Below are 72,089 nucleotides of genomic sequence, written 5' to 3'. Positions count from 1 at the left end.
TGACTCTCCAGGGTTTTGTTTCTCGGGTTTGATGTTGTTGCTTATCTTTGTATTGTGTAGTCCCGGCTGCCTCATTAAAATTACAGAGACCCTCTGCCTCCTAACCCTCTGCTGGGATTAAAGGTGTCACCACACCCAGCTTCTCCAAGATTTTGTTCTGTAACCCTCTTAAGCAAGCCAAAGACTCCTTTCTATGTGCATTTGATCACGCTTGTATATTTACTGTGCTGTGCATATTATTAAATGGAGCTTTGCAATGCCACCCAATGTTGTGTGGCTGACATTTGTGGAATAAAGGCCTTGGCAGAATCTAACTATTTAGTCATGTTTGTTTATGACTCAATTTATAATTGATATCATAAGAATAATCCAATCAAGTTGGACTATCTAATGTTTGCTTACTCAATAAGTTATTTGGAGATAGTTCCTAATCACATGTAAAAATGAAAGTTTATGAAATAGCAGTTGTTCATCCTTAAGAATAAATGAAAGGAGAAACAAACAGATCTCTGTGAGTTCAAGGTCAACCTGGTATATGTAGTGAGTTCCAGGGTAGCCAACACTATGCAGAGAAACCCTGTCTTGAAAATTGTAAATCAATCTACCTCAAGATCCAGCAGTAACCACTTGGGCATATATCAGAAAAGATGCACACTCATACCACAAAGACATTTTCTCAACTGTGTTCATAGCAGCATTTTTTTGTAATAGCCAGAACCTGGAAGCAAACTAGATGCCCCTCCAACCAAAGAATGGATAAAGAAAATGTGGTACATCTGCAAAATGCAGTATTACTTAGCAGTAAAATAACAATGACTTCATGAATTTGCAAACAAATTCTAGAAACAAAACTAGAAAAAAAATCATCCTGAGTAAGGTAACTTATAAAAAACAAACATGGCATATACTCACTCATAAGTGGATATTAACTGTAAAGTAAAGGATAACTAGGCTACAGTCCACAATCCCAGAGAAGCTAAGTAATAAGGAGAATTCCGGGGGACACATGGATTTCCACAGGAAGGGGACATAGAAGAGATCTCCTGGGTAAACTGGGGTGGGAGGATGAAGGTATGGAAACATGTAGGATCGGATTGTGTGGTTTGGGGGCTGAATGGATGGGGAGAATGAAAGAAATATCTTGATGGAGGGCACATTTGGGGATTAAAGAGAAACCTGGTGCCAGGTAAACTCCCAGCAAACAACAAGGATGACCCCATCTAAGTGAGACTCCTAGCAATACAGGAGAGGTGTCTGAACTGGCTTTTTCATGTAATCAGATTGATGATTACCCTAATTATCGTCAGAGACTGGTGGAAGAAGATGCAGAGATCCACAGCCAAGCACTGGACCAAGCCTGAGAATCCTTTTGAAGAGAGAGAAGGATTGTTGCATAAGCCAGGGGCATCAAGCCACAGAGACAGCCTACCTGAGCTGGAATGTTAGAAATTTGTAAATCAGAGGGAGAAAGAACATGAGCACTGAGAACTGGAAGGCAAAAACAGACAATGGAAGAAAGAAAAAAGCCTAAGCTGGAAAGCCAAGGAAGAATGGGTCTTAGGAGTAGACTCTGAGAGCGGTGGTCAGCAGAGTGCACTGTGGGAAACAGCATGGCAATGGGAGGACGTCATTTGGACTTTGGAGTGAGTGGAGATGAAAATGTCACTGTGGAGAAAAGCGAAGACATGTTGACAGCCCGAATTCTTAGGAAGATGTCAAGGTCAACCATGACGAAAGACTTGACGTGGCTGGGAAAGATCTGAAGACAACAGTCACGAGAGAAGCTGACGACCTAGCTGGAATGATGCAGGGGAATAGGAAGGAAGGGAATTCTGGTCTGAGAACAGTTCAGCAGGGCAAGACAATTGCATCTTCCCTTGGCCTGAAAGCAGAGGAAACTGCACTTCATTAGTGAAGACCACTGGATAGTGAGGTCTGTAGAGTCAGGAGCAAAGGCTGCTGGGAAGTGAAGTCCTCAGGGGAAACACATTTCCACCACAGCAGTATAATGTCATTAGTTGGAGATGTTAGGCTAGAGGGTGTTTGCCCTCCAAGATGGATGTCAGGATTCAATGACAGAAAATGGAGGGTTGAACTGCATGGTCCGGGATGAGAGTCCAAAGACCAGAGTAGACTGGGGCGAGCCCAGTTAGGAGGACTGTTACGAGGAACTGCTTTTTCTCTAAAGACAGCCAAAGCGAGGTGGTTTGCTAGAATCCTTGGTCTACAGACTGCATCTTCACACAGCATCTCATCTAAACATCACAAAATTATTGAGGCTCATTGCCTCATTTGACTGTCTTAAAGAAGAAACTGGGACTTTAAAAAGCTACATCAGGGCTAGAGAGATGGCCGAGCAGTTGGCACTTCCTGCTCTTAGAGAGGACCAGAGTTCAGTACTCAGCATCCACTTTGGACCAACCACAACTGCCTGTATCTGCAACTTCTGGGGATCAGACAGCTCTCGGTTTCACAGGGACTTGCACTCATGCGACACGCACTTGTACACACATGCACAAATAATGAAATAAATATGTTTAAAGAAGTCACATCATCTGCCCCTAAAGAAAAGCTAGCTTACCTCAGTTTTATGCTACTTAGCGTTTAGTCACCATCATAGTCCTGAATGATATTATGGCAATCAGAATTTTTGTAAATCAAGTGATAGTCACAATTTGCCAGAAGAATTAAACATTTTTTGTAATTTTCCTTTGAATCCCTCAGCAATGCAAAAATGGATTGATTCCCCAAGCCGTAAGCTCCTGCATGGGTCTGATCCACCCCACTTTTCTTGAAGCCTAAGTTCTCATAGTAGAAAGTGTATTTTACACATGACTGAAGGTATTTCAGATTATGAGCTGTCCCTCTTAAGCAAGTAGAGGCACAGAGACTGTCGGTGACAAGAGCACGCTCTTCCACGAGACACTGCGACACTGCGTACTGGAGACGCTGCCATTCCTTCCTCATTAGGCATATTTTAAACGAGGGTATGCTGTAAGGAGAAAACAATACATACGGGTTCGTTAGTCTTGCTCTTTTAAAGATAAATACTGTACGTGGGCTAAGCGCTGTGAGTAAGAAATTATAAGCAGGTTCCCATATGCTAGATCTCTATTTGCACAGCTCCTATCATCATGGTTTCTGGGCACTCTGACAGAGGGATGAGGCTAATTCAGGCAATGCATTACACTCACTGTGGTAGGTGAAAATCCGTTCTTTAGCTCTTTACCGCGAAGAGCAAGAATTCGTTGCAAAGGAAGGAAAATCAAAGACTTTTCTAGAATTGAAACTGAGGAGAAAGTGGGGAGGTTTTAATATTTTGTTAACAATAATACTTTGCTCAAAGTATATGTGAATCTATCCCAGATCAATAGTTGTCAATGGAGAAGACATATGCTAATCACCACAACGTTTCATAAGGAAAACTGCAACACATGAACTGGAAAGAAAAGATCTCAAATGTGGGGGAGAGTTTCAAATAATGCATGGTGTTATTTCTGTGACCATGATGCACTGTTAAAATTATATTTGTCAAAATCGTGGGATTATTTGCGGAAATCCTTATGATTTCATAATATGCTACAAACAGCGTGCTAGCTGTCTAAAGAAAAGCAGAGAGAAATAGTTGAACGCTGAGACAAGGAGGCGTTTTTTATTATTCGCTTGACTTTTATGTATTTTTCAAATCTCCCTTATGGAAAATGTCTTGTTTTTAAACTCAAGTGATAACTTCACGACCTGGATTTCATAAAAGTCTGAAATAACCACATTTTAAAAACTACACAGCAGAGGTGTGTAGTAAATATGTCACCACTGGCTAACCGTGAAGAATCTTTACTCTCTGTCACAGGTAACTCATTTGTCATCTTGACACACCTGGGAAGAAAGGACTAAGAATTACTTCCATCAGCTTGGCCTGTGGCCATGTCTATAGGGCATTTTGTTAACTGATATGAGAAGACCCAGCCCACTATGGGCAGTGCCATCCTTGGGCAATGGGCGTGGCCTGTGTAAGGAACTTGACTGAGCAAGCCAGGGAGGAAATGCGTTTTCTGCCTTGAGTCCTATCATGATGGACTCTGGTTTATAAGCCCAATATGCCCTCTCCTTCCCCCAACTTGTTCTTAGTCAGTGTCTGTCACAGCAACATCATGTTTAAATCAGCTTCTCGATTGTACTTACTCTAAGATGTGTACAGAGAGGTGAGTTTTGACCAGCACATACCAAAGTCAAGGCATACACTGTGTCCACTGTTCCCAAACACCCGCTTGTGTCCCCAAGCTCCTTCCCCACTCCTCAGACAGACAGCTGCAGATCTGTTTTCTATTGCTGGAATGAGTTTCTCCAGTTCTGGAATTAGATCTAAGTGCAAGCGTAGTTTACACTCTTTGGAATCTAGCCCCTTCCATTTAGAATGGTGTTTCGGGTTAATTGGTGTTGTTGCCTGTATCCATAGTTCATTCCTTTATCTATTACCACATACTTGTATGTGTACACTCGTGTGCTCCACGTTTCAGGTGTACAATTAAATAAATGCTGATCACCGCAGTTGTTTCCACCTATAGACATTCTGAACAGAGATGTTGTGTTTAGACCGCTCAGCAGACTTACATTTTCACTTCTCTTGAGGTAAATTTTTCTACAAGAAATCCTGTGTTGTATGGTAAATATATTCTTAAATTTTGGAAAAATCAACCTTTTACATATATTTTCCAAAGTAATTTTAACCATAAAACATCTGAGGGAAAATTTTTCAACCTTGGAATAGGCAAAAGAGCAAGAGTCTAAAGAAGCAAACAGCAGAGGCTCTTTCACAGGAAGGACACCGCAGATGTTATTGCAGACACACTGGTAAGGAAATGGAACAGCCAGAAATACACTGGGAGATCATAGTTACATATATGTGTGTACAAAAAGGGACTCACATTTGAATATGTAATAAGGCATACAACTCAAGTGTAAGAATTAAAACACCTAATAAAAACATAAGCAAAGGGTTTGAACAGACATTTCACCACAGAGGATGAACAGATGGAAAAAAAGCACATGAATAAAAGTTCACCATCATCAGTCACCAGAAATACTAATGAAAGCCGTGATGTGATGCCACCGCTCTTCTGCTTCAGTGTCCAGTGTCACAGAGATGGGTAAGTGCTCGTGACCGTGCAGAGCAAAGGACTCTCAGACACTGTTTTTCAAACGGAACGTCACCAGTTACTATTTTGTGTGTGTGTCTGTGTGTGTGATAGGTGTTGGAGTATAGTATGAGGCACATATGACAGCGTATGAGTGGAGGTCAGAGGTCAGCTGTCAGGATGACCTCACTGGGGCTGTCAGGACTGACACCCTGGGTTCTAAGGACCTCACCAGGGCCATCAGGCCCAACACTCTGGGTTCTGAGGATTTCACTAGGGTCATCTGGCTTATGCAGCAAACCCTCTTACTTACTGGGCCATCCCACAGGCCCAGACCTGACATTTTTCAATAGGTTAGTTCTCTCATACTGGTTTCTTAAATAAGAAGAGAACTTTTGATTTAATCACTACTTGGTGTAGGAGCTCCTTCTGCCTATGTGTTGCTTTCACTGATTAATAAAGAAACTGTGTTGGCCTGTTGATAGGGCAGAACTTAGGTAGGTGTGGGAAACTGGACTGAATGTTGGGAGGAAGAAGGGTAGATCAGAGACTATCTCTCTGCCATAGACTCACTGCCAGAGATGTGCTGGAAATTTGGTAGTAGGCCACTACCTCATGATGATGCACAGATTAATAGAAATGGGTTAAATTAAGATGTAAGAGTTAGCCATTAAGAAGTTAGAGCTCATGCACCAAGCAGTGACTTAATTAAAACAATTTCTGTGTGGTTATTTTGGTTCTGAGCAGCTGGGACGAACAAGCAGGCCCTCCTCCTAAAACTGCTCATTGCTTCTGTCTCTCTAAGTCATTACAATCTGAGACTTTGCTTGGCTTTTGTGACTAGATATTGCAGTTAGATGGCCTAGCTAAAGATCTGATGCTTTCCCTGGCTGGAAGAATTATTATTCCTAGAAATTTTATTTTAGGCTATCACCTCTAAAATTCTATCAGTTCTTACATTCAATATGTCATTCTAAGTTTGTCCATTTTAATTTTTATAAATCATTTTAGAGAGAATACTATACTTTCTTCCTAGTGTATAAATCTGCTAATGCCTTTGACCAAAAGAATAAAATACAAACTGGAAACAGTTATCCAATTTAAATGTGATCTTTCAAGTTATACACCAGTTCTGAAAGCTGAATTTTCCTCTGGCTCAAGACGAGCCTTGTGGACTCACTCAGAATATCAACTCTATTAGGTCTGGAAGAGTGAACTGTGAAAAATTCAAACATTGTTTTCTGTACTCTAGAATCTTAGTTTCTCATAAACACCAATGTAGCCACATATCTGATCTACCTGCCTGCAAAATATGCTAAGGCGATGGTGGCACAAAGTTTGTGGGAGTGGCCAACCAATGTCTGGTTTGACTCAAGGTTCACTCCACAAGATGGAACCTGACACCAAAGACTAGTTAGCCCAGAGACCAGGGTAAAACCAAATACTAATAATCTAAAATAAATAACAATAAAATGACTTCTAATGATATTCTGCTATAATCATAGACCTGTGTCTTGTTCAGCAATCATCAGAGAAGCTGCCTTTTGCAACAGGAACAAACACAGAGACCCACAGGCAGACATTACATATAGACAGAGACCTTGGAACGCATAGCTCTGTATGGAATGTCTCCCATCAAATCCCTCTCCTCAGAGATTATGGAACCCTGAAAAAGATGAGGAAGCAAGCGTTTAAGAGGCAGAGGGGATTGAGGCCATCAGAAGAACAAGGCCCTCTAAATCAAATGAGCAAAACTCATATGAACTCACAGAGACTGAAGCAGCAAGCACAGGGCCTACATGGATCTACACCAGGTATATTGACAATATACCATAGCTTTCTGCTTTATATTTTTTTATGGGACTCTTAAGTGTATAAATGAGCAAGTCCCTAATTCTTGTGCTTCTCTTTGGGGTTCTTTTCTTTCTGCTTGTTGGCCTTGTCCAACTGTGATATGATGGATTATGTTTTATCTTATTATATTTTATTTTGTCAAGTTTTGTTGCTATCTCTTAGAAGCCTGTTTTTTTTCTAGTGAGAGACAGAAAAGAAGTGGATCTGAATAGAAGGGGAGGTGGAAGGAACTGGGAGGAGTAACTGGGAATCTGTTATCAGGATGATGAGACAGTATCTATTTTTAAAAATGGGTGAAGCAGGGAAATTATTCAATGATTGGTTGGGGAAAAAAGAGAAACTTTTCTATTGCTACATCTTTTAATGGGTTTTTTTTATCCCTTCCTCCAACTTCATCGAAGCATAATTGGGAAATAGAAATTATATACACTCGAGGTATACAATGCCATGATTTGATAACAAATGCATTAGAAGTGATTATTGTCACCACACACTATTAGCATTTTCTTTTTGGATAGTTTGATTTTCTTTTTATTTTAATTTGGTCATTTATTGTTTTAATATTCATAATAAGATTTATAAATACACCAGGATTTAAAAAAGAATCTTAATTTCTGACATCCTTACAGGCTCTAGGATGGCTCAAGAGCAAGCCCAAGCTTTGCTGACTGTGCCTCCCTATGAGTGGTGCTCACTCTAATCTTGTTGTGACTGTACACAGGTATTTTAAATGACCAGGAGGACAGTCTGATTCACATTGCTCCTGTACAGACTACGAGCTGATTTCTGGAGAAAATGAGAAAAGGGTGTACTACAGTCCAGTGTCTTCCTTTCTCTGCACACACTTTGCTGGAGCAGCGCCATACCCAGCGTCTCACAGCCTGGAGGAGAATGTGTTCATTCTGCACTAGTAGAGGCCCCTTTTCTCCTGGTTTTCTCAGTTTTTCAGGTATCACATATAGTCTACAGTTTTTGAGTTTGCAGTGACTTCTGTCCTATCCTAATGGTGCCCCCTTTTGAAGACCACTATCACTGGCCCTTGTTTCACTGCTTATGGCTTCTACATTTCTTTAAAATGTAGTCACATAGAGACTGGACTAGCTGGCAGAAGTGGTCATGGTACCGCCTATACCTTCTTAGAGAAGCATATTTAATTAATTAAGTAAAAATAGCATTCCACTGGGAAAATGAGGTGGGGGGCAGGGCTGTGCAAGAATCAGACTTCCCAATGAACTCCTTCAGCCATTATATATGACCCTAAAACATGAATAATGAAAAGTTCTTGGGAAATTTTACTTAACTGGCACTCCAACACATATTAACACTGAAGCACAACCCTGCCAATAATGTCAAAGAGTCACTGTTCATAAATGGGAAAAGGAAACCCAGCACAAAGGAAGAGCGTGTTTTGGTGTCAATCTTATACTTCTCTGCAGTGGTGAGAGCTGTGTTTGCTGAATTTCACAGTCATGATATGGGCTGAGGGGTGCACGGCTGCAGCACACAGTGCACTGTCTGTCGCTGCACCTGCAGCCCTCTCAGGTGTGGTATAGGCTGAGGGGTGCACGGCTGCAGCACACAGTGCACTGTCTGTAGCTGCACCTGCAGCCCTCTCAGGTGTGGTATGGGCTGAGGGGTGCATGGCTGGAGCTCACAGTGCACTGGCTGTAGCTGCACCTGCAGCCCTCTCAGGTGTGATATGGGCTGAGGGGTGCATGGCTGGAGCTCACAGTGCACTGTCTGTAGCTGCACCTGCAGCCCTCTCAGGTGTGATATGCTCATTGTGGGCACTGATTGACAGAGCCTTCTAAAGCGCACAGAGTAAATTGTGCAAGGTTGCAATCCTGATTGTGTGATAGACATGCTAGCATGCAGGGACTACAGCAGAGGCAGGAGGGACGGCTGCCTCCTGGAGGCAGGCACCATGGTACAGGCAAGAAGGAGGGCGGCCTACCAGGCACCATGGCAGAGGCAGGAAAGAGGGCTTGCTCCTATGTTTTGTTCGACTTTCTATGCATGGAATCTAAACACAGTATTCTCAAAAAGAAAAAAAAAGCCTGATAATTCTGCTGCACAATTTGATCTAAAACATTATATATTGAGACAAATTTTGGCAGCTGTTTCTAGCTCAGACTCCTCAGATTACAAGGAAAGTAGAAACAAGATTCAAGAGACAGGAGAATTTTCAGTTTAGTAGAGAGCCCAAAGGAGACCTTGTTCAGCAGTTACAGCCTCTGAGGGGAGGGGCTTGTTGTTGTTGTTGGTGGTGGTGGTGGTGGTGGTTATTGTTTGTTTGGTTGATTAGCTTGTTTGTTTGTATTTTATTAGCTCCATATTCAATCATGAACGATAGATTAATTTCTTTAATAAACAGAAAAGAAGAAATGAAAGATTGCATAAGAGTATTTTATGATAGCTTAGCCTTCATTTTTAGGAAATCACTTTTCCTTTAAAAAGAAGGCTTCTAGTAGATTCCAAGGCCACACAGCAGTCATTGTCATCACCCCATTCTGTACTAGGGAAAGGCCGGCTCTCCAGTGTGAATCTCAGTTCACTGGAACTGACACAAGGTTCAGAGATCAACGTCTGACCCATATCAGAGTGAAGCAACATCACAGTCTCAACCAGAACAACTGCTTCCAGTCCATGAAGAGCAGAACAGAGGGCAGCAGAGGCATCGAAATTCAGTTTTGAAACTCTCTAGAATGATAAGAAAGAAACCCAAGGCACCAGAACCCCATGAGTGGAAAGTCTTCTCACAGGAGAGCAATGCAGAGGCTCATGAAGACTAACCAGTCATGCTCAGCAGTGACAGCACTGGGGATTTTGGTTTCATTATGTATGTTCCTTTCTTCTTCCCTCCCTTCCTCCCTCCCTCCCTCCCTCTCTCCCTCCCTTTCTTTCTTCCTTCCTTCCTTCCTTCCTTCCCTCCCTTTCTTCCTTCCTTCCTCCTTCCCTTCCTTCTTTCCTTCCTTCTTAGCCTTCTATGCTGCATTCTGTGTAATCTAATTTGAATAAGGGTCCTGCTTCCAGAATCTGGACAAACTCTTAAAAGTCCTTATCTTTGATCTAGTTCAGATGTCTATAGCATGAAGTCATCTGTGGATGTCTCACTGTTCTTTCTAGAGAGACTTTAAGGGTTAATCTTCATTGTCAGTTTGATTGTCTATCAGTTATACTTTTATTGCTGTGATAGAACACCAGGACCAATGACAGATTATAGAAGGAAAAGTTTATTTGGCTTATGTTTCCAGAGGGATAAGGGTTTCATCATGGCAAGCAGACAGGCATGGTGGTTGGAGCAGGAAGCTGAGAGATCACATCCTCATCCACACATACCATGTAGAGAGAACTAGAAGTGGGGTGAGGCTATAAAACCTTCAAAACCAGCCCCATTCTTTCCACAAGGTTGCTCTTTGTAAACCTACCACACAGCATCACCATTTGGGGATGAATTGTTCAAATAATACCAAGGGCTATGAGGGACATTCAAACCACCACAAATGGATTTAGAATGTCCATGGAAACACATCTGTATTAATGACAGGATTTCCAAAAATATATAATTGAGGAAGGAAAATCCACCCTGAATGTGGGCAGCATTATTCCCTAGGCTGGGGTCCTGGACAGAGCGAACCAGAAAAAGTGAACTGTGCCCAGCTTTCCTCTTGCTCCCCTGGACTGCAGTGTGACCTGCTGCCTCGGGATCCTGCTGTGAGCTGCACCCCAGCTTTCCCCTAGCTTTGCTCCCTGAATGCAGTGTGACCCGCTGCCTCAGGCTCCTGCTGCCTTGGACTCCTGCTGCTGTGTTTTTCCCATCATGATCAACTGTATTCTCAGACTTTAAGCCAAAATAAACTGCTTCCTTAAATTACTCTGAGCAGATATTTTGTTACAGCCATGAAAAAAACAATTGATACATTAGCTTTGTTTGTTTTGGTCAGTCAAACTATATGGTAAGTTTGTAGAACCTGAATGCAGAGAAATTTCTAGTCAATCACTCCATGATTCTGCAAACACTTAAGGAGCCCATCTATACCCAGCACTCTACTCACCACCAAGGGAAAGTGCAAAGAAGCAAATTCCTGAACTCTGCTTTCAGTACGCTTACCTCCTAATCAGAAAGACAAGGAAAGAATTAGAAATGCTTTGGCAGGGGCATGCAAAAGCTTTAGTGGAAAGGTTAGTTAGCATTCCTAGTGCTTTATTTGAGCCAAACATCATAAAACTCTGTTTCCCAAGACTCTTAAGAAATAAATGGCTCAGCCACTGCCTTCAGAGAGCACGTAGTCACAGACATAAAACACAGATGCTGGAGATGGTGTGAGGGTGTTTCAAAGCAGCAAGCAGTAGTATAATAATGCAAATGACTCCATATTTAAGGCTTAAGAGGTAGCATGGAAATTTGTAATTTACTCTGAAGGTTCAGTCTCCTACACCTTGCAAAGGCCAACCACTTTTATCACAGATGCTTATGTCTGCATGTAAACATTGGATGTGGAGCTTCTGGGATTTCTCCCAACCTTGAACAGATTCTATGGCATCTCTGTCGACATATTATATCCCCTAAAAAGGAAGAATTAAAACAACCTTCCATCCTATAAGCCTTCATCACTCTTCAATCTTCTCAAGACACAAAACACCTCAGTAAGAGATGACAGAGAACAAAGTCCACCAGAGTCTCCTCGGCTTTGCCTTCTGTTTGAAGTCTTTCTATGTTTTCTGTTGATACCTAGATAGGAGAGTGTGAGGCTTGAAATAGATACATTATTTGGTTGCTTACAACTCTTACTTTTAACTACAATTTTGATGTGCAATTCAGTGATATAATGATGCTAAAATATTAGCCAGGAAGACCTCAAGTCACAGACTGTGAGTGAATCTGCTCAGTCACCTAGGCTGTTCTAATCTGATTGTTTCAGAGAAAGACTTCAGTAGATAGCACAAATAAAAGTCTAAAGCAGGGACCAAAGCTCTGGGAAGGCTGTGGACCCTCTGAGCCAGACAAGGCAAAGGAACATATGAAAAAGTGACTACTGGATCTATTTAGGCAGAGCTCGAGAACATCCAAATCTCCCACTCTGGTGTGGCAGAGGAGACAGGAGAGTCTGACTGGTTAAGAGTGGTCCAGGGGTTGCAGGAGACCCTCGAGGCCAGAATAACTGTGTCTCCTGGAAGAAGACCATTCTCTGTGGTAGCTCAAGGGAGCAAATGCCTAAGTCCAAATGAGACCACAGAAGTCACAACCACTGTGAACAAAGATCACTAAGGATAAGATGGCAGAAGAGATGTGTTTAAGAATACTTGTGTGAAAAGTGACACCCAAGACCAGATTTCATGTACCCCCTACTTCAGCCCATGCAGAGTCAACTGGAATACCAGACCTTAACATTAAATAATTTATAAAGACAGATGGAATATCTGTTAAGCTCTATTAAAAAAAAACTGACACATTTAAGTAATCAAAAGCTATTATTCGGCTGAATAATAATGTTCAAGTGACTGTTTTTAATGCAAAAATTTCTCTTTCATATTGATGATCATGAATTTCTATGAGTGATCTCTTTCTAAAGCAAAGCTGATCAAAATTTTACAAGTGACAGCAGCCATAATGTAACCTCAGACTAATAAAGACTAGAAGAGCCATCTCCTGAAGACTTACAAACAGACCCAGCAGGCGCTGAAGGCATGACTTCCAACAATGCCCTAGGATACTGCCACTTTCTCCATCCCCAGGGTGATGAGTGGGTGGCTTGGGAACAGAGAGGAAACCTCTCAGCTTTTATGCCAGGAGTAAATTCAAAAGTATTTATAATGTCACTCAGTGCCTCTGAGCACATGAACCATTTGTGTCTCACCAGAGCATGTTATTCTAAAATCACTGTGCATTTCTAGAGTCCTTGTTTTCCATCTTCAACAAGGCCTGTTTGAGGACAGAGACTGTGTCCTTGGTAGACACCTCTCAGTTCCTCTAGGAGCTAGCATTCGTGCCATTTCCTGCATCTTTGCACTCTCTTCCTTGCCTTACAACATTTGGTCATTGGATAGTTAGTCACTAACCACCTGTTATGTGGGAGGCCAATGCTAGGCCTTGGGCAAACTGCTGTCAACAATAGAGTCACCACGAAGTCTCAATTCTAGCACACAAAAGTCAGGAAAATGGTTGGGGTGGTGGTGGTGGTGGTTGTTATTTTGCTTTTTAAAAAAATAAATAAGTGTAAGAATGGAGCCTAGGCAGTTTGGATGCTCACCTTTCTAAGCCTGGATGGAGGTGGGCGGTCCTTGGACTTCCCACAGGTCAGGGAACCCTGATTGCTCTTCAAGCTGATGAGGGAGGGGGACTTGATCGGGGGAGGGGAGGGAAATGGGAGGTGGTGGCGGGAAGGAGGCAGAAATACTTAATAAATAAATAAATTTAAAAAAAGAATGGTTGCAATTATTATAATCTCAGAGGAAGAGTGGTCCAGAGCCTGGAAAGGCAGGGGGGATCCTGGCAGCAATGTGCACATCTCCTAGGTCTCCTCAGTTAAGTATTCTTCCTCATCCCTTTCATGTGTTTATGATTTCTATCCATGGCCAGGTCTGCATTATCCCTTGCCAGCTTTCTTACTTATGAATTCTATTGTTGTAATAAACACCATGACCAAAAAACAACTTGGAGAGGAAAGGGTTTATTCCATCTCATAGCTTAGTCCCTTATCCAAAGAAGTCAGGGCAGGTGCCTAGAGGCAGGTACTAAAGCAGAGGCAATGGAGAGGTGCTGCTTCCTGGCTTGGTCCTCATGGCTTACTCAATCTGCTTTCTTATAGCACCCAAGACTACCAGCCCAGGGGTGCACCACCCACAGTAACCTGGTCCCTGGCACATCAATCATTAACTAAAAAAATGTCCCACAGGTTTGCCCACATGCCAATCCGGTGGGGCCATTTTCTCAGCTGAGAGTCTGTCTTCCAAAATAACTCTTAAGTTGACATAAAACCAGCTAACATATTGACCTAATTTTCTTGGAGGTCAAAGGTTGCCAGAGGCAGAAAGTGATATGGGATTCCTCTCTGTATGCTGTGATTGCCATTAATGAATAAAGAAAACTGGCTTGGCCTTATCAGGGTAGAACAGAGCTGGATGAGAAAAACTAAACTGATGCTGGGAAGAAGAAGGCAGAGTCAGAGAGAAGCCATGTAGCCCCACAGGAGACAGACACCGGGAACTTTAGCCAGTAAGCCACAGCCACATGGCAACACACAGATTAGTAGAAATGAGTTAAATTAATATATAAGAGTTAGCCTATAGGAAACTAGAGCCAGAAATGAAACAAGCAGCCTCTTCCAACATTTTGGCACTCCAACATGGGTAATTACATCCATATGAAAACCTAAGAAAGCTTAAAAAGGAATTTTAGACACAAAAGAACAGAGTTAAGCATGGCTTTTGGTAGCCACAATTTTTTTTTTTTCTAGATGAGCTTGCAGCAAGCAGGGATGCTGCAGCTACTTTAAGAGAGGTGCAGGAAAAACTGGTGGCGGCTTCCTGGTTTGCCAGCACAAATGGCTCTAACTGTTTCTTGGGAGGTCCAGTTATGGAGCATTTAATGGGGTCTGTAAGCAGCATGTTACAAACTGCTTAATGGCTCAGCATAGACCGACTGCATACTTGGAGGTATGTATGCTGTACGAGGCTCAGAGGCAGTGAACGGAACTCCTACGTCATGTTGGACTCAGCAAAGCAAGCAGGCAGGGCTTTATTACCCCTAGTAATGACACCGCTTAAGTTCATAAGAAGCACTTAGCATTTTAAGAAACACTTCTGGTCAGAAAAGAATTGCAGATGCATAATACAACAGATTCAGACATAAAAGATCTCTAAACTAGACACGGTGTATTTGAAAAAATGTACATAGGCATGAGAGAGAGAAGAAAAATATTATAAAAAGTTAAGTAAATGGTTTACAAAAAAGATAAAACAAAGTCTTTAAAGAGAGAGAGTACAGGCAATCATAGATTAAAGGAGTAAAAATAATAGATAAATATTAAAAAATAATAGAATAAAAATAAATAAGCCACATAAAGATGAAATATACACAGAGAGTCTGGATTATTTATATTATTGTGCTTTCTTTGAATTTTTTGACTATGGAGTAGCTAAGTACAGAGAGACATTTCATTGTATAGGCTCCTATGCTAAATAAACATATATATTTTGAAGGTATCTTGAATTCAAAATATGGGACTAAGGATATGTTACTTGGAAAAGAGGTTCTTCTTTTGTTTCCACAAAGTATGAAAACCTGTGGAATACTTCCAGACTAATATGATTTGATGAACTAGGACCCCCTGAAAGGTCACCTTGAACACCTCCCCAAAAAGTTACTTTGCCCAATAAACAGTAGGAAGCAGTTTGGAAAGAGCTATGTCCATATACCTAAATATTGTTTATAAATGTTTATTTACATTTAAAGAGAGATATGCTTTAGAAAATGTAATGTATAATTAAGAAATATAGGTTAAAAGATAATCATTTATAATAGTCAAGCTTATAGTCATATTAGTTAGGTTTTCTAGATATATAGAGATGTATTTCAGTTAGATAGGTATTCTTCAAATCTTTCAAAGACCTTCAGAATATGGCATTTAAAATGTTTCGAAAAGTTAGGACTATTCATGACAGTGAGACATATCTGCTCCTGGCAGCACCAATCCATTTCAAAAGGATGATGGACATTGAAGAGGCTCCTTATGGAGTTGGTTAGCAATTTGAGCAAGAAATTGCTTTTGCCTGGCTAGCTTCACTGGACATGCAGGATCCACAGAGACATGACTGCTGAACTTGCCTACAGGTGAGATGGTTTTCTAGGGTTCCTGTTTCATGAAAGAATAGAAAATGTCTGCTAGACATTCTGCAGGACACAGAAGAAAGTGACTGACAAATTGACAATATAGACGGAACTTTCTTTGAAATTTCCTGCTTCATGGAAAAGTCTGCTAGATACTATGGGCCTGTAGGTTGAAGATGGATGCACCAACGGTACAGAAGAAATTAGAGTGACTGTCCAGTTAGCAAGATGTCTCTGTAAATTTTCAAGTTTTGGAAGTTGCTTACAATGAACTTATTGTTTACTTAGGTAATATTATATCCTTCTGGAGTCTTTGATAGTGGTGAAGAATTGATAGTTATAGTTTTCCTTAGTTACAATAAAAGATAATGTAGATATAAATATTGTAACTATGATTCTTGCTTGATACTTGTTTTGTTATATGTAATTTTTCTGTTAAAGTTAAAACCTTCCTTTTTATTTAAACAGAAAAGGGGAGGTGATGTGGGTTCCCCTCTGTATGCTGTGATTGTCATTAATGAATAAAGAAAACTGGCTTGGCATGATAGGGTAGAACAGAGGTAGGCGAAGAAAACTAAACTGAATGCTGGGAGGAAGAAGGCAGAGTCAGAGAGAAGCCACGTAGCCCCACAGGAGACAGATACCAGAACTTCAGCCGTAAGCCACAGCCATATGGCAATATACAGATTAATGAGTTAAATTAGTATATAAGAGTTAGTCAATAAGAAGCTAGAGCTAATGGGTCAAGTAGTGTTTTAAATAATTTAGTTTCCATGTGATTATTTCAGGGCTATGCTGCCAAGCAGTCGGGAAACAAACACACAGCCTCTATTACAACAAGAAAGTTCATTCTTTTACAAGATATCCGTTGGGGTCAGGGACACTTATATGTTAATGAAGGAACATGTCATTATCCTATTATAGACAAAGGTTATGGGTGTTTACTCTATATTGCTGCATACTTTTATATTGAAAAGTATTTGTGGTATTGCATGGCCTTGTCATAAGTAAATTGGAGGGTTTACTAGTGGACATTTCAACTAGTTACATGGAATCAGGGGGATGTTAATATTTGACTCCTTGATGTTAATATTTGACTCCTATTAGCCTTAAACTTGTGCCTAAATTTTCAGTTTCCTTCTAGGTGATTCACTTTGATGTGGCTAAGTAATGAAAATTCCATAGGTCCAAGCATGAACACAAGACTCTTCTCCACAAACCCAACCCAGTTCTTCCCATATTCCATGATATGAATACACCAAGGCTGGTACTTACAAACCAGTGTAGACTCTAGTCCTCCTGGACCACACACACCTAGCAGGTATTACCATTGCCTTCTCCACCTGGCCTTCCAGAGGGCTTTATTTCCTAGAGCTGTGGGTCTCTATATCCCCTTTGCCTGACAATGGCTCTCTGCACATGTCCTCCCTGAGTGAAGTCTGTTCCCACTTCCATACCTTTTGTGTCCCCATATCGGGCCCATCCAGAGACTTTCCCTTTTGAGTTTATATAGATACCACTTTAGTACCATCTCCACTGTACTCTTCAGTTCAAATACCATCCTCTTCTCACCTGGGCTAGGATGGTTCTCTCCATTTGGGTCCTTGCTGAAAGTTTGCTCACCCAAAGACAAAGCAATAGAAGTCACTACGAGGCTCACTCTCCAGAGAAAGAGAACTGAGTCTCTCTTTCTCCCCACCCTTCAGATCTCTCTCTCTCTCTCTCTCTCTCTCTCTCTCTCTCTCTCTCTCTCTGTGTGTGTGTGTGTGTGTGTGTGTGTGTGTGTGTGTGTGTGTGTGGTGTTTTTACCAATAGGGGTAGCACAGTCCAACCATGGCTGTCTGAATTCTGGAAAATATGTGAGCTTTTTAGTTACTCAGGCTATAAAGCTGAATGTTTTCAAATCTAGAACTGAAGGCCTTGAAGATTCCTGGAGAGTCACTGGTCCTCATCCTCAGTCCATGTTTGTAGATGTACCCCTGGGTGTGCCTCTTAGTTAATTACAGATCCTGTCAGGTTGTCAATCAAAGTTAACCATTTTCTATCACATTACGTTTTCATTCAATATTTCCCATTTTGCCAGTTATGTATAATGCTTCATGTTTCACTATACTGGCATCTCAGATATTGCCTCCTGTCTTTCTCTCACTCTTCTCTAACCACAATGGCCTCCCACTCTTCCGGAAACCCAAAAAGTACGCCCTCACTTGTGACTTCCTCAGAATTGTCCTGTCTCCTTTGATTAGACTTCCCTTCAGATTGAGACTGTTCACTCTATTAGTCTACTCCAGAGTTTTCATGCAAGAGTCCCTCTGCAATAACTCTTAATCAAGTAGAACCCCAAAGCCTCGTTCCTTCTCTATGTATGCTTTATTTCCTCCCTATTTTATGTATCATTTCTCTTATCCTTATAGTCTGCAGTAAGAAGACTCCCTAACACATCTGTCTTTCTCACTAGAATTAAACTAGGAACATGATTATTTCCTGTCTCTCATTGACAACAGTGCCTACGACGTAAAAGCTCCTCAGTAAACACATACTCTTTCAATGAATGAGTGAATCTTTATGCCCACACATGAACTGTGTTTTCTGCCTGAGAAAATTTCCTTATTTTTCTTAAATTTTCTCAGCATGAACTATGTCTAACTTGGGCTAATTATTCCTCCCTCTATTCTGCAACCCCGAGTGTAACATCATCTAGTGATGACACGAATCTAGCCTGTACTAGATTTCAAAGTCCTTACTCAACACATGTGGTAAGCAAGTGTTAAGCACACAGTGCTGAGTGCTGTGAACTCAGCTCTCAGATGCTGGAGATGAACTATCCTATTCTTGGATGGGCTCCCAATGCTTAACATTGCTTGCCACACCATGATTAATGAGAATCTCTATGTGGACTTCATCTCTTATACTTTATATGTAAAAAAATAGTCTTTCTTCACATTATATGTCTTTCATCATGATAAAGGGTATGAAAATTTGGAGAAATTAACTCAGACTTCCTATGCAGGGCCTGCAACTCTTTCCCCAGCCCAAAAGTCAGATGAAAGGAACAAAAGAGCCTGGAGCCGATGAAGCAGAATGAACTTCTAGTTTGTTTACCTTGAAAGTGACTTGACTAGGGTTGGGAAGGTGATTCTGTGGTGAAAGTACTAGCCATACACGTGAGATTTCAAATTCCCAAACCCACATGAAATGTCACATAAACATCATGGTTAGCCTGGAATTCCAGCCCTGGAGAGTGAAGACAGGGGACCGCCCACAAGGCTAGCCACATCAGTGATGGCGGTGACCAGTGATTTTATTTTATTTTTACCTCCTGCCTCAATTAATAAGGGGAAATAGCAATCAGGGATGATTCCTAACATCAGCTTTGAGCCTCTATGATTACACATGTACACACACACACACATATACAAAGTGTGTCCATACACATACATGCATACCACACATACACATGAAAATGAAAGATACATATAAATACATATGATAAGTAAATTAAACAAACTTGACCTATGTGCAACTGACATTTTAGGGGCTTGTATTAGCTTATCAACCCACACAGCTACCATTACAGTGTTGGTATAGGAGATACCATTTCCCAAACAGCTCTTTGAGCTCCTTTCCAGCCAGTCCCATCAAGCTTCCAGTCCCTGGCAACCACAGTTCTAAATCAGATGTCTCTTTTCTAGCTTTTAATAAATAGAGCCATCTAATATACATCCCTAGTATAGTCTGATATCTTTAGATTCATCTATACTGTTTCATTCCTTTTTATTGCTGAGTATACTACATATCATACCGTATCATAGTGTATCGTATGAATACAGCACAATTTGCTTTATCCATTCTTCTGATGATGGATATTTAAGGTATTTCAGTTTGGGACGATGAAGAAAAGAGTGCCGAGGAAGTGTTCAGGGGGTGAGCACTGGCTGTGCCAACATGAGCATGTTAAAGCAGGTGGGACTGTGTCCTAGGGTATGAAGTGGTGGACAAGAGACATTGCTTCAAACAAAGTGGAAGGGAGGCCAATACACACACAAACACACACACACACACACACACACACACACACACAGAGAGAGAGAGAGAGAGAGAGAGAGAGAGAGAGAGAAAGATACAGAGACGGGGGGGGGAGAGCACTGTCACAAACATCTGCGGGTGACTCTGAAACAGTAAGACAAAGGATAATTATGTCTTACTTAGGTAAGAACAAAACTATTATCCAACATAAATGTCCCATTAGTGTCTCAGGGAAGTCTGAGACCTCTCATCACTTCATATCCTTGCTAGTACTTGGTATTGCCATATTTTTTATTTATTTTTGATAGAGTTCATGATATAGTCATGTTTTGATAACCAAGACAGAGTTTGTGGCAGATGTAAGCCCCTAGAGAATAGCACATGGTGGTAAGCAATGCATTCTCATAGATACACCTCCATGAAGCCAGATCGTCCGGCTGAGACAAAGTAGCCTAGACTTTTTGAGACCTCAGAGCTGAAAGGAGCAATGGAACCCAACAGACTTTAGGCTGTGAGAGGTCTAGCTAGAGAGCAGAAGGGATCAGCCAGAGGCTAAGGCTGGGCCCGGCTGCAGCAGTGGCACCAACAGAGAAAAAAATGGCAACATTGGATTTACAGCTCAGATGCAATGAGATGGACACAGCAGTGATAACCCACAGCTTCTGTAAACTCAGCTCATCCCCAAAGATCTCAGACATGATCCGAGAGCAATGCTGGGGTGACAGGCATTTTCCTCTCATTTACAGGGTTAAATCCTAAATCCATAAAGTTAATATCACAAAGTAACAGTCCATTGAGGAATAGCAACTTGTGAGTAGGACACAGACATCAATCAGGGGCCAAACACAGTGACAAGCACTTGGGAGGTTGACAGGAGCATGGTAAATTCAAGGGCTTATATGCAACACACTCCCCTGTGTCCTTCACATTCCGGTAAAAGTTAGTTCTGTATGTGCGTCTTTTAAATCAACATATATACACTCAGACCATAGGTAAACTACATTGCACATTTTTCATTTTTTTTTTTGGCTCAATGGATTGATCATTCACTTGTACACATATTTATAAAAGTTAGTGTTTTATAAGTACTCAGTGTTGATTGACTGTTATCTTCCAGACCACAGGCATGTTCTCAGTAAGAGCCCATCGTCCATTGAAGCGTCATCTGCCAACTCTCTGCTGCCTCTAATAATCTTGATTCATATTTCTCAAACTTACAGCCATTTTCCTGTTTCTCTTCCACTATCTCCTTTCACACTCTGAAAATCTACTTTTATTACACAACTCAGCACTAACTCCTGTAAAGCTTCTGACCTAGTACAAATAAAACTAACATTTAAAATATCTCAGTCATATGAAGACTGAGAAAATATAAATTTTCCTTATTGAAAAATTAATAATAAATAAATACTAAAGTCCCAAGGGATAATTTAGGCCAGCAAGGTGGCTCCCCAGATGACCAAGACTTGATGCACAGGACTCATGAGGTGGAAGGAGAGAACTGACTCCAAGTTGTCTTTGACCTCCACATACATGTTGTGGCACACACCTGTCCCAGTCCCAGCACATACACAGATACATGCCAGCTACTTTAGACTGAAAAGGAGCCGTCGCAGTGCGCAGATGTGTCCAGCCGCTCTACACAGCCTCTTAACTTTGGGTGATGATCTTTACCACTGTCCTATAATCTAAATTACTTATAGATGCAATTATACCCTGCTTCTTAATGACATCATAATGTAATCAATCATCTCCATGCTGTTGGACAAATGGTTTCCTTACAATCCATAATGTTGTGAAAGTTGTTGTAACTACCCAAAAATCTTTCTCATTTCTAAAGGTTGATACAGCTTGTTGCTGACTGCAATAGAACTGCTAAGTGTATTCTTGGAGAATATAATACTCTGTCACTTTATTTCCATTGACATTACCAAAATTATGGAAAATTTATTTCCATTGAAGGGTGAACTTAGAAGGGAAGTTTAAATGCTACATTACAAATGTGAGAGACAGAAAGCATATAGAAAGATAGCCCTGCTACAGACAGAGCAGTCAAAATACTCTGTAAAAGAATAAATAATGCAGGTTGGTGGGATGGTTCAGTGGGTAAAAACCCTTGCCACCAAGTCTGACAACCTAACTCAGTTCCCAAGATCCACCTGGTGAAGGAGGGGCCCAACACTGACGTCCACTGCAGGCTATGCTTTGCACATGTGAGCACACATGAAAAATACATGAACAAAAAATGTAAACTCAATAAAAAATATTGCTAGTGAAAATTATACTAAGATGAGCCAGGAGTTCTCTCATGCTAGAATTCCAGTCAGTCCCGAGAGCTCACACACGTTGTCACAATAAATCAAATATATTTCATCACACATAACAATTACAAAGAGTAGAGTTCTTATTACTCAAAATTTGTGAAATAAGATCAACTTTCCAAAAGGTGGACCTTTACTGGTTCATTTTAATTGGACTACGCTATTCCCACCACTTAATATATTTCCCAAGCCCTTTGCTCACCCAAGGGAACATGGCAATAAGCCAATTTGCTTTGTATCTGCTAAAAAATGACAGCAGAAAAGTTAAGACAATTTTGTCTTAGAGAAATTTTCTTTTCTTTCTTGTTTTTTTTGTATTTTTGTTTTATTTTGTTTTTTAATTGTATTTTGTTTTTTGTTTGTCTCTAATATATTATATCCCTGCCAATATAATATATCTCTGAGAGAGATATTATATCTCTCTCCTCTCCTCCCAGTCCCTTCTGCATCCAACCCCCTTCTCCCCCAGATCCACATTTCCTCTATTTCCCTTCAGAAAAGAGCAGGCCTCCCAGGGATATCAACCAAACTTGGCATAACAAGTTATAGTAAGACTGGGCACAAATTCTCATATTAAGGAGGACAAGGTAACACATTTGGAAGAAAAGGGTCCCAAAACCAGGCAAAAGAGTTAGAGACATCCTCTGTTCCCACTGTTAGAAGTCCCACAAGAACACTAAGCTATACAACCATGACATAAATGCAAAGGACCCAGGTCAGACCTACAAAGGTTCCGGGAATGTTAATTCAGTCTCTGTGAGTCCCTATGAGCCCTGGTTAGTTGATTCTGTGAGCCATGTTCTAGTGATATCTTAGACCCCTCTGGTTCCTATAATCCTTCCTTCTTGTCTTCTATGGGATTCTCTAAGCTCCATCTAATATTTGGCTGTGGGTCTCTGCCTCTGTGTCCATCAGTTGGTGGATGAAGTATCTCTGATAACAATTATGCTAGGCTTTGGTCTATAGGTGAGTATCATTAGGAACCATTTCATTGACTTTTTTGTGGGTCTGGGGTCTCTTGGCTGTCCTAGCTTTGTGTCCTGACCCTCCAGGCAGTGTCAAATATAGGCTCCCTCTTGTAGTATGGGCCTCAAGCTGCACACTCTGCACTGCACATGCCTTCACACAGCCCAATGCCAAAGAACCTCTCGTAGTACCCACTGCTAGATGAAACTCAGCCCCAGATCCAAGACTATTGTGTGTTACAAACACCAGAGTTTCTATTGTACATGCAAAGTTCTGTGCTCTTAAAAAATCAAGGTATACTTATGGAAAATAAAGACTTCCAATACTTCTTGTTATCATTCCTCAATATTTAAGTATCAAATTACTATCTTTGGATTGTGTTACATTAGAATTTTTTGCTTTAAATATTGTTGTTTGAGCTGCTGATGGGGTGGCTCAGAGATTGATAGTGCATATTGCTCTTGCAGAGAACGCAGGTTCAGTTCCTAGAACCCACATGGCTACTCATATGCATCTGTAACTACAGTTTCAGGAAACCTAATTGCCTCCCGTGGACTTCAATGACACCAGACATAGAGATGATACATATACATACAAGTAGGAAAAAACACTGTCCACATTAAAAAAGTAACTCTTTTTAAACATTGTTTGGGTTGCTCTCTTAAATTTCACAAAAATCAGTAAATGGAGTTCTTCTTGGGATTAGGAAAAAATTCCAATAATTCTCCAAATAGCCTTAAATACATTTTAGATTATTTATGCTGCATTTTTATGTGATATGACATTCTCGGCACTCCAGATTAGAAAAACAAAATATTGACCAATTCCAACAAAGGCTGAAGATTCTCTATGTCTAATATCAAATATTCAGTAAGATTTAATTCTTCATGTAAAAGTTAACAAGCATATTCATCTCATGACAGTAAATTTTCTTTCATCTTTAATGAATGGTAAAATTGTATGTATACCAAAGAATTGTTTTCAAAAAAATGTGTTCATGATTTATTATCAGTAAATGTTTGACTTACTCTTGCATGTGAAATATTCAAGTCATGCAAAAATTTCTTGGGTATTGTTAATCCTGCTGGAAAATAATAAGACCACTAATACAATTTTTGAGCCAGATTTGAAGCAAGCTTTATTAAATTCTGGGCACGATGGACACTAGCTGGGTCTATACACAGAATTCCCAGAGAATGGCCATGAATTACCTTAGTCAGGGGCTTATAAAGGCAAAATACACAGGCTACATAACTCTCACCTTCATCCAGTCGGGGGCAAGCATACATCCTGACCTGCTTCCTACCTTCATCCAATCAGGGGCAAGCATACATCCTGACCTGCTTCCTACCTAACATACTTCCCTCCTACATGTGATCAAGCACATTCTGTGCAATTGGTGCAACCATGCTTGTCTACAGAATGAAAACATGCAGCTTGTTATCTTACATGAACAAGCATTCCAGGAAGTGATCTGTTCTTGGGCAAGTGGGTCTTACAAGTTAGAGGCATTTTTGTTTTATAGATCTCTTAGTGTAAGGGTCTGTCCTGTCCCTTTAAGAGACAAGCCCCACCCAATCCTTCCCCCTTTCTTGGAGGCAGGCAGATCTTTTTTTCTTGCTTGCAGCTTGAGTTTCTTCCTTTTCTGTCTCCCTCTAGAAGAGGCAGCTTCTGTCTCTCCCCACTTCGCCCCTCTGTCTCTGTCTCTGTCTTTCTCTGTCTCTGCCTCTCTGTTCTTCTCCCCTTCTCACTTTCCCCTCCATAACCCACTAAATAAATATCCAACCTCACTCTGCATGGTGTGCCTATCTTACCTGCCACGTGACTCCCTGCCTGGACCAGACCAGCAGCATTTGGAGACCTATGGCCTGGTCTCATAGTGTGTGAGTCTGTCTATCTCTCTTCTTGGAACTGGTTGCCCCATCGAGGTTTCTCATCCACCACGTGGCTCCCTACATGGGACTCATGGCCTGCTGCAGCCCCTCAGGGAACTGTGCTGTCCCTGCCTGGGACTGGCTGCTCTCAGGACCCTCTGTCTACTGCCCACTGCCACTGCTTATGGACCTTCAGCGTTTCTGCCACCACAGCCGCTGGGGAGCCTCAGCATTTTACTTTTACCATTACACTTATGCCCAGTCATTTAATCTTAAAACATGACTTTAGCCCCCACAGTATAAAGAGTTGTGAATGGAAAGGTTTCTGAAAGCCTGCACTAAGGAGGGCTGTGTGAAGTCATAGGGGCCACAGACAAAGCTCTGTGAGTTTACAGATCCTGACAGATAACGGTTCCCTTTGCCTAAGGAGATTGTGTCAGAGTCTGACAACATTGAATTATTTCTGAGCCCAGGAAAGAGAAGGGGACATCGCTTGGCTGCTGCCACCAGTGTGCGGGGATCACAGTGTTGTTTTCTCTAGAACTCTTGCACGTGTGGTAGTGACTGTCTGCGGAGGCAGAAGCCAGGCTGACAGGCTTCGCTCAGCGTTTGCTCAGGACTCAGTTGACTGACACCGGTGACTCCATGTGCATGAGCATGACTCGGGGTGCGTGGCTCCAGCAGAAACAGGGAGGAGACAAAAGACAGCAGCCAGTGAAGCTTAACGTGAACTAAAAACTAAGTTTTGTGACGAAATGACTTCCCAAATGGAAAAGTCGGGCTAGAGATGAGGTGTAAGGGTGAGTGCTTAGTGCTTCTGCAACTGACCCGGTTCCCAGCCCCGGCAGCTCCCAAATGCAGCTGTAAAGCATTGATCCCTCTTCTGGCCTTCACAAACACCTGTACACATGCGCACATACCCTCACACAGATACACAATGAGAAATACAAAAAAACATCTAAACGATGCACAACTCCAGTCAAGCGTGCCATGCTTACTTCTCCCTATTACTTATATATGATCTCTTTTGTTAAATTGTTGCTAAATTCATTCAAAGCTATGTTAAGAGAGATCTCTCTCAATTTTATATTTTAATAAAAGTATGTTTGTGTAAGATTCAGAGCAGTACTAGGTGCAAGTCCAGAAGACTACTTCTGTAATTCAGAGATAAACAGCAATTATTAATAATATTAATTGAATTAAACATTTTTAATATTTTTAGTGGCTATAGCCTTTTACAAAGATCATGTAAGGACTTTTTTAAATGACGGGCCAAACAGCTAATCAAATGGTTAAGAGAACTTACTGCTCTTGCGAAAGACCCGGATTTGATTCCTAGAACCCATGTTTAATTGCTCAGAGCCCTGAGGAACTCCAGTTCCAGGGGTCTGACAGCCCTATTTTGGCCTCCACAGTCACCTGCACACAGCTGAAATATACGTGCAAACACACTGTAATATAAACATACCTTTTGACTTAAATTTTAAAGAATATTTTAATGCAACGGTAGCAAAAAGATTGAGTTTTGCACACCTACAGTTAATTCAAAGCCAGCTCATATCTCACCTAAGGAGAGCATCCCAGGAACACAGTAGTCTGGGTCAAAGCTTTATACCGAAAGTTAATGAGCATCCTCAGGTTTGGACAGGTATCTGATGGGAAAGTTCAAGCTTCATGTCCCTAAGGCTGAGGAAACCCAAGCACTAAAGTCCCAGCTGTCCTGTCCACAGGTCAGAGCACTATTAGGAGGGCAGCTCTTCCTGACCATCATTAGCCAATATTAATCCACATTAGAAAAAGGAGACCTGATTAATCCAGAAAATAAAGTCTATGGGTCCCATGAGACCACAACTGCAGAGGAACCTATTCATTATTGGCAAAGCCATTGAGAAAATGTTCCAGTTTTTAGTGGTGGGTTTTTGGTTTCGGCTTTGTTGGTTCTCGTTTTTGAGTTTTGTTTTGTTTTTGCAGAATTTGTAAAAGTAATAATATTAAATCAGGACTCCTGTTCTACCACAGGCTCTGGGTAATTGCTCCCAGTAGGTCCCTTTAGTGAGTCAGTTTCTGTTTTTTTTATTCAAAAGTGTTTCTTTTGACATTTTTATGTAGTCTTCCTGTTTGCTAAAAATAACAGAAATTGCCTATTCCAAAAAACGTCAACAACTGTTGGGGGTTCTGATTCTCTGGTACTGGGGTCAGCACCCTTCTGACACAGCAGACGCATGGTGACTGAGCTGAGACTTTCTGAACTAAAGAAATTCAAATTGATACTAGTTTGCTTGTCAAACATCGATGTGGCAAACATGACGTCCTTTCTGATTTCTGAATTATTCTTGTATTTTTTTAATCCAACCTTTAAAAATCTAACATAAACCAGACATATTCATGTAGACATATATGATCCCAGTACTCAGACGGTAGAGGCAGAAAGATTAATAGTTCTTTACCAGGGTTGAGGAGATGGCTCAGAAGGTAAACCACCTACCATGTAAGCCTGCTGACCCCAGGTCAATCCAAAAACCCACAATGGAAGAAAAGAATGAAATATCAAGGGTTGTCCTCTAACCTCTACACTCATGTTATGGTGAGCACGCGTGTACACACACACGCACACACAATTTTTTAATAAAGAAAATTAAACATTTAGAAAAGAGGTCTAGACCAGCCTGGGGTATATTGCACAATCATATCTCAAAAGAAAAGCAAACAAAAAGGTCGGTGTGGTGACACATGACTGCTATTCTAGCTGATGCAGGAGAGTCACTGCATTCCAGGCCACCTTGAGCTACCATGTGAAACCCAATACCTGCCTATGCCTCATGAGGAAAAGTTCAGATCAGGGGAACCATTATTGCTTCCAGCTAAGGGGGGGAAAAGCCACACAAACCAGGAACCAGTTTATTCTCTCATCTGAACCAATAGAACCCTGGATCATTATGCAATGAAGGGTGCTCTGGTCTCTGAGTCAGGAGACACAGTTACAGCAGACCTGGGGCTGCCGCCTTCCTACCCCAGGGGAGTTTACCAAGCACAGAACGGAAGGACCCAGGTAAAGGATAAAGCACTCGGCAAAGCTAAGGAACAGAATTGCCAATGCGAAATCAAGGCAGGGAGCATTCACAGCACTAAGTGCCTGGAGGAAGGAGCTGCCCAGAGGGAGAAGTCCAGGCCTGTGAGTCAGGTCCCTGGAGAGCTCAGCTGAGCACACAGCAGCACATCCCCTCAAGCAAACTGCCAGATAAAGAACCACCTGGAAAAAGAGAGGCAATGCCCAGTCACAGTCAGGGCAGAATGCCGGCGCACAGAGCAGGCTGAGGAACTGCACGGTATAGGACACTCACACAAGTTCCTCTTCTGTGTGGGATAATTAGCCATGATCAAAAGCACTCCAGTCTGCCTAGCAAATTTTAAAAGCAAGACCAGAAAGAGCCATGTTGATTCCAAGTAACTTAACTGTGCCTGCAACAAAGCTCAACAATATTTATAGGAACACAAAAAATCTCAGCATCCTACAAGGTATAATTTACAATATCTGGCATCCAATCAAAATTTCCCAGACACACAAAGACACAGGAAAATATTATCCATAATGAGGAGATAAATCAATCAATTGGATCTGATTAAGAACTAACCACAGATGTTATAGTTAGCAGAGAAGGATATTAAACTGGTTATTATAACTGTATTCCATATGTTCAAAAAGTTAGGCAAAAACAAGAAAAGTAGAAAACAGAACCAAATAGAACTTGTAGTGATTAAAACCAAAATGTTTGAAATAAGAAATATGGTTTCTGGGATTAGCAGACTAGACGTTGCAGAAGAAAAGATTAGTGAACTCGAAGGCAGAACAGCAGAGAACCCAAAATGAAACAGAAGATAGATCATTATAATCTGAAACAGGGCTGAAGAGACACTCAGCAGGTCATTATAGTGGAGAACAGGGCTGAAGAGATGACTCAGTAGGTCATTATAGCGAGGAACAGGCCCAAAGAGATGACTCAGCAGGTCATTATAATAAGGAACAGAGCTGAAGAGACACTCAGCAGGTCATTATAGTGGAGAACAGAGCTGAAGAGATGACTCAGTAGGTCATTATAATAAGGAACAGGGCTGATGAGATGACTCAGCAGGTCATTACAATGAGGAACAGGGCTGAAGAGATGACTCAGCAGGTCATTACAATGAGGAACAGGGCTGAAGAGATGACTCAGCAGGTCATTATAGTGAGGAACAGGGCTGAAGAGATGACTCAGCAGGTCATTACAATGAGGAACAGGGCTGAAGAGACACTCAGCAGGTAAGGTTCTTACCAAGCAAGTGTAGGATCTGAGATCCATCCCCAGAACTCACACAAAGGAGTGGGGTATAGTGGTGGTGTCTGTGCTTATAATATCACTTCTGGAGGGTGGAGACAGGGAGATCCTGGGGGCTCACTGGCCAACCAGTTTAAATGATAATGATAATAGTAGCAATAATAATGATGATGATAAGAAGAAGAAGGAGGAGGAGGAGGAGGAGGAGAAGGAGGAACCATTAAAGAAGACATCTTCCATGTGCACCTGGGCAATCACAACCAGGCACACAAATATACACAGGCATGGACCATACACACGTGCACAAGCGCATACACACGCGCACACACTCACATGTGTGCACACACACACATACCTGTGTACAAAAATTAAAGCCAAGTGAAGTTGTTTTATACATGTGGAAATTAATAAAATTCATTAATTTCTTTAATAAATCACACTACAATCCATAGACCCAAAGAAGGCTCTAAGGGGATGTTTGGGTCTCCCTGGAAAGGGGAAATAGAATAGATTTGCAGATGGGCAGAGGGAAGATGGGGATGGGACTAGGAAGGATCAGACAGCAGAGGGGGACAGAGAGGAAGCACATTAGGGAGAGAGGACTGGAATTGGGAGGCATTTGGGGGTAATACAGAAACCTAGCACACTGGAAATTTCCTGGGATCTATGAGGGTGATCTTAGCAAGGACTCCTAGTAAAGGAGGTCACAAAGCCTGAACCATCTTTTCTAACCAGGCAATATTCTGCTATATTCATAGATCAGTGCCAAACACAGTGGTCAGAGAGACTTCCCCCAGCAGCTGATGGGAGCAGGTACAGAGACCTACACCCATCAGAAGAAGCAGCTCAGTGAACTCCATGGGAAGGGGGAGAAGGATTGTAGGAGCCAGAGGGATTGAGGACACTGTGAATTTAAGCAGGGCTCATGGAGACTGAAGCAGCAATCATGGAGCCTGCATAGGTCTGTGCTAGGTCCTCTACATATGTGTTGTGGTTGTTTAGCTTTGATTTTTGTGGACTCCTAACAGTGGGAATGGGGATGTCTCAGACTCTTTTGCCTGCTCTTGGGACCCTTTTCCTCCTGCTGGATTAAGTCATCCAGCTTTGATATGAGGGTTTATGCATAGTCTTATTTCATGTCCTTGGGAGGCCTGCTGTTTTATTGAAGGGAAATGGAGGGAAGGGAGGGTATTATCAGGATACTTTGTATGAGAGAAAAATTAATAAAAGAAAAAATTCAAAAACAAGAAAAAGAATAGTGATAGGCCTCTAATTATAGTGGAGAAAGATAGAAATGTTAAGTTCAGGCCTGGCAGTGATGGCGCATGCCTTTAATCCCATCACCAGGGAGGCAGAAGCAGGTGGATCTCTATGAGTTGGAAGTCAGCTTGATCTACAAAGTAAGTTCCAGAACAGCCAAGGCTACACATAAAAACCCTGCATAGAGAAAACCTGTCTCAGAAAAAATTAAAAAGTTAATATTAAATATAAGAAATATAACATCACTATAGATTCTGCAATATCAAAAAGGTAACATGAACAGTAATATACCAAAAAAAAAAAAAAAAAAAAAAACCTCTTCAATTTGACTGTAGTGGACAAATTCCTTAAAAGATACAAACTGGCAAAATCACTCAAGAAAACTACTAGACAACACACATGATTTTCCATCTATTAATTGAATTAATATTTCTAAAACTCCCACAGATAACTTCTAAAACACGGGCAGACAGAAATGATGCCAACTTTACACAAACCCTTCCAGATAAATAAAAAGGAGGGAATGTTTTACAATGATGAGACAGAATCACCTTGATAACAAGAAATAAACGAAGGACTATAATAGACTCCACACCAAGGTACATCACAATGTTGGATCTTGACACTCAAACCAAAATTTGAGCAAATCAAATCCAACACTGTGTGAAAGACAATACAGCATGCTCCATTGCACAGCTCGTTCAACAACAGAAAATTTATCAATGATTTTACCAGAATAAAAAAGCAAAAAGTCAGAGAAAGATGAACTATTGATACATAGTCAACATAGAAGAAAGCATTTGACAGATTTCAACCTGTACCCCAAATTCTCTTAAACTCATAGAAAACTAGGGTTAGAAATAAAAAGGGAGCTTTTTCAACTTGATAAAGGGCACCTGTAAACAGTCAACTAACTTTAAATACAGCTTTCATGAGGACAGGAAGAAAGCAAGAGCCCTGTGCCTATTACCTCTTTGACATCAGCTGGAATTTGTGGTCTGTAATAGAGCAAGAAAACAAATACAGAAGAATTCAAGGTAGGTGTGGGACTGGGCTACAAAGACGAGCCCTGTGTCAACAGAAAATTCAGCAAAAAAAAAAAAAAAAACTGAATTAAAGCATCCATATATGGAAAGCTAATATAATATGGCCATTATTCACAGATGATATCAACCATGGAGAAAATCCACCACAGTCTGTAATAGAAAAAGAGCAGGCTCCCAGTGGTATAAAGATGGAGATCTTGGTTCCCTGGCTCAAGCACTCCACATGGACTGGAGGCTCCAGTCCTACTCACCACCTTTCAGTTGTTATCAACTAGCAAGTGTGAGATAAGGTAGCCCCAAATTTCAGGATAAAGGAGCAATTATACAAACCCTGTTATATTTCTATGTATTAGCCCCAAACCATGGGAAATTAATAATTTAAGAATAATGTCATTTAAAAACTAACAAAAGAAAATAATTAGGGACAGACCTAACAAAAAGTACAGAAGCTCTGGTCTCTGACATCCACATAGCATTCCTAGGAGAAATTAAGAAAGACCTAAGACAAAGCCATTTTATCCAAACCAGTCCATGGATTTAAAACAATCCCAATTAAAAATCTTATGAGAGGTTTTTTATAGAAAATAACAAACTGATTCTAAAATTGATATAAAAATTTGAAGAACCTAGAATAGCCAAAACAACTTTCAAAAAGTATGAGCAAATTTAGAGGACTGAAGCTTATTATGAAGCTACAATCATCCAGACAGTTTGGTGGTGATGTAAAGATAGGCAGATATATGGAGGGAACAGAAGAGGCTCCATAAATAGACCTGCACACACACAGACAAATGATTTTGACAAAGATTCAAAGGAAATTCAGGAGAAAAAGATTAGTCTTTTCAACAAATGGTGCTGGAATAATTGGATATATACATATGCAAGAAAAAAATAAACTTTGATCCATATCTCACACCATAAAATTAACTCAGCATGAGTCATTGACCTAAATGTGAAACTTCCAGAAGAAAACTTGTGCAAGTTTGATTAGGTGAAGCTTCCTTAGACGCCATCCAAAATTACAGTCTGCAGCAGAAAACATTGATGCATTGGATAGCCCAAAAATGTTTAAACTTCTGCTTTTTGAACCACAATGTTGGGGAATGAAAATCAAAGCTACAGACTGGGAGGAAATATTTGCAAATTGTATGTTTGATTAAGGATTTGTATCCAAAACTTTTTTTATTTTAAAAAAATCATGAAAGGGAACACGTGTTGCAGGATATTTGGTTACAAGACAGTAAAATTAAACCTGAATAGAGGGGTCAAGTCCATGACTAGCTGACTGGAATTAGCCATAGAGAATCTGAAAGGCCTAGATAGAGAGGCACAGGAAGAGATAGGGAGGTACCAAAAGAGGAATGGCTACAGGAAGAGATGGCGAGGAGCTCAGAGAGACCGGCAGCTTTTTTGATCCGGGAAGATAGAGAAGTGGTCTGCTAGTCATTTCTCTACTGCTTTCTTGATCTATCTGGTTTATACCCCAATATCTGACTCCTGAGTGTTTATGAATAATGAACACTATAGATAAATGCTTCAAACAAGAAATAAAAGACTTCTTTCCAGAGAAGTGTGGGGATGACCCAAGCACATGGCAAGTCTCTCAGTGGCATTTCCTTAAGGCACAGAGAGAAGCATCCAGACTGACTCCTGTGCTTATAGCAAGGTTCTAACACAAATAGAATGGCCACTGCTCATGGGAGCATAAAGCAGTTAAACTTTGCAAAATCACTTGATACTCTTTTAAAGCATGAAGCACATATTCATGTCAAAATCCAGCAATCAAATCCCAGGAATTCTATCCCCAAATTAACATATCTATCAATGCAAGGCTGGTATACAATGGACATAGTAAAAGAAATATGTATGACATCCCTAACGATCAATAGTAAGCATGGTTCACACAGGAAAATGTGTAAACGTGCTGTGATCTGCAACCTGGTGGAACACCACTCAACAACACAAGAATGAACCATGGGTGCAACCAATCCTTTGGATGAGACTCACAGTAATTATGGCCAGATTCCATTTCATAAGTATCTCAAAAGTAAAATCTAGCTAGCTATCACTGAAAACAACTCAGTTGTTCACTGTGGATGGGATGGAACCCAGAGGACACACTGGAGAGATAAGATGGAAATTTTCATTATCTCAATGATGTGAATATTTTATTGGTATAGCTTCTTAGATTCAGGTTGAATATTTTTTCTTGGTGGCAGAATACTTTCTCAGCGTACACAAAGCCTGAGGTTTCATCCCCAATGCCAAAAAAACAAAAAACAAAAACAAAACAAAACAAACAAACAAAAAAAAAACAGCCGATCAAGCTGTAGGCTTTAAATATGCTTTATTTGAGATTGGAGACATGGCTCTGCTGATAATGTCACTGTCCACGGGACCAGAAAAGGGCAGCTCCACTTTGTAACTCCAGTTCCAGGAGATCCAGTGCTCTTTTCTGGCCTCCACGTGTGATTCATGCATCCATGCAGGCAAAATACACATGCACATAAAATAAAGATATATGCATTATTGGTTCTATATGAAGTACCTCTCAAAGCACTGATGCATATTTTTCAATATGAAGTACATGGGCGTGGTTCTTCCTTTTGTAGAAGAGTAAAGGTGGAATCCAGGGCTCTTTCTGCAGCCCTGAAAAGAGGCAGGACTCACCTGTGGCTCACCACACTCACCTTCTCACCCGAAGCTTGAAGAGATGATGCCACACCTACGGATTTGGAGCCCGCATATCCACTTGAGGGTCATCTGTAGGAACAAAATTAGAAAGATAATTCTAGGTATGAAAATAGCAATTACTTTAGAAAAAGAAACAAGAAAACACATTAAATGTTAAAAAAAAAAAAAAACTAAGGTGCAGGCTGGAGAAATAGCTCCATGGTTAAGAGCTACTGCTCTTGCAGAGGATACCAGTTCCCAACACCCGTATTGGGCAACTAACAACTGCCTGTAACCCCAGCTCCAAGGAATCCCATATCCACCACACTCACATGCAGAAACACACACTACACACACACACACACACACACACACACACACACACACACATAATTAAAATAAAAGTAAATTTTTTAAAAACTAATATGATGCACAAGGTAGTATAAAATTCATAAAAGTACAATAAAATTGCATTAAATAGCCATTTTAAACAGCTCACATTTTATAACTTTACCAAAGTGTAATTGGCAACTGCATAGAAATGATGCCTAAACTGCCACATATTGGGACCTACACATGCACCCTGGGTACCATCACCAAATCAAAGTCGTCAATACAGCCATCCCCTCCGAAGTCAAAATCTTTGTTTCCTTTTAGGCTGTGTGTGTTTTCACGTGTGTTAATGACACTTAACAGACACAAACAGAAGAAGAAATGCCAGATTATTCCAGTGTGTTTGTTTCTTTATCTTATCTTATTACTATGTTTTCATGATGCCTGTTTGCTTTCCAAGAAGAGAGAAAGAAAGAAAAGATGTGAATTTGGATGGGAGAAGAGGTAAAGAGGATCTGGGAGTTTGGGGAGAAAAAACTGTGATCAGAATATATTTTCTGACTTAAAACAGATCTATTTTCATTAAGAGAAAGTTAATTTTTTTCTATTTTAGGTGTTAGCTTTATTTTTAATGATGTGTATATATGTGGGCATGTGAACATGGGTGTGGGCGCCTATGGAGGCTGTGGGTATGAATTCCTCTGGAGCTACAATGATAGGCAGTTGTCGACTGCCTATGTGGGCACTGGGAACTGAACTCAGATCCTCTGAAAGAGCAGCAAGCAGTCTTAACCACTGAGCCATCTCTTTAGCCACCCCCCCAAAAGTTAACAGAAAAAAAAGAACATTTAACACAAAATCTACCCTCTTAATGTTGTCTTATCATTGTGCTCACTGTTGCTTCTTTGTCATAAAGAAGAGCCCTGTGTAACTGTAAACTTATCTGCTTGTGTATTGAGACAAGCTCTTGCTATGGAACCCTGGCTGGCTAGGAATTTGCTAAGTCCATCAGGCTGGCCTTACTCAAAAAGATCTGCCTGCATCAGCTTCCCAAGAGATGGGACTGAAAGTATGCATGACCAGGCTCAGCCAAGTGACTCTGTAAAATAGAAAGGACCATGGTGCTATCAGAGGATAGCCAAAGGAGAAATATTATTAACAAACAACATAATGTAGTTTCTGTGTCAATTCTTTGATAACTGTATATTAAAACAACTATGATGCTCTCCATAAAGAAGGTAGAAATAGAACTCTGTTTTCCCCACACATATAGCTTTCATAATTGTTTGTGTAGTTTTATTTATTTTATTACTGACTAAAGCAAATTTTCTAGCTCACTTTGAATTAATAAGAACTGGCAATTTTATTTTTGTCTTCTTTTAGTGTGCAGTTGGGGTGTGCCTGCAGCATCTGTGTGCACTGAGCATGTTGTGTTTGTGTATATGTGGAAGCCAGAGACTGACATTAATAATTCTTTACCTTTTTAATATTTATAACCTTTTAGTTTTTATTTATTGACTTCCTTAAAAGAATTTTTGAGCAGAGTGTGGTGGCACACATCTTTAATCTCAGCATTCATGAGGCAGGGGAAAGAATCTATGGAGTTCAAAGCCAACCTGGTCTACATAGTGATTCCGGGAATGGCAAGGTTACACAGTCAGACCCTGATTCAAAGAAAACAAAAAACAGAACAAAACAAAAACCCTGCAATATATTTTGATTTTATTTTTTTCCTTCCTGTAAATCTCCCAGATTTCCCTTCCTTCCTACCCACCCAACTTTATTACACTCATGGTTTCTCTCTCTTTCAAAAAAAAAAAAAGACAAAAAAAAAACCAAAAAGACTTTTTTTAAAAGAAAAACACAAATAAAGAACAAAAGGCATACACACACCTGTTGCGCTGGGCCTGAAGTTTCTCTTCATTGGAGAAAACTGTTTTCCCACTTGTGATTGTAAATAGGTTCTTGCTTAGGACTGAGGCTTTGTATCTTGTTCTCCTTACTGGTGCTAGGATTGTATTAGGTTTGAATATGTATAGGTCTATGGTGCGGGATAATTGTCTGTATTCTGTCAATCATGTTTTCAATAAATGCTGATTGACAGGCAAGAAGTATAGGCAGGAAAACCAGACAGGAGTAGAAATGATGCAATGAGAACAAGAGAATTCTGGAAAGGAGGAAGTTGATTCCTCCTAGTCCTGTGAAGACCACCAAGGAAGCAGGATGTGACCTGCCAGCTGAGAAAGGTACCGAGCCATGTGGCTAACATAAATCAGAATAATGGGTTAATATAAGCTACAAGAGCTAATAAGTAGCCTGACCTAATGGGCCAATCAGCTTTATAACTTATAGAGATCTCTGTGTGATTTTCTTTGGGGCTTGCTGGCTGTGGGGTACCAGGTGAAACAGAAACCCCAACAAGCAGGCCCCCTCATGTTACAGGTCTATGTATGCTGTCGTAGCCTCTGTGAGTTAATATATATGTTAAACCTATTGTATCTAGAAAGTGATGTTTTCTTAGAGCCATCTACCATCTCTGGCTTTAAATTCTTTCACTTGTTCTTCTGCATAGATCCCTGAATCTTGAGGAGAGGAGTTTGATAAAGACATTCTGTTCAGGCCTGAATGCTCCAAAGTCAATCACTCACTGCACGTTGTCCAGCTGTGAGTCCCTGTGTTAGTTATCATCAACTGTAAGAAGTTTCTCTGATAAGGGCTGAGTGCTGCGCTCATCTACAAGTACAGTAATATGCCATAAGGAGTCATTTTATTGCTTTGTTTATTTAGCAGAATAATAGTAATAAGTTTTCCCTCTAGGATCATGGCCTATCTAATATAGGCTTTTTGAATACTTTAGCAGTGTCAGATATGGATTCCATTTCAGAATAAGTCTTAAATACAATCAAAAAGTAATTGGTTGTTCCCTTAACATCCGTGCCACTATGGCACAAGTATATACAGCACAAGTATACACAGCAGTCCTCTGCTGTAGGTCTCAGGGTTTGTAGCTGGGTAATATTGAAGATTAATTTTCTCCTCCAAGAGTATGCGTAGTACCTTTGAGCTCTCCATAAACAATATGGGACATGACTTCTAACTAGGCACCAGTGCTATTTCTCCTTATTTGCTCACATGAATCAGTTCTACCTCTATTTTTTAACACATGGTCTCTCACTGAACTTGAAGCACATCCATTTGGCTAGTCAATGAGTTTTAGCCCCTATCCCTACTCCACAGCACTGGAGTAACTGGCATGCATCACTGTGTTACTTGGGTTCTGAGGACCCAAACTCAGACCCTCATGTCTGTGGTAGACACTACCAACCAAGTCATCTCCCCAGTCCCTGCTGACAATTTTGTATTCCTGATAACTAGGAGACTTTCTATATATTAGTGTCTATGTCTGTGTCTTAAATCAGGCTTCTCTTTGGTGTATGCAATCTTCTAGTGCCAGACAACTTATTATCCATCCACAGCCTAAGACAATTTGTGGCTAAGCAGGTTCTTGCCACATTGCCAGGTGAGTGGGTGCATTTGATAGGATGCATGCTCCTAGAAGGCACACTGAGATAACTAACTAAATATAAAAGTATCTGTGGTGCAACACAAATAGCTCCTAATTTAATTACATCCCCCTACAGATGTTTCCTTTAACCAGATTCCAAAGATGTCTCTGCTCACTATAGTCAGTACTAGGCAACCCACAGAAGCAATGTAGCAGAAGGGGCTGATGATGGTTTGGTTTGGTTTTAATGGGTATTTTCCTTTATCCCAGCTTCCATCTATGTCCGCTGGCAACTTTTATTTATTTTATGTACATTAGTGTTTTGTATGTATGCCTGGGTGAGGGTGTCAGATCTCCTGGCACTGGAGTTACAGATAGTTGTTCTGAGCTGCCATGTGGGTCCTGGGAACTGAGCCCAGGTCTTTAACCACTGAACCATCTTTCCAGTCCCTAATGATTTTGATGTGTTTTTTTGTTTGTTTGTTTGTTTGTTTGTTTTTGTCTCTTTGCTTTTTCTGTTTTTCAAGGCAGAGTTTCTCTTTGTAGCAGGTTCCACTGGCTGTCCTGGAACTTGCTTTATAGACAAGGCTGACCTTGAACTCACTGAGATCCACCTGCCTCTGCCTCCCGAGTGCTGGATATACCACCACAGACCACTGATGGTGGGTTTTCAAAAGGTATTTTTAAATTAAGTATATGTAAATAATTTGAAAACTTTACTTCTCAAATAAAATCATCTTTTATTATTCTTGCTAAAATTAAAGCTTCAATTAACTAGAATTACAAGAGAAAGGCATTGTTTTTTTGCATACTTAGAATCATTAATCCAAAACTTCTTTATTTTCATTTTATATTGTTCAGAGTCTTTTAAATCTTAAGTGGGAAATTTTTCTCACTTAGCAAGGAGAAAAGCTTAAATGTAATGTAATTTGATTAATTAGGTTGCTGAACTATTTAAGGAGTATGGCTCTAGAAGTCGATTCTCATGCTACCTGAGTTTGAGGAGATGGAAGCGTTCCTGGGGAAAGCACCTGTCATTAACAACTCCTTATCCTGAAGGTAAAACAAAACTACAAACTACACAAGCACTATCCTCTGTAGTTTGAGCATCTATGGCCACAACTGGTTCCAAAAGCAGCTCTTACTTCTTTCAGGTAAGAGCATCATTAAGAATTTGAATTCTTGGTATCTCTGACTTCTAGGTATAAACTAAGGTCCCACAGAGTAGTTAGCCCAGAAGAACCATTCTGTCATCTCTTATTTATAGTCTATGGTCAGCTAACTACACTAGGACACTGTTCCCGGCTAGAAAATGAAGTTAACAATATCCCAGCATTCCACAGTCTTCAGGAAGACAGTGAGCACACGAGGGATGAAGACAGTGGGCATGCCCAGTAGTGTTGCTGGGAGTGGCCACTATGGCAATGGAAGACAAGGTGCTTCTCTTTCACAGAAGACAAGCCAGCATCTTCCAGGAAGAGAAACGGTTTCAGGAGTAGCTGGCTTCAGCTGCTGCCTTCGAGAGAGATGTCCTTTGGCATGCCTCCACAGAGGGAAGTGTCTATTCCTCTTCTAATGACTGTGACAAAATACTTGAGGGATCCACTTATGGAAGATTTACTTGCATCTGTACTTTAAGCCTATCTATGGTCAGTTTGTTTGGCTGCTTTAGGGCCTATGGTTTGGCAACATAGGTTAAAAGTTACCACCAGAGCAAAACTATTCATTTCATGGTGGCCAAGAAGCAAAGTCAGAGAAAAGTTCTGGGTCTCAGCAGAACTTTCAAGACCAGACTTTGGATCTTCATAAAAGCCAGGTAAAAGACATACATTAATGCCAGACGGTGGTGCAGTACACCTGTAATCCAAGTTGGAGACAAGGGATCTCCAGGTCAATCTGTAGAGAGCAGAACTGGGAGCCCCAGGTTCAGCAAGAGCCCTCCCTGCCTTGGCGGATAAAGCAGAGAGCTATGGAGGGAGATGCCTGAAGGCAGCCTCCAGCCTCCACACACTTGAATGCACACCAGCACATAAGTGTGCCCCACCACACCACATACACATACAACATAAAGAATACACGTTTGTCTTTGCTCCAGATTTGTCTCTCCCTTCTCATAGATTTAAGACCCCATTCCCAGCTGGGGAGCTAGTGACAGCTAATGGCTTCTGGGGGAGAAAGAGTCAGCTTTCTTAAATAGTGTGGCTCTGGAAGGGCCACCATGCTTCATTGTATGGCTCCATATCCATGAGTTTTTGGCAGCACAAATTATAGTCGGTGGACAATAAAGAAAGAAAGACAAAGGATATGAAGTTGGGGGTGGGGCTGGGAGGAGCTTGGAGCAGGAATGGAGAATACGATCAAAGTCTGCATGCACGGAATCCCTTGCAGACTGAAGAATGTTATTTTTTAAATTAATGTGAAAAGCCACAGGGATAGAGCCTGTACATGGACAGACAACGCAGATCAGGGCAGTGAAGTATATAGCGGACAACAGAGATGGCTCAACAGTAAGGCTGTTTGCTGCTCTTGCTGGAGTCCAGTTCCCAGCACTAATACAGGGCAGCTCACAACTGCCTGTGACACCAGCAAACTTGTTCACACACACACACACACACACACACAGATGCACACATAAATAAAATAAAATCAACAAATAAATCCCACGGTGGGTAGCTCTGTGAATGGAACAGGGAGCCCATTCTCTCTGCTCCTGCAGTCACTGGCTCATCTTACACTGCAGCATCTTATGTATGCAACAGCTCCATGTCATGCTGCAGCACTTTATGCGTGTATACAATGGTGCTTGAGGGTTTTATCTTTGGGGAAGAAAGGGACATAGAATGAACAAGAGAGCTCTCATTAAGAAACAACCACCAGGCCAGGGCAGACCATTGCGTGTCTCTTCTTGGGTACAAATGAAGATTAATCCAGCAGTGTCCGGAAGCCAGCAGCTTTTCAGCAGCCTCCACTCTGATGGCATTCACTGCTTCCATTGGCGGTCTTCTGCGGAGGCTGCAGATGTGAAGCAGCTGTGCTCCAGGTAACACCCCATACATTTACACCGTCCAGAGGGGCTGACAGCCTTCCCGCCTGCCCACCTGCCCGCCTGCCCACCTGCCTTCCTGCCCACCTTCCTGCCTTCCTGCCCACCTGCCCGCCTTCCCTTCCTTCCTTCCTTCCTTCCTTCCTTCCTTCCTTCCTTCCTTCCTGCCGTCCTGCCTGCCTGCCTTCTTTTCTTTTCTTCCTCTTTCCTTTTTTCTTCCTCCTAAGCTGGGTTTATAGAGTCTCATTCCTGTGCCCCCTGCCTCACTTCCGTCCACCTTAGCCCCTCCTGCTGTAACAGTGGAGAAGTGTCTCTTCTCTTCTGCTCTGTCACGGCATCGTGTACAGCTGGTCAATCTAGTCTGTGGTAAAAACTTTCATGAACTTGAAAATTATCTCCAAATTTCTTCTCAGCATCACTTCTTCTGCCCCTGAAATAATTCTTCCTCACTCTTAACCAACAATTGCTTGGTGACACACTGTTTCATCATAGCTGTTCCTCCTATGTCAACATCCGGATTTCTCCTGTCCCCTCACTTTATGATTATGCTGACCAGTGAGGATAGGATAAACAAAGAGACGTCTATCTGGTGTGTGGACTTTTGACAGACCAAAATCTGAATTTTTGCTCCATACTGACCCCTTTGGACAGTCATACCAAGTATTGAACACCTCAGCTTCTAGATATACAAGGAGGTAAGTTAAAAGGACATTGTGGGAACTACATGAGCTAACACACACACGCACGTGTGCACACGTAAACACAGGGTTCTGATGATGCAGCACGGAGCCCCTCCCACAGCTCTGTGAATCTCTTTACTGTCCCACCCTGTCTCTAGCTACAGCTCTGCTTTCAGGGGCCCTCTCAGGAGTCTCTCCCTCACAGGGTTCTTAGAGGCTGTTTATGGAGAAGGACTAGAAAGTTTGCATGGCTTTGGTCTGCAAAGACAAGCAATGCAAGAGTCTGAAACCCCAGATAGCACCAGGCGGCCTTGTGACACGTCAGCATACACCTTAAGGTTCCTTTGTAGGGACTAGGCTGCAGCTGCCCACTGTGGAATCAGCTTCACTTATCTTTGGCCTTTTCCGTGCCCTTATGCCCCACTCCTGTGCTGATTCCTTCTGGGAATCCTTGTCTACTGAATCAGTGTGTATGGATCTTCATTTCAGAATCTGCTTCTGGGTAAGTGGGAAGGTAATCACCAACATAATTATCATCATACTTCCTGGTAGGGTAGGCTGCTCATATGCGTCCATTTAAGAGAGATAATAGTGACCGTTGCTCAAGTGGACAAATGCTCTAAAAATATTCCCAGTAGGGTAATTTTCATAACCCATGACACTGTAGACAAACTGTAGAGTGTAGTGACAGAGGCTGAAGCAGGCGTCACAGCATTTGTAAGGTGATTCACTCACTGGCAATAGCCTTGTTGTCCCTATCCTGCCTTCAGAGCACTGCGCCTCTAACAAATCTCCTAATCAGTGTTTGATTCTACTCTGCACCATGAAAACATGGTTTGGATGTGCCTAAAAATGCCCTCTCGTCTCTTCCCTTGCAGCGGATCCAGGGTTAGGACAAAGTCTTGAGAAGTCAGAACAGGGCTCTTGTCTGAGACACTCTGGAAAATGAGGAGTAGAAAAATCCAACAGTAGAAGACAAATACAACCATAGAATGAAGTTAGAGTGGGAAGAAAAGACACTTGGGTCTTAGAGTCACATTAGAGGCATCAATTGTGAAGAATGTCCAAGAAGTGTCGAGGAACTAGTTAACCAGTCCTTTGCATCATACTTGCATGGTGTTTGACAGCCAGTTTAGGGGTCCACTCCCAGAAAGTTCAGAGCTGAAGATCAGCAAGGAGTCATTAAAGAACGTACGATAAGCTAACTGTGCCTCTCCTGTTCTGTTTTCATCTTTCTACTTTCCTCACTGTGCTCCACTCTAGATTGGTCAGGTATTAGTCATAAATCCACCATCAGTAACATTGGCAAAGATATCAAATGACCATCCTGAATTGATGTGCTTAATGCTTCTCTCTGCCCTGAGGGTTAGAACCTCCTGTTCTATATCACTGAGCTCTGAAACAGCCTTTTCTTAAGAGGCTGTAGTTTAGTTGGTTTAGACAGCCAGGAGTGCAATTCCACATATACAAATTAGTAGTAGCGTTTCCTTCTGCATATGTGCCTTTCCTTTCTTCATGAGGGAACAGTCAACATTTTCCACTTCTGAAATCAACCTAATCATCCCTTCCTGTCCCTGTCCCATTTTACCAATTCTCATTCCAATCATATGGAGGCTGGGACTTTCTGAATCAAACTCAGATGCATTGAGGCTGGAGGGATGGCTCAGCAGTTAAGAACACTCGTTGGCTGCTCTTCCAGAAGACTAAGTTCTGTTCCCAGTACCCACATGCCAGCTCACAACTGTCTGTCAGTCATTTCAGGAGATTTAACTGGCACCAGGTACTCAAGTGGGGCACAGATATTCATACAGGCAAAGCCTGTACATACATACAAAGTAAGACTTCATGCTGCTCTGGCTGTGTGCACCCACACAATTTCACCCACGTCAAGTCTTAATTGAGTTTTTAACTTTTATTCTGTTTTCTAAACGATGAGAAAGCACTTTATTTTCCTCTACCTCTTGTTCTTTCCAAGGTCACAAATATGACAAATATGTTGACAATTCACAGAGCACGCACATTTTCTGCAGGGCCTCTTTCCCAGGTGTCACAATTTCTACTGAAGAACGTTACCTATAGTATTACTGTCCAGACTATCCTATTTGCTTGTTTGCCTCCTTACTTGAAACATGACATATTTTCATTTAGCATATAGGATGGTTAAGGAAGGGATTTCGTATTTTCTCCTTCAACATCTAGTTCTCTTGTATAACCTACTTTCAAACAGATTGCTTCCATCTGAAGCCATCTGAAGCTTTTCCCACAAGCTGGAGAAGTTGTCTTGGATAATAGCAATCTTGGAGTCCTCCTAGAGGTCACCAGTAGATTCTATTAGTAAATGTAAAGGTTAGCCGGGCGGTGGTGGCGCACGCCTTTAATCCCAGCACTTGGGAGGCAGAGGCAGGCAGATCTCTGTGAGTTTGAGACCAGCATGGTCTACAAGAGCTAATTCCAGGACAGGCTCCAAAACCACATAGAAACCCTGCCTCGAAAAACCAAAAAAAATAAAAAATAAAATAAATAAATGCAAAGGTTATGTCACATCTGATGACTTTATTGTCTTTGACTTTTCAACACCTTTTGATGTGGTTATCAACCTACCTTGTCTGTAAAATTGACTGTTTTCTCTATACTATGAACCCCAGGATTAGTCCATAACCCATTCTCTAACAGATGCGCTCAAAGATCTCATTAAGTCTCATGATTTTAAACAGAATTCATATATTGATAATACAAAAACTTGGATCTCCAACATGGGTTCTTTCCTTATCTCTGGACTCAGATAGTCAAATGCATACCTGATAGGTTCATGTAGATATCCCAGTCTTAACCTGTTCAAAGCCATGATCTTCATATACACTGCCTATTGTAAAATGCTTGCTGGAGGGCCTTGGGGTTTTCTTGTTGTTGTCGTTCATCTACTGTTAACTCTCCATTTTCCCAATTATTCAAATCAACACCTTTGTGGGATCCATACATGCACTCCTAACCACTATCATCAATTCAATTTCTCCTCTTTTGTGGCCATGTCTTGCACATCTTCTGATCAAGTCCTGCTGTCTCTTCCTGGCTGGGGTAGTTGAGTCAATTCTGAATGTTTATTGCCTGACAACCACCACCTTGATTCAACCTTGTGTGAATAATTAAGGTAACTTTCTAGTGGATCTTTCTTCATCAATACTAAAATTGTTTTTAGCCACTTGCAGAAAACATTATCTAGCAAAATCCTATTAAATCATGAATATGATCATTTCAGTTTTCTGCATGAAAACATCCAATGTTTTTCCAAGGAACTCAAAGCAAAACCCAGAATGCAGTTTATGACTTTCAAGGTCCTGCATTATCTAATCTTCATTATCTATCAATCTTCCCCTTGTGGACTCTACACTAGCAATTTCACCCTCTGCTTCTCTCTACAAAAATGCCAAGAATATCCCAGTACTCTGGCCTTTGTGCTTGCTATTGTCTCCTCAATGATTGTTGATCTACCAGATTCCTGCCTAAAGAACTATACTTTCTTCAGGCCTTTAGTTACAATCCCATTCTCAGTGAAGCCACCTTTGGTTTCTCTAAGCCTAAAACTTCCTTTGTTCCCTCTTTCCCTTGTCACTGCCCATTTCACTCCCTTTGGTTGTATGTTCTGCTTCCTGTCTGTGCCTCTCTCTGGATAGAAGATAAAAACTGGTGTAGTTGTTTTCTACTTTACCCATGACTGAGTCTCTGTTCTCAGTGCCTGGAGCATACTCAATAAATACTTGTTGACTCAGTATTGCTCATTGAATACAGAGATGATATAATCCAACCATCTCATTTACCCCAAACAAAAGAGGCCTAAGAACTAAGAGTAGCTGTGAAAATAGATACAAGAGAGTGGCTGCAGCAACACTGAGATATTTCACTAGACCCTGTACTTCCACATCTTCATGTGTTACCAATATAAGTACCGGTTGCTAAATACACATGGTTGGGGGAAAAAAGACTTCACCAAAATCATTAGGTGTATTGGGCAGTTAAGAATTTATTTCAAACTAAAATACCTGCTGAGGCTTTACCACGCCCTTATCCATGCTGGACATTTAGTAAATTACTATTGTGTACGGATCACTGTATTAGAGCCTATGTCCCAGGTCTGTGTCCAGCTCTGTATGAGCAGGAATTCTCCCACCTGTGAAAATCATGTGTTTTGTTTGAAACTTGTTGATCTGGTAGGTCCATGATTTGGATGGAGTTTCAAAGCTTTCTGCCTGTTTTTACAATCCTTTGTTTTCCTTATTTTTACAATTCTTTTGTAAGTCTTATTTTCTTTCCTCTTTTTGTTGTTGTTGTTGTTTCTATTGTTGTTAATATTATTTTTGAATTTGCAGGTACAAAGTAGGAAAACTACTTGGCTCACCTGAGAGCCACAGAGAACCAGTCGAAAAGTGAATTGTCTACAACTTCATTACTCAGCAGGGACCACCTGCACCACTTCAGAACTGCAGCAAACCTTCCCCCCTTTTTTTTATTTGCTTATTTATGTGCTGTTGGTCCATTTTTATGCCTCTCTGATTCCATCATACCTAAGACCAGAGGGAAACTCCCTTCCCACGTTGTATCACCTACAGGCACAGAGATATCTATAGGCACTTGTATGTGTGCTCCGCTCATTTTGGGATTGGGAGTATTACTATTAGGGTGTAGAAGATTTGCTTCATACAGGGAGTTATGGAGCATCTTCAGGGGATCTGAGACCTAGAAAACAGCAGTCCTATTCAAGGAAGACCATGTTACCAGGGAGCCCAGTTATCAATCAATGTACCACAAAAATTAAACCGTCTCATAGAACAGCAGTGGAAGCACTGTGGGCAATGAATTCTTAGGGGGTGGCAAAACACATGAAGTCAAGTCATCACATTTTCCAGCGGATCTGCTGCTTGATAAACTACAGCTGGAAAGCAGACTGTTAGCAAGAAGGCCATTTCTAAGAAGAAAATGAGTTTGTAAAAGATCCGTTTGAATTATTAACTGCGAAGGAGTGGCTGGAGAAGAAAGCAGTTGCTGGTAACACTGACTTTTCTCCTCACGTGGATGATTAGAACAAAGGGAGGCACAGGAGAGCAAGGCAAAGACAGAAAAGCAAATTTCCCCCTGACATAAGGAGGCACATTTTCACACAGTGCCTCATCGATACATGGAGAGGCCACCTACCAGGTACAGAAAAACACAGCGGCCATTGTGAGTGCAAACAGATGCCGAAGCCAGGAAAAACAACCCGCAGTTTTACCAAATATCATCTCTTTTTCTGCTTACAAAAGCGTTTCTTTACTATCAACTGGACTTATCGAGCCTTCCCTCCGCACCCTGGGAATTTCCACTCCCCATTCCCAGACACCCCAAACCAAATTCAGTTTAAAATGCAAGCCATGCTGGTAGTCACAAGGAAATGACCAAGATGAGCACTGATGCCTTCCCGTTCTGAAGCTGTAAGCAGAGGAAGAATCGATACACAAGGAAAAACAATGCCAGTGTTTTCCAGTTCAATATTTCTCAGCACATTAATGATGTGGTCTAAATCCTTCAGTGGAAATGAAGCGTGTAAACATGCTAAGCAGGTCACAGTGGTCAATTCTCTCCTCTGATTTTACAAGCATGCATTCTCTGTGTTGGAAGGAGAATATATTTTAACACGACTTCAGAAAATGAAGCTGAGTGATGGAAGCCAACACAGTCAAGAAAGCAGCCACACGCTCGCCTCTGCTGCTGATTCTTGAATTCCATTTCATCTTCTCCTCCATAGAACACAGATCTTGGGGCATCCTTGTCTTCTTCAAACCTTTTCCAAAGAAAACTTTAGAAGTTTCTCTAGAGGATGTAGGATACGCTATTTCAGGGTCTGTGGCTCTCAGCAATGTTAGAAGCACTGATGGTGAGAAATGCCACGATTTCCTGCCTTCTGCATCAACAGCGGTGCATTTTCATGGAATAAAGCAATTGAGTAGAAGATCAGTTGAATTATATGTAGAACCACCATGGACTAAATTCCTCTTCTAATTTAAAAGAGAAAGCCACAATGACAGAAGGGTTTCTGTCTCAAGTAGTGCAGCTCTCATCGGGGCATTAAAATAGAGATAGCAAAGGACAGAGATGGGCGTGGGGTGACAGAACACAGGAGGGAAGAGCTGGGTCTTTAGATACGGGGGGGGGGGGGGTGTTGGGAAATTGACTTCTCACCAAGTTCTGGGATGATAACTCTGTAGGACTGAGAGAAACAGCTTTATTTGAATTGCTGCTATCTTTTATTGCCTTCGATGGTGTGGTTTAAAGGAAAATATTTACATAGTAAGGCTGACTTTAACTTAGGAAGTATATATGTGTTCCATGAAGCTGTATTTATGACCTAAAGAAAAGAGAGTCATTTCATATGTGTTTATTATCTGTATGTTGAGCATTTTACTAGCTACCGTTATAAAACTGAGTCACTGGTCCCCACAACCCCAGTGAAATTGGTGTCTCTTTTATCATTCACCTGAAGTAGATGTTAATACCCAGAGATGGCGTGTGAGCTGTTCCACAGTGCCTCTCATTCAGTTTTCACCACACAGGTGAATTCCAATAGCTCCTACTAAACAGAAAGCCAAGCAGAGCGTCAACTATCTCCTTCCTTCAAAATGCCTGCAGATTACAAGGTGACATGGCCTGCAGCCTAAAGTGAGAGATAAGCTACCCATCTGCATTCTCGGAAGGTGTGAAGTCATTCCCAGTCCCTACAGGTGGGCTAGAGGGTTGGGGGGGGGGTGTAGGAGGGGTGTCACGATGATGACAGGACCCAGGCCCAAAGGAAACTTCAGTCCTCACAATGAAGGTAATTACAACTGAGCCTTTAGGAATTACCACTTAGAGCTTGAGAGAGGGAATTCTCTTCAGGATGAGAATGAATTCTTGCATAATACTAGGGTTTTGCCAATGACAATGTAGTGTAAATTCAGGGAGGTTACAGTTGTTTATAGGAAAATCTTGAGGAGATTTTCAAAAACTAGATATATATCTGCCGTCTGCCCCAACAGTTCCTCTTAGGTGTGTTCCTAATGAGCACAGATGTCTATGAAACATTTGAGAAAACAGTGCTGGTATTAAAAGGAAGGATGGATTGGGCATCAGCAGCAGGCAATGGCGGCACAGTCTGTTACAAACTGCCTCAAAACAAAGACGTGCACATGAAAACAAACACGCATGTGCGGGGTGAAAGCAGGCGTGTAACTGGGCCCGTATACAAAGCTCTGGACCAGCAGTTCTCCTCCTGTGGGTCATGACTGCTAAGGCCATCAGAAGTAATTTTATGGCTGGAAGTCACCACAGCATGAGGAACTGTATTAAAGGGTCACAGCATTAGGAAGTTGAGAACCACTGCATTAGACAAAAGGACCCATTGGGAAATCAAATGAGGACACCATTGTCTCTGGGACAGGCAGCACTGGAATTACTAAAGTGTGTGAGGGCATCTCCTGGGGTGGGCAGGGTTCTATGTCTGGACAGAAGTTTTGTAACATAGAGATACCTATTTGGCAAAACCTGCTTTATGATAATGAGATGTCTATGCTCCAGTGCGAACAGATTTTACCCCAAGAAGGCAGAAGAAGGTTAAAAGACCACTGAATTCTAGTGAAGGCATTCGTATATGAAGACTATATCTATATGGAGGGAAAGGTTCTATCTCTGCTGCCTACATAAAATATGCCAAAAACAAAAATGGGCTGATTGATAAATTGATATATAAAGAAAGGATATTAAAATACCAACTATAACTGGTTAATCTGTGAATATTTGCTATGCTGCTGTTTTAATTGTTCTATGTATTGCAAATTTGCCATAATAAAATGCTAGGGGAGTACAATATAAGAATGCATTAATAGGCATATTTTAAAGGGGAATTAAGTATTTGAATTATCTAGTATTAAAAGTACTTTTAGAGTAGATACAGTCTCCATAACAGAGAACTTGCCCAGCATGCACAAGGCTCAGTCCCTATCACCACAAAAGTAAATAATAAATATTTTTTAAAATACTGTGTGGTCCAAAAAGCTTTGCTTTTTGTTGTTGAAGTTACTTCCTTTATTGAAGCCTAGGAGGAAATCAGCAGAGGCGTCACAGCACTGAGAAGCATGCGCAGAGAGAGCTGCCTCCCTGCAGCAGTGTGTGGGTTTCTCTGGAGCTTATAATTAACTAAAAAACAAATCTAACTGAGTTCTTAATTTTCCAGGAAAACCCCACAAAAAAATAAACCTAGAACTTTTGAATATGAGCCCATTCTTAGCAATGTTTTAAAGAAATACTTTTATTATTTTTAGTTATATACTTATTATATTTTTAGCACATTACTCCGTGCCTGTCTGTATGAGGCCAGAGGCAGGAGCGGGGAGGCACCCAGGACGGTTACTGAGAACTGAACTGAGTGGCACTGCAAGAGCAGCGCACATGGAGCCGTCTCCCTGACCTGGACAGCCGGAAGTTTGTAAATATCTATTGCTCGTCATGTAGAAAAGTTAGGAATGTTTCCAAAGAGGACAGGGAGAAAAGGGTGATCATGTGATCCGAGCACCAACAGCGAACACCACTGACCACCTGAGAAATAGGTCGCAATCGCTTCTCTCTCCACATTCCTTACAGCACTGAACTCTAAGCACAATACTACATATAAATGCGAGTTTAGGAGAATTCATTCTGAGGGTAACTGTGGGCATCTAGGTTGTTTTATTTTGCTATCAAAAGTCATGTTGAAGGGTGACATCTTGCGATAAATATTTCACAGTGCTATTACTTCTGTGATGGAGGGGCGCCCGGCCGCGCATGCCTTTAGCCTGATCATCAGAAGAGGCAGAAACAGGCAGATTCTGAGTTTGAGGCCAATCTGCTTTACTTAGGGAGATCCAGGCCGGTGACAGCTACATAGAGAGACCTTGTCTTTAAAAAAGAAAACTAGAAGTTTACATTTAACATACTATCTTAGTTGGTATCCAGGTTATAAAAGTCACTGTGGAGTCTTGACTAAATGCTCCTGTTGCTGCCGGTAGATCAGTGACATCAGTTAAGAGTAGGCTGGCTTGTCAGCATTTTAGCGAGAGCCCTGCTGCTCTGAAGCTTACATCAACAGTCTAGTGCACTGATAGGGATGTCGGGGATGGTGTGTGTGCTTTCAGAGGGACTGGCAGTGCATGCACCTTTACTGCCAGCACTCAGGAGGCAGAGGTGGGTGGATCTCGGTGAGTTCAAGGCCAAAATAGATACAGAGTGAGTTGCAGGTCAGCCAGGGTTACACAGAGAACCACTATCTTGACACACACACACACACCCCAAAAAAATGTCCCTTTCTTCCAAAGTAAGACAGATATGAAATTCAGTCTTATGTAAGGCAAGAGCCTAAATCGAGAACTCTGAGAAGAGGAAAGCGAGAGGGAGGCTGGACTTAGTGAGAGGCTGTGAGGGAAGTCTGCCCTGCTGCCCTGACTAGCACTGATTACACCTGAGTACTGTCACTAAGAGCAGCTTCTGCATGGCAGGAAGAGGGACCTGGACAGCAGTGGACTTGAGAAAAGGAAAAGGCGCGCGCTTGGAGAGCTGCTGGGAAACGGAGACGCGCTACAGAAGAGCTTAATTAAACTCAAAGTATCTGGGAGGCAAAGGAACCCTTGCAAAATGAAAACACATTTGCTTCTCCCTTTCTCTGGCTCAGTGATCGCACTGGTCAGGTGGAGTCCTGGGGTGGCAAGCACCAGCCAGGAAGAGGTGATGGGTAAATATTCAGGAATTTTCAAACCGGTTTGGTTACTTCAGATTAGCCATGATAAGAGTACTGACAGCAGGAAATTGGCCACTGATACATTCGTGGCTTCTTTTTTTCTTTTCCTGTAATTCTGGTTGTGCACCTCACCATCCCTCAAATCCAAAAATGCCTTCCATTTCCCTCCAAACTCATGACCTGTTATTACCAGTGATCAGTTTGTTTTCAAGCCATCCGGTTCAAAGGAGAGTACAGATCATCCTTCTGTTTTGTATTTTTATTCGTAGTATGTCAGCTTTGCAAACACCAGCATTCAAACCCAGAATCACGCTGGCACTTCGCTCCCTAATAAACAAGTAGAAAAAGGGTGGCAGAGATTATTCAAGCAGCATTAATTTCTCGGTATGCTGTGTCAACCCTTGTTACAAGCCTTATGCATACATTCCTAAAACATCAACTGACGGATAGTATTGATTCAGTTCTGTAAAGGGAAACCTTAAATCCAAGCAGGGTATGTCACTCACCGAATTGTCAGAGCTAAGACATTTCCCAGTTATGACTTGAACCCCGTACACTTCATCCGACCTCCACACTCAAGCAACATAACGTATTCCTATCCAATTACTTGCCCAAACCTGCCACCTAAGGCTGTTTCTGAGGTTTCGATGAAGATAACATTTACACGTATAAAGTGTGCACATCTTACATGTACCCTCACTGAGTGCTGACAAGCAGATTCCCTTAGTAACTTGCACAATTGTCAAGATAAAGAGTACTTCCAAGTGTTTCTTCCTTGTTCAATCAATGCTCGCTCACTGCGGTCAGTACAGTGCCACTATAACAGAGACTACAAATTGTGTGACAAAGACACCTTTTCCTCACAGTGCTTGAGTCTGAGAAGTCCAAGATCCAGGTGCCAGTGGATGCAGTATCTGGTAGGGGCTCCTTTTCTGACCCGTATATTCACCTTCCCTCGCCTGTTCTCACACAGTAGGAAGAGCCAGGTTGCTAAGACCTCAGAGTTGGAATAAAGGCTCTAATGTCATGGAGGAGAGCTTTGCCCCTGACTTGACTATCCTCCAGAGGCTGGTCTCCATCTGATGTTGTCACAGGAAGATCACATGACAGCAGAAAAATGAGGGAACCAGCGGAACGCTCATACCATTGCACGAACCCACGGCACGTCTCACTGTTGCTAAGTCTCTGTCAGCTCTAGAAGTTGGTCTACAGGAAAGCATATGGAAGACCCCCTTGTAGGAAGTCTTCTTAGCCGTGTGCTTTGAGAATACTGCAGTCTGTTGTGTGCAGCCATGATGTGTGCAGCTGCTGATTGTGTGAGACTCCACTGTGCAGCAGCCCACTGTGTGTCCACTTCCTGGTGGCAGGCATCCCAGTGGTCAGTTGCTATGATTGACATGTGCAGTGGTGTTCTTAATAGATGTTTTCATTTCTTTTGGGCGAGATCTAAAGATATGGGTGAGGCACATGCTTACCAGATTAAATACTAACGAACTTTGTCATTTCATAGTCCCGTTTGTAATGTGTTATAATTCCGCCATTCTAGCAAGTATACACTAATAACACATTGGTTTTCATTTGTATCTTTGACATATGTAAACCTAGACATTGGAAAAACACAGGAGTGTACCTCATGGACTTTATGATTGTGATAAAACCAACCAACCAAAGAGAAACCAAAATGAGGTATAGTAAGGCACTCCTTTCATCCCAGCACTCAGGAATCAGGGGCAGGGGGATCTCTGTAACTTCCAGGTCAGCCTGGCCTGTCTATCCAGTGAGTGCTGCATAGTAAGACCCTGTCTCAACAAACAAAGCAGAAGAAAAGAAGAGGAAAGGAAAACCAGAGTCTGGGGAGGTGACCTCACGAAATGCGAGAGGACCCGAGTTCTGAGATGTGTTAGGACCCGAGTTTAAATCTCTAGAACTCACATAAGAGGACTCACGTGTGTTCCTAGTGCTCCATTCGGCGAACATGAGACACCTGTGTTCCTAGTGCTCCAGTCCGAGGACATGAGACACCTGTGTTCCTAGTGCTCCATTCAGGGAACATGAGACACCTGTGTTCCTAGTGCTCCAGTCAGGGGACATGCGACACCTGTGTTCCTAGTGCTCCAGTCAGGGGACATGCGACACCTGTGTTCCTAGTGCTCCAGTCAGGGGACATGCGACACCTGTGTTCCTAGTGCTCCAGTCCGAGGACATGAGACACCTGTGTTCCTAGTGCTCCAGTCCGAGGACATGAAGCAGAGACAGGAGGAGCTCTGGAAGCTCGTAGGTCAGCCAGTCTAGTGTATACATCAGAAAACACGCTTGTATCAGATAAGATGAGGAGAGAACAAACATTGAATTTGTCCTCCGACCTCCGCATGCATTCTCTCTCTCTTTCTCTCTCTCTCTATTTCACACACACACACACACACACACACACACACGCAGGGTATTTGGAAAAAGTCGTAGAATTTAACAACAAAATTCAGTGGGAAAGCATGAACAAAAGGCTTGAACAGGCCCTTCACAGTGCACACAATGAGCACAAAGCACATGGCCTTGTTCCTTCCCCTCTGTAGGAGCAATCGTCTTTTATGTATTGCTGTTTGTACAAACATAATTCACTATCCAAACTGTACACAACTTGGAAGCAGAACGAACACTGAAGGTGTCTTTGCACACCCCACTTGGTAACTTAAGAATTCACAAGTATTTTTAAATGGTGGACCTAATGAGCTAAAAATGTCTACCATAAGACCTTAAGAAGGCCACTAATATTATAAACAAATTGAAAAGTAACAAGAGCAGTACCTACAGGTGATGAGGAAAATAAATAACAAGAAATCCAAGCTTTTAAAGGAGAAGGAGAAGTTCAAGGCTGGGGGAATGCCTGTCAAGATATAAAGCACAAAAGGAAGCAGAGTTTGTAGAAAGAAAGGGCAGAGATAATGCGAGAAAAGCTTTCCAAACATAAGACACATGCTCTTTTCACGGGCGACCTATCTGTGTGTGGGTAATTTTGCATCTCTGAAAGCCCAGGGGGAAACGATCAGAGCAAAACAGGAAGCCGAGCATGTGCCCCAGGGCGGAAGTCACCACACCATGACTCTGTGCACCCTGACGTGCATCAAGTCCCTGGTCAGAAATGAGACCAAGAACGTAGAGATGGCATCATTACTGCCTCCCCAGGGTTTCAGTTGCCATGACGTCATCTCGGAATTCCCAGCACACAGTGATCTGAGTGAGCTCTCACAGTGCCTGTAGCCCCTGAACTAAAAGTCATTCTGAAAGGCCCCTGGGAAACTTGAGCACCCTCAAGCTCATGAGCTGCTCTGCAGTGTTTGTGGTAACTCTGAGGAAATTTCTAGAGCTAGAGGCTGACTCTGACCATTTTCACTTTAAAATAGCAGTGCCCACTTTTTTTCAGATGAGCTCAAACCAGTTCTGTTCCCTTCAGGAGACCCAAACATGTCTCAGGCATCTGTCCCAACCTCCAAACTAATTTGTGGAAGTTGTTTGATTCTTGCGTCAAATCATGGTTTTCATTTTCTTTTTTAAGCTTATTTTGGGGGTGGGGACTTTGAGAAAGGGTCTACACAGCTCTGTCTATCCTGGAACTCTCTCTATAGACCAGGCTGGCCTCAAACTCACAGAGATCCACCTGCCTCTGCCTCCTGAGGGCTGGGGTTAATGGTGTGTGCCATCACACCTGGCTATAAAACAGGTATTCAAGGCTGGCCTTGAACTCCTGATTCTCCTGTCTCTGCCCTTCATCAAATCCTACCACCCTGTCCCACTACAACTAGAAACTTTTTTTGAATTACACATTTTCATGTTATATTCTGATGGCTGGCATCCCCCTCCCTCAATTATTCCCAGATCCTCCCCACCCAACTTCCCATTTTTTTCTTTCTCTTTAAAACAAACAAAACAAAAGGTTCCATGCAGGAAATTTATATTGTGGAAGAATGGACACCCACAAGTGTTCATACACTCTGGGATGTGTGCAAATACACAGATCATGAAATGTGGAAAATTATCATGGTGTTATAGAGACTATGCTACACTTACAGGTACAGCGTGTGTGTGTGTGTGAATGTGTATGTGCGAGTGAGCAAGTGTGTGTGTGTTCACGGGGCTATAAATAGCTAGGGGTCAGAGAAAAATACAACCAGAGGTGATAGTTACAGTGCCAAGGAATCTCTGAAGTCTATTTGTTATTGTCAAACAAAACTATAAAGCTTCTTTGTAAAGGGATGAAGCCAGCTAGCTTACAAATAGGTATAATTCATATGTGCACCACTGATAATTTATACCTCACATTAAAAACTAGGGCGTGTTCTAAACTCAACCTGTTCCCTGCTTTCAGCAAAACTCAAAAGGCGGGGCAGGACTGGAGCCCTCTACTCCGCTCTGCAGATGAAGAACGGGAACATACGATCTACTCTGCTGGACCTCCATGAGGGCGAGGGACAAAGAGTTGGTACCAGCATAGAAACCAAACATTTCAGACAAAGATTTCAGAGTGGATGCAGAAGAATGAAAATTTAAAAAGTGTAACATCAGAATAGAACTACAATAAAGATGCATACAGGGATAGTGATCTGCACACAGCAATAGTGAATTTCACACAGCAATAGTGAATGGCACACAGCAATAGTGAACTGCACACAGCAATAGTGAGTGGCACACAGCAATAGTGAACGGCACACAGCAATAGTGAGCTGCACACAGCAATAGTGAATGGCACACAGCAATAGTGAACGGCACACAGCATAGTGAACTGCACACAGCAATAGTGAACTGCACACAACAATAGTGAACTGCACACAGCAATGGTGAACTGCAGCAATGGTGAACCACACACAGCAATAGTGAACTGCACACACATATTCCTCTCCTGGAATACCAGGCTCACGGACAGCTTGCCATTTTACTTCTCATATATGAATCCAGTTGTTTTTATGGACATCTTTTGGGTGTTAAGTGAAGTTAAATGTATTTTTATCTCTTTAAGCAAATATATAGTTAATAAGATAATATATAGATAATAAAAGCAGAATTAAAAGAAATTAACCATACCTGAGACTGAACCTCAAAAATGTTGTTCTGCAATTAATGCTAAATATGTATAACACAAAGGCACACGTAAATGCTCATACATAGACACACAGAGAGGCACGCATGCTCACATCCCACGCCTCAACCCCAGATTCAAAACCACAGTAGTTGGCATAGGAAAGGAAAAATCACAAATAGCAAAGTACATCCAGTCATGGTAGCATGTGCCTTAGTCACAACACTGAGGAGACAAGCAAGTGGATCTCTGAGTCCAAGCCCAACCCGGTCTACATAGTAAGACCCTGGACAGAAAGAAAGAGGAAAGGGGGGGAAAGGGAGAGGAATGGAGAGGAGGCAGGGAGGGAGGGACGGAGGGAGGGAGGGAGGGAGGGAGGGAGGGAGGGAGGGAGGGAGGGAGGAAGGGAGGGAAGGAGGGAAAGAAGGAAGGAAGACAGACTATTATTTAAAGAACTCCTTTGGTTTATACATGCCTATATTCTCACTGTTGCATTTGAGATTTGTCTAAATCACAGCACATAAAAGAAAATTCCATTTTGAACCAGTGGAGAACTCTACCCCAGTAGGTTGTCAGCCTTCAGCCTGTTTTTTATGTGTTTTGTATTACAACTCTCTGTTCAGATCCACTTTCTACCTATCCATTTCTAATTCAGAGTTTTCTGGGTGGTTTAAAGCTTCTAAGTCCTTTCCTATCCATTCTTTAAGATGCTTACGTTAGCATCTTACACATTCCTTGTAGGCTTTTATTTATGCATAATTCTTTGACACTCTAGGCAGCAAGCTCTGAAACAGTTGTTGGGCTTCTGTGGTCCCCAAACCATCCCGAGGAGTATGAAGAACACCGGCAACATGGGAGCATCTTGAAAGATGTGGTGCCTGGGGGGACATGTGCTGTTCATTTAATGAATTAGCACCTCAGAAGAATAGCTTGTAAGGAAAGTGTTCCTGGTGGCATGGAACACAAAAATAGGACATGAATTCCGTCTGTTTCCACACTGCTGGTGCAGTCCGCACTCTCTAATTAGCCTCTGGTTTAAAGCTGATAACCCAGAAGATGTTTTTAGCCAGTGTTTACAGATGCTGTTAAAGACGCTGTTTAGATGACCCCAGAAATCGCGATGCTGGGGGACCTTCCAAGGAGAATTGCTGCATTTGGCCTCGGAGAGCTAGGATGCCTCTCTGCTTCCCCTATGTCCTCTGCTAGAACTTCCAGAATTTCAGCTCCAGTGTCAAATCTTTTAAAATCTGTGTTTCAGGAATAAAGCCATAATATGTTTAAGACCTAAATATAAGGAATAAGTGGAAGCACCCTGAATGACTGTGCTTTTCTCGATGTAGCTATCAGTTGGCTACTATTGTAGGATGCCAAGGAGAGCACAGCTGATGGAGGAAGGTCATTGGCTAATAAAGGAACTGCCCTGGCCCATTTTATTGGTTAGGACATAGGTAGGTGGAGTAAACAGATCAGAACGCTGGGAGGAAGAGGAAGTGAGGTCAGAGACTCCACAGCTCTCTGGGGAGCAGACGCCAGAGAGAGACGCCTCAGAGAGAGACGCCATGCTCCTGGCTCCTGGGCAGACACACGCTATGAAGCTCCGACCCAGGATGGACTAGGCTAGAATCTTCCCGGTAAGACCGGTTCTCACAGATTATTAGAGATGGGTTGATCGGGATAACAGGATTAGCCAGTAAGGGCTAGGGCTAAAGGGCCAAGCAGTGATTAAAAGAATACAGTGTCTGTGTAATTATTTTGGGCATAAGCTAGCCGGGCAGGCGGCCGGGGGTGCTGAGAATGCATCCCTGCCGCCCCTATTACTACACACAGCCACTAAATTAATTGATTCACTTCCAAGTATTATTATAGCAATGGTACAACATAGGCATGATTGTCTTTATTTTACAAGTTTAAAAAAAAAAACAGGCTAAAAACACATCACCTCCACTCTCAAATCTAAGTTTTGACCCTGCCACTATGCTCCTTCTGACTTTCATGTATTAAAGTAGGCTCTGAAAAGGTATGACAGCCTCTACACATGTCACGTGGACTGGTGATGAGGCTCCCAGGAGAGTCTTAACTTGCTATTCTCTTTGTGTCTGCCTACAGGAAGCGATCCCTTACCACAGAATGAATGGCTCGGCCACCTGGGTGAGCGGTTTAAGTGCATGTCTTTGTGCTGTGGAAACCGTCTGCAGTCATACTTCAAAACCAGTGCTTTACAGTTTCAAGAACTTAAGATACAGGCCAATATCACAGAAGCTGCTCTTGCCTACTTCTGAACATAATAAGGAAGAGTCTTGAAAAAAAAAGAAAAGAAAAAAATGGGAACAGAACACCTACTTCAATGCTGACCAAGCCTGCTTGATCCCATCGTACTGAGACGCCTACTTCAGGGTAGCTCTTCTAAAGAGTTCCTCCACCTACTCCTCAGCTCATCTCTCAAGGAAAAGAGCTCATTTCTGTGACACCACAAGTTAGAGACATCCGTATTATCCATGGCGATTGTCATAAGGGAGCTCTCCTTTGAGGGCCGAAGGTTAAGACTCCTAAAGCAGAGAACTCAAGCAATGTGCGCAGTGCTTCGGGAAAATCACTTCAGTCAGTGGAGATGCCAGTTCACAGATCACCACAGTTCACAGTTCACAGTTCACAGGTTGTTTTCCTGACATATTTCTATGAAAAAATAGAATTTGTTTGTCTTCTCTCAACTAGAAGTAACCAATCATTCCTCAGATGAGGGACGACTAGCAAGTTTCTGATTTGGGCAGCAATTACAGGTTATCAATAATTGCTTTGATAAGCAAATGGATTTCAGCAGTCTCACCAATGAAATGCTGCTCTCCTGTCACCCACCCAGAAGCAGGAAGAGCATTTGGGGCAGCAAGAGTGTTCTCATCAGAGATCTGAAGAGGCTGTGGTTTGTTCACAATGGAATCTCGAATTTTCAAGAATTTCCCCTCTCCTCAGGCCTGAGCTGATGCAATTCCCTTCTACTTAAGAATTCAAATTATGTAGCCCCTCTTCTGTCATTAGCACACACTGCTCTGTTAGCTGGGAGGAGATTCGATAAGACACCTGTGATCACATAGCTTCAGGAGGGAGCAGATGTGAGGGCAGAGGTGAAGACGCTGACTTGGTGGCCGTCCAAGCCAGCAGCAAATCCAGGCCTGAGTGGGAGTGTGGAATGGAGCGCCACAGCCACACTGTCCTGTGCCTCTCCTGCCTCTGGAGTCTGTCTTAGAAACAATAGGAGATGCCACAGCCACACTGACATGTGCCTCTCCTGCCTTTGAAGCTCTGTCTTAGAAACAATAGGAGATGCCTTGGGACTCCTTTTACACTTTTATCCTTCTCTGCCCTACAATAATCTAATTATTGCTGCATGTAATGTTGACTTGTTTGGGGTTACGCCATTTAGTTTTTAGTTTACACTGTTTTATTCTGAAGGGGAAACATTAAAGTTTTCAGCATCTCCTAAGGATGGTTTGGGAAGATAGCCCAGCAGTTTTCCAAGTCCAATCAGCCTGAATATAAATGCTACAACTAGAAAAATCACCAGTTAGATGTGAATTCTATCTGATTTAATGAGTCAATGACTTTGGCCAGTTAATACACACCTCTTAGCCTTTAACACAATGCATTAAAGCCCTTCAAAGACTTCTAACCAAAGCAGCTAAAGCATGGTGTGTGTGTGTGTGTGTGTGTGTGTGTGTGTGTGTGTGTGTGCAAAAGTATATGTGTGTGATCACATGTACACTTGAACACATTCACAAGCAAACACAACCCAATGTTTTGCTTAGAAGCTAGAATGAGAGGTGAAAACTAAAATAATAGGCAAAGTCTCAAAAGCCAGAGTATTGTTTCCATTTGAGTCTTAAAGAAGGGTCTGAGTGGTTTGTCTTCTATCTAAAATGGTTCGCTCATAAATAATGACTGATAGAAAGGCAGATAGATTTTGTACCTCAAGCACCTTTCCATCCCAAAAGAAATTTATGATCCTTTCAAATTTTTAACTAATTTTAATCTGTGAAATATTCCTGACCAGAGTCCTCAGGCAATCAGCTAGAATTACATTCCATATGAAGTAGGGCTACTTCACCTCAAGACAAGACACCAGACTCTCATTGGAAGAGCTATTCCATAAACTGAGGGATAATTAGTACCGATTATGCTGTCTTGTAGATGCTAGTAGCCAGTTGTATAATAAAAAATGTCTTGTTGTTGCCAAGGGCATAAAGGGATAGAACCAGCACCATGTAGGAATCACTGCTACAAGGGAATAACCTGGGGGGGGGGGAGTCTTACTAAAGAAGCCTAAGTGAAGATTAAAATTTAAATAATTTATTTAGTGGGGTGAAGTGGGGTACACATGTGTCAGGGTATACGTGTAGAGATTGAAGGACAACTCTCTTGAAATCGGTTCTTTCCATCTACATGGAATCAGAGATACAAATCAGGTCATGAGAGTTATGTCTCAAGTGCCTTTCCAGCTGAACTATCTAGCCAGTCTCTAAAAGATAATGTATTTTTCAGTTACTGTTGCACTTTGAAGGATATGACCACACCATTTGCCTCTTCTCTCATAAGAAGTTTCCCCCTCATCTGGGATCTGGTCTTGCCTTCTACAAAGCATTGACCAAAATAACGTGCAAAAGGGATATTCTATAGCTTTGAAGCTAGCTGCCAGATTGATGTCTGCAGAAACTTCCCTGGGGACCTCTGTGTAGGGAAGGTAGTCTAACCTCCCATAAGAAAAGAAGGCACAGGAGAGCAAAGCACGAGGTGCCAACCAACTGACACGGATGGCACCAGCTTGGACCATACAGGCAGCCAGTCTCCATCTTACTCAGCCTCATGAGTGAACCTGGGTGAAACCAAACTGAGAAATACTTATCCAACTGATGGAAGCAGGGGGTAGAGAATTGTTTAAACCTATACATTTGGGGATGGTTTGTTATAAAGCAAAGAATAACAAGCAGATGATCTACTGCTTGGACCCAAAGATGCTGGTGAGTCAAAAGACTCCTGCATGAGATGTGGTGAATAAGGAGGTTCAGAGAGGTGAGAGGTCTCAGAGTCATGAGGACATGGTTCTCAGTGTCCTGAAAGATGCAAGATGCCATCCAACTTTTAAAGAGCCTATGTAACAGAGTCAGTTGGGAGAATGCACTTATAGAACATAAACTGTATATAAAGCCCATACAGGGAGGGGGAGGCTGAGGTTTCTTCCTGTTCTCAAGCAGGTTAAAACGTATTGGGAAATACTGTAAAAAGAAACAAGACCTAAAACCTCAGGAAAATTAAACTTATGTACATCGAACAGGTAAATGTTGTCAAGGTTTTATATTGATGACTCATCAACTTGGCTATCCTAGAGGGATCTTTCCAGAATTGCCTTTTGCTTATGGTTCCAGGTCAAAGTTGATGAAAGGAGAAATTTGCCTGCGGTTTTTTGAAGGTGGAGGTGAAGACACAGCCTAGAATCTGAAGACCGGCACGGTGGTTGGGTGCAAGGAACGGCTGGTACAGGTGTTTGTGGATTCTAGTATAGTACAAATTCGAATTGGCTTTAATAATAAGCACCCAGAGTCGGATATTAGGGGGTGAAAGCTGAAGGAACATAGAAGCAGAGCAGTCAGCTACTATTCTTACCTCTATGAAATCCTCAGATTGAATTGCTACATCTGACACCCGACCCATGACCCTGACGTTAGGAGTCTCACGCTCTACTGACTGAGCTAACCGGGCAGGTTTCAAGGCAAGTACCTAGTTTGGCAGCAGCTTGAGAAGAAAATCCAGGGAAAGCCCACCAGTAGAGAAGACAGGGAAACCTAGCTGGTGGGCAGTGACTCTGACTGCGTGCAGCTCCGCCCTATGCTGGTGGCTGCAGAGTCACGGGTAAGAAGCTTTTGCGTGATTCGCACCCTCCTTGGACTCTGTTCTCAGGCTGCTGCCAGATTCTAGGTAGCCCTTGCCCTCCCCTCCCCTGTGACCCGTGACCCACTTTCCTCTCAAGTTATACTCCTAGACAGCAGCTACCCTGGCTGGGCACTGTCGCCTGCTTGTCTCCCAGTTCCTTCAGCTCCTTGTCTTCTTCGGTCAGTGTGTCAGAAAAGCCCGTTAGTGCCTTGCTCTTCTGATTTTATTTTTTAATTACATTTACTCATCTTTTTAAGTGTGTAAGTATGTACACGTGTGGAGGCCAGAGCGCCACTTGCTGGAGTTGGTCCTTGCCTTCCACCATGTGAATCCCATGAATCTAACTAAGGTCATCAGGCTGCTGAATTGTCTTGCTAGCTCACGAATTGCTTTTTAAATTCACTCCTTTTCTTCCTCTTAGATTTCTCCCACACTAATGAAGATCTCCCAACTAAGGATTATCATGACATAATGCCAACATTATGTAGTAATCATGGCATCTTATCATACCCAAGTTTTGCTGCTTTTCAAATTAATTCTGGTGGATTCTATTGAGAAAGAATAGATGCTGAAAATGGGAGTTTGCTCTGGAACCCGCCGCTAGCTTGGTGAAGCCAGGAAATGTCCTTCCATGATCACATGCAGGGATATACACTACTTGCTTGCTGTTCTGGTCATGGACAGACAGAGGCTGTGAACAGAGATCTTTGTTGTCCCTTTCAAATTACCAGAGGGAGTCAAAATACTGTCTAAAGATCTAGGGATCCTACAGACTAATGAGAGGATTTTAAAATAAAGGGTGGGAGCCGAGGAGATGACTCAGCAGTAGTACTAGTGGTGTGAACACCCACATAGTGAATCAACCACTTGTAACTTCAGTTCTCGGGGACCCGACGACTTGTGAATGTCACCAGGCATGCACATAGAGCATATACATGCAGGCAAAACATCATTCATACATTGTAGGTGGAGACTGCTTATTTGTTCCAGGTCACCCAGACCCAAAATAACCACACAGAAACTATATTAATTAAAACACTGCTTGGCCTATTAGCTTATGCATACATGTAGCTAGCTCTTACATCTTAAATTAACACATTGCTATTAATCTGTGCATTGCCACGTGGTTGTGGCCTACTGGTAAGGATCCATCCAGCATCCATTGTCTGCTGCCTGGGGGCAACTACCTGGCTTCTCCCTGACTCTGCCTACTTTCTATATATATATATCTTTTCTAGCCTGGCTATATTCTGTTAAGCCATTGGCCAAAAGCAGGTTTTTTATTAACCAATGCAGTAAAACATATTTACAGCATACAAAAGGGAAAACCCATATCAATACACATGAAATGAAATAAGTAAACCTGTGAAAAAATTCAAATAGATAAGACTGGATACAATCATGTTCCATTCCATTGTATACATGTATGAAATGCTCAATAATAAATAAAAGTTAAGCCTAGCATGGTAGCACATGCCTTTAACCCCAGTATGCAGGAGGCAGAGATAGGAGGAGCTCTGTGAGTTTGAGGCCAATCTAGACTACCTAAGTAATTCTAGAGACAGCCAGGACTGCACAGAGAGACCCTATCTTAAAAATATTAATATTAAAATTAATTAACTTAACTAAACAAAAAGTAAAGCAAAAGCTAGCACTAGACTTGGTGATACAAGACTGTTTGTGATATCTGAATAACTCAGAATCCTCATAGGTTTCATTGCCTGTCATAAATTTCAAAACACAACATGAAAGCACTATGGGCAAATATAATCTTGAAAGATATAAATCAAAAACAATAAAAAATTGTCTTGAAGACAGATAGAAAAGTGCCAAGAAGAAACAAATGTCATGAGATCCTCGTCTGGTAAAGCCTGCTTTATACTTCAGATAGCCCTGACCTGGACCTCTTCCACTGCGATGTGAGGAAATCAAAACATTTACAGAGTAACACAATTCTGACTTCTAGGCTTTTTCTAAATTCTTAATTCCCTTTATGTTTACTGTATTATGTTTGCTGTACTTTGTGTGCTGTGCCATACAGAGGTCAGAGGTCGACTTGTGGGCATTGGTTCCCTCCCTTCCACTATGTGGTTTCCAGAAATTGAGCTCAAGTCATTTATTGGGCTGAAGTGAGCATCTCAGGGGTTTGTTTTGTTGATTTGTCTGTCTGGTTGTGTTTGGTTTTTGTTGTTGTTATTGTTCTTTTGTTTTTTGTTTTAGCTTAATGGTTCAGGTCAAATATATACTTCTTAATCTCATTGTTTGATTTCTAAATGTTCGACTCTAAAACAAAGAAGATAGAGGATGGAAGGACCTGCATTAATGGTTCTGCCACTCAAAGCCACAGTGAAGACCCAGCTAATTGTCAGTTGTGTTTGATGACTCCGGCACCCTGAGTCAGTTGATCTTCAGTACCAGGAACTGTGGCAATTCCGAGCTGGTCAGTCTAGGACCACACCATGCATTATTGTATATAACTGTATAAGTGCCTCTTTGCTCTTAGTAACAAAGGAAATAGTGTAAATGTTGTTTTAAACACATGAAAATACCACATGCCACAGAAGAAAGAGAAATCCAGACACATCATTTGCTTTTGTTCCTGTGATAAAAACATGTCAGTTTACTCGTGTGTGTGTGTGTGTGTGTGTGTGTGTGTCCTTGCAGGCACAAGCCTGTTTGTGTGCCAGTGTGAGAACATCCGGGGCTGATGTCCTTGATGTGGTCTTCACTTTGTATCAGATGTGAAGACATGAGGGTCTCAGCTTCCCAGCAGGCCCTCGATAACAGCACCAGAGGAGAACAAACTTCGCTCTCACTGTGTTTTGTTAATTCCCCGTAAAAGCATAACATCAGCCATGTGAGTTTATTTGTGGGAGGAATACCTGTATAATACAGTAAATTCAGAAAGTGAAGTAACACTTTGGACCATATGAAGAGATTATGTTCAGCAAATACAAGCTTTGAGAAGCAGCAGAGGCTGCGCCCCTCGTATGAAGGAATGCTGAACGATCAGGTGTGAAGTGAGAGTCAGTCTTCCAACTCTGGAACTCGATTTTGCTTGCTTTCCAGGGAAATGGAATGAAAAATGGCATCTGGAATGCCATTGTACTCAAGGATAAATACTCCAAATATTGTCACTGTCATCCTTACTCTGTAGACTTTCTGCCTTGTATCAAATCCCTTCCTTCGGTCTCCTTTGCTTCCCTTAATCCTGCTTTCCCTGAGACTCTTCTCAGGTCCATCTCATCCCCTGAAGTCCCCACTGCCCATGTCCGTGAGCAGACGCCACGCCACACAGTCCAGAGAAGTCCACACTGCCCATCATCATGAGCAGACGCTGCCCCTCACAGTCCAGAGAAGTGGACTACTTCTCTGACGCATGGGTTGTGACACTGACTTCTGTGACCACTTGGCTCCTCCAATGACCTGGTCCTCTGAAAAGCCCTGAGCCTCACCCTGCTTGTCTCTCTAACCCTCGAGGATGAGCAGGTCAAGGTTAAAAAGGACTTGTGTAATAAGTGGATTTTAAACAAGTGAACATTAATTGCTATATAATAATCATGATAGGAGAGGCGGGTACACACCTTTCAGTACAAGCCCTTGGAGGGAGAGACAGATGGATCTCTATTACTTCAAGATGAAGTAATAGTATTACTGGTCTACATAGTGAATTCCAGGCCAGCAAGAACTACATGACGAGATCCTGTATCAAAAAGAAAAAGAAATCCTAATAAAGTATAACATTCATTGCAGCCCAAGTGTTAATTGCATGTATGAAAAACACTACATCAAGGAGATCAAACATAACATACACTGGTTTGACAGCCACAGAATCAAATGTGTATCTACACTCTTGTCTAACCTAGAGAGCAGTGTGGCATGCAACTTGTAAGTGGTGTAAACTTACAGTGTAAGGAGTATCCTCCCTCCCTATTCCTCCCTTTTCCTCCCTCCCTCCTCCTCCATCTCTTCCCTCCTCCTTTTCCCTTCTCCTCCCTCCCTTCTCCCTCCCTCCTCTTCTTCCCTTATCCCTCCCTCCTCCCTCTCTCCTCCCTCCTCCTCTTCCCTCCCTCCCCCTCCTCCCTTTCTCCTCCTCACTCCCTCCTCTTCCCTCTCTTTCCCCCTTCTCTCCCTCCTTCCTCCTTCCCCTTTCCCCCCTTTTCCTTCCTCCCTCCCACTCTCCATCCATCTATCCATTCTCCTCCCTCCTTCCCTCCTGTCCTCACTCCTCTTTCTCCATAGCACTGGACCCAGAATTCAGCAAATAGTGATCCTTTATTGTTTTTGGTCTCACTATTGGGCCCACCAGTCCTATACTGTACTTTGAGATAAATGTACAAACCCTCCAAACCAAGAATAAAGGTAAAAATTAAGGGTTTAATTTTCAAAGAAAGAAAATAGAATACTCCCTTTTGTTGGTTGATTTATCTAAGATCCGCCTATCGCTTAACTAACCCCATTTAATTAGGTAATTTCACACTTGTTGCATTGTTCAGAACTTGTTTTCAGTTCAGAGCACTGTGTGTTTCCTCTTTTCTCCCACTGCTCACTGAGCTGCATGGTTCCAGGCAAACTGTGATTAAGAAAATGAGTTTTGCTTTTAATCAATTAAATTAAGAAGTTGGCACAATGAAGCTCATAACTCCTTAAAATAATGACTAAATAAAAAGGAGCTAGTTTAATATTTAGCACAGTGAGACAATCATCAGAAACTAATAAAAACAGACATACTTAAAGAGATAAAAGTGACAAACCTATATAATGTGTAGTTTGTCCTAATAACCTCTAAAATTAGCATCTTATCACGGAAGACTTGGGAATCGTTGCTCCTTCCCAGCAAAATCAAACCACACTCACCATCCCATTACAAAGCCATCACTCTGGAGGCCCCAGATCCTCGGCAAAGCAGCATGATGAGAAAACCATGTGACAATTTCCTTCTTCTTTTATTGAAAATAGTTTTTCCCTCATGTAACGTATCCTGATTATAATTTCCCTACCTCTATTTGACTCAGTTCCTCCCCACATCCCCTCCCAACTGAATCCACGCCATTTCTGTCTCTCATTAGAAAACAAATAGGCTTCTAAGGGATAACAATAAAAATATAATATGATACATCATACAGAATAAAACATATCAAACACACAGAAGGAAAAGAGCTCAAGAAACGGCACAAGAATCTGAGGTCCACTCATTTGCACACCCTAGAATCCTATAAAAACACTGAACTGGACCTGGTACAGAGGTGTGTAGGCCCTGGGCATGCTGCCTCAGTCTCTGGGAACTCATATGAGATTTGGTCATATTAATTTAGGGGACTTGTGTTCCTGATGTCCTCCATCCCCTCTGGATCTTATAATCTTCCCGCCTCCTCTTCCACAGGGGTTCCTGAGTCCGAGGAGAGTGATATGATGGAGATATCCCATTTAGGGCTGAGTGTTCTGCATAATATCCAACTCTGCATCTCTGTACCATCTGCTGCTGGTGGAAGCTTCTCTTGATGGTGGCTGAGCAAGGCTCTTGACCTATGAGTGTAGCAGAATGTCATTAGGAGTCATTTTTATTTTGTTTTGTTTAAAATAGTAGCATTTGGTTTTACCTTAGGTCCCTGGACTATCTAGTTTTATGTTCTTGGTCACCCAAAAAGTGTCAGTTATGGGTTCTATCTTACGGAGTGGGTCTTAATTCAAATCCAGTATTGGCTGGTTTCTCCTTCAAGCTCTGTGGCGCCATATCTTTGCAGCATATCTTTGCAGTCAGGACAGACTGTAGATCCGAGGGTGTGTGGCTGGCTTGGTAGTTACAATTTTATCTTAGCAGCATGCAGAGCACCCTCCTGGAGCAAAGACAGGAGAACATAATGGTGAAAGCACTCTGTAGGCGCCAGCTCTGCTTTGCCGTTATTCAATGAACTGTGTAGGTGTGGTGTTCACCTCTGTGGCCTCACTGTCAATTTGTGGAGAGCAACCTATAGTCTTGGCAATAGCTTTGATTGCTTGGGGATTCCCATGGGTCACCTTTGGTGAACAACTCAATTAGATGTAACCCTATCCTGGTACTGGAAGTTTTGTTTGGTGACAAGAGATGTCCAGTGGGAATTCTGTCTCTACCACTATTTGGCAATTTAATTTAGATTGCCTTCATACCTGTACATATTTTAGTAAGCTTCTACCATAATAGGTTTCCATATTACCTCTCAAATGACCCTTAAATTTATCTGTCTTCCTTCATATTCCTCTTGGGTTGGGCCCTTGCTCCCCTCTTCCTACTCACTTTGTCCTTCCATTCCAGCCCCCCATTCATCCATAATTATTCTAGTTTTTTTTCTAAGGGGATCTATCTGCCCCTACTTCATCCCTTACTCTACACCTAACCTCCGTGGTTTCTAAGGACTGCACTTTGCTTGTCACTGACTTAACAGCTAATATCTTCCTTTAAGCAAATACATACCATATTTGTCTTTCTGGGTGGAAGATACCTTACCCAGGATGATTTTTTTTCTCCAATTTGTATCCCCTGATCTCCTTAAGTTGTCTTGTTGTTCTGGCTAAGACTTCAACTGCTATTCTGAATAGGTACGGAGTGACTAGGCAGCCTTTTCCTGTTTCTGATTTTCACATCTTTTTTTTATGTGTTATTGGATTCAATTTACAAGTATTTTATTATTTTTGCATTTATGTTTGTAATGATAATTGGTCTGTAATTCTCTTTCTTTGTGGATCTTTATGGGGTTTGGACATCAGTGTAACTGTGGCCTCATAAAATGAATATTCCTTATGTTTCTATTTTGTGGAACAATTTAAGGAGTATTGGTATTAACTCTTCTTTGAAAGTTTAGTAGAATTCTGCATTAAAGCCATCTGAACCTGGGATATTTTGCTTCCATTTTATTAGGTGTTATAGGTCTGCTGAAATTGCTTATCTGATCTTGATTTCCCTTTAGGCAGTGGTATAAATCAAGAAAATTATCCATTTCTTTTAGATTTTCTAGTTTGGTAAAATACAGGTTTTTACAGTATATCTATGGTTTTGCACCCTTTTCTTATTTTGTTAATTTGGATCTACTCTCTCCACCTTTTAGTAAATTTCGATATGTGTTTGTCAATCACATAAATTTTCTAATAATTTAACTCTTTGTTTCATTGATTCCTTGTTTGTTTGTTTCTATCTTATTAATTTCAGTCCAGAGTTGACTATTTCTTGCCATCTACTCCTTTTGGGTGTGATTTCTTCTTTTTGTTCTAGAGCTTTCAGGTGTGCTGTTAAGTTACACCCCCAACTCATTTTTATAGACACTTATTGCTATGAATTTGTCTCTTACTTTCATAGTGTCCCATATGTTTGGGTATGCTGTATTACATCGACAATTCCTGAGATTCTCTCTTCCATCTCTTGCATTCTGTTGGTGAAGCTTCTCTCTGTAGTTCCTGTTTGAATTCCTAAATTTTTCATGTTTCCTTTATTGCTTCTATTTTCCTTTTCATGTCTTGAACAGTTGTATTTATTTCTTTCAGCTGTTTGTTGTTTTCTTGGCTTTCTTTAAGGGATTTATTCATTTCCTCTTTAAGGACCTCTATCATCTTCATATAGGCAGCTTTAAGATTTCTTTTATCTTGTGCTTCAGCTATGTTAGAATTCAAAGCCTGCTGTAGTAGGATTCTTGGGCTCTGGAAGAGACTTACTGCCCTAGCCATTATTGTGCACTGTATCTAGGCATCTGGGTTTGGGGTGAATATAGGTCTAATGCTGGTTTCTGGGTCTCTTTTTGTTGGGTGGATGTTGTGCTTCCTTTCTGGATTTTCATAGTGTTTTGGCTGTGTGTTGCCTGTTTTACTGACCTCTTCAGCTGGTGTATTCATGGAAAGTACTTGCTGGTGTTGGAGGATGAGTGAAGGGGAGGGGGATGGTCTTTGAGATCCACAGGGAGGTAGAAGGTGAGACTGTAGTTAGTGTTGTGTTGCAGTGCTAGAGAGGAGGTTGAGAGACTGGGTCTGCCGCAGGAACAGAGAATGGAGACAGTTTGTGGATAGAGTACCTGGTCCCCACCCAACCATTTGATAAGTCTCATTTAGTCCAGGCTGGCTTTGAAATCACTCCATAAGCAAGGATGACCTTGAACACCGGAATTCCTGGTCTTCCTGCCTGTACCTCCCAAGTACTAGGATAATAATACTGACAATTTGTTTGTTTTGGGACAGGATCTCACTCTGTCCAGGTTGACTTCCCACTTGCTGTGCAGCTGAAACTGACCTTGAACTGCTTGAACCACCTGTATGCAACTTTCCAAGTGCTGTATGAATCAGAGATAAGCATCACTATACCTGACAATATATGAATACCCTAACAATAGTCAGAAGTTTAACATATTGAAGACCTAGGATTCAAATTTTCCAATTAAAAAAAAATCTGCCTTTAGTCTGGTGTTAAGAAGCTTTTTAAAGAAAACGATGCATTTCACAAATACAGTATTGCATGCCCATTTTCTGAACCAGCTAACCCATCTCTGTTACTTAGATTGCCTCTAGATTATTATTCATCCTTTAAATTTCAATATTTACTACATTTAGCCCAGCAATATTTATTACTTTGTTAGAGCCATTGTATTATTATTGAGCAGAGGAGCGTGCCCTTGTCTATAAATCCTGCTGTGATCATAGGTTCTGTTTCCTTGTTCTGGGTACCGATGCTCTCAGAGAGCAGAGGAGCGCACCCTTGTCTATAAATCCTGCTGTTATCATATGGTTCTGTATCCTTGTTCTGGCACTGATACTCTCAGAGAACAGTCTTCTCCAACCATGTAGTGGGAACTTTGGAAGGGACTAGAGAATTCATCTCAGGGTTTAAGAGTGGATTCCTCATACTCATACTTACCCCTTCTGGCCACTTGGGCTTACAATTTGAAGCTAATCATGTCTCCCTACAACATTTGAATGCCCAGTAGCAATAATGCAACGTTATCACCTAACAGCCCATAATATATCCATTACCACAAAACATATGCTGTAAAGTCTACAGTGTAAGGTACTGTGAACGGCAGAGGACTTTACTGACTGTTCTTCCTGAACAGCACAGAGAAAGGTGGTCACTGTTGTGTCTCTTTACACGCTATCTGGTGTCGTTTTCAAATAAAAGCATGTCATGCATGTTTCAGGTCAAGTGTGCACATGGCTCTTCCCAGTGATCCTGTTATAAAAGCTTAGATAAGCTGACACTCAAGGCCACGCCAGCCTGGGCTACATAGCATTGCATTTTATGATCCTGTTTTTAAAAGTAAAAAAAGCATCAAAAACCATGAAAACAATTTAGGTGATAAAGATTCTTCTGGATAGCATCTCCAAATGGATTGCCTCCCCCTTTTCTTCCGTTTTGGGTCTCCATAGTTCAACAAAATTGTCTGCCTAAATACTATTTTCCCCCAACAATGCACAGAATAAAACCTGAACTGTTTCAGGACCTTTTCAAAATGATGA

This window comes from Microtus oregoni, unplaced genomic scaffold (assembly GCF_018167655.1).
Source record: "Microtus oregoni isolate MIOR12 unplaced genomic scaffold, Mior012 000007F_ref0000211, whole genome shotgun sequence".
Classification (NCBI taxonomy): Eukaryota; Metazoa; Chordata; class Mammalia; order Rodentia; family Cricetidae; genus Microtus; species Microtus oregoni.
Note: the sequence above shows the minus strand (reverse complement) of the source record.